Source organism: Quercus lobata, chromosome 1 (genome assembly GCF_001633185.2).
Source record: "Quercus lobata isolate SW786 chromosome 1, ValleyOak3.0 Primary Assembly, whole genome shotgun sequence".
Classification (NCBI taxonomy): Eukaryota; Viridiplantae; Streptophyta; class Magnoliopsida; order Fagales; family Fagaceae; genus Quercus; species Quercus lobata.
This window is the reverse complement of record NC_044904.1, coordinates 27,568,487-27,640,575: the sequence shown is the minus strand read 5'-3', so window position 1 is coordinate 27,640,575 and position 72,089 is coordinate 27,568,487. Positions and strand designations below refer to the sequence as shown.

General features: G+C 36.0%; 3 protein-coding genes and 1 long non-coding RNA gene across 4 annotated transcripts; 3 read left to right on the top strand and 1 right to left on the bottom strand.

Moving 5' to 3' along the window:
• Positions 1 to 12,331: 12,331 nt before the first annotated feature.
• Positions 12,332 to 16,004, top strand: LOC115951830. Its single transcript, XM_031068970.1, has 4 exons — positions 12,332 to 14,646; positions 14,732 to 14,989; positions 15,078 to 15,189; positions 15,273 to 16,004. Exons 1-4 carry the CDS (start codon positions 12,332 to 12,334, stop codon positions 16,002 to 16,004), a joined length of 3,417 nt encoding a protein of 1,138 aa, XP_030924830.1.
• A 250-nt stretch (positions 16,005 to 16,254) lies between these two features.
• On the top strand, positions 16,255 to 20,036 carry LOC115951821. Its single transcript, XM_031068963.1, has 6 exons — positions 16,255 to 16,405; positions 17,518 to 17,795; positions 18,522 to 18,743; positions 18,859 to 18,951; positions 19,099 to 19,200; positions 19,593 to 20,036. Exons 1-6 carry the CDS (start codon positions 16,255 to 16,257, stop codon positions 20,034 to 20,036), a joined length of 1,290 nt encoding a protein of 429 aa, XP_030924823.1.
• On the bottom strand, positions 20,036 to 21,816 carry LOC115992265. Its single transcript, XR_004092467.1, has 3 exons — positions 21,633 to 21,816; positions 20,536 to 20,676; positions 20,036 to 20,432 (listed from the first exon to the last, which is right to left on the bottom strand). It is a non-coding gene; the product is annotated as an uncharacterized LOC115992265 (long non-coding RNA).
• Positions 21,817 to 33,986: 12,170 nt separating this feature from the next.
• LOC115951805 lies at positions 33,987 to 34,421 on the top strand. The gene has a single exon (XM_031068950.1). The coding sequence runs from the start codon at positions 33,987 to 33,989 to the stop codon at positions 34,419 to 34,421; it is 435 nt and encodes a 144-aa protein (XP_030924810.1).
• The last annotated feature ends 37,668 nt before the right edge of the window (positions 34,422 to 72,089 follow it).

Genomic DNA, 72,089 nt, shown 5'->3' with positions numbered 1-72,089 from the left:
AATTTTAAAATTGTGTTTAATAAATTTTTATGTCATGTCATGTAACCGAACAATAATAAATTCCAAGGTTTCAAATAGGTAGATAACTAGGTTGTTATGAAACTTTTACAATTATAACATGTTTATGTTTGCTTCTTAGAAGTTTAATATAAAAAAAAAAATGATTTTCCAATATGATTCTCCTAGTTAGCCAAAGAGTCAGTTCATTTTTTTTATTTATTATTTATTTTTTATAACCTGCAATTCCATTCATGAAGAAGAAATTGATGGACAGTCTAGCTTACAGACAGCAGCTAAGGCTCCTGCTAGATTGTCCTTATTGAAAACAAAAGACTACTTAAAACTATAAGAGAATTTTGCTGCTGCTTGAGCAGCTACATTGCAATCCCTTCTGACCAACGAAAGAGACATCCTAAAAAACGAGATTTAAAACCCAAAATATTGCTAATTACATTATTGATCGACCACTCAGGGGAGACGTCATTAGAGAGTAGTGGGTCTAGACGATTCTTAGCATCACTTTCAAATATGACATATCTCCAACCTTCACAGAGAGCAAGCTGCACAATCCAAAGCATGGCCGAGGCTTCAGCCATTATAGGTGAACTTTTTTGACCAGACTTTAAGAACCTCACCGTTGTTGTCTCAAGTTAAAGCTGCTAAAGAGGAGATGGGATCAGCAATGACAGCGTCAACATTCCCAGACTAGCTGGTTTGGGGCAGGAGGGGGCATTCTCATTTGCAAGTGTTGAGGTGTACTCAGCTAGCCTATATTGAACTCTTCTGATCGAAGTGACAATGTCAAGGCTTATATTTTGAAATAAAACTTGGTTCTTGAGATACCAAATTTCATCTAGAATAATGGCCATATTGAGGTTGATCATCCATTGGTCTTCCTTAGGACAGCTAGCCTCAGGAGGGTCTAAGATCATCTTGATGATATCTTCACAATTGGAGATGCCATGCATAGCTTTGAATCCCCAGCAGCAGGTAAACCACAGAGCCTTTGCGACTGAGAAATTAAGAAATAAGTGGCAATTGGATTCCACTTCTTGACGGCATAGTGCACAACTTGGGTTGTTTATCTCCATCCTTCTTTGCATGTTTTCTTTTGCAGGGAGAACATCAGCCCCAATCCTCCATAGTAGCATTTTTACTCTCAGAGGCTTTGATTTTCCACAGTTTCCTCCATGGTAGCTCTTGGGAAGTAGGTGTTGCAGATTGGTTGGTTAAGAGCTTGAATGTCGAGTTAACCAAGAATATCCCTTTGGAGCTTGGAGTCCAAATAAGCTTGTCTCTAGCCTCCTGCTGGAGTGAAAAGGCAAGGGAAGAGATAGGACGGCTATAAGAACTTAACTATATCATAAATATATATATATATATATATATATATATATATAAACAAACAAACAAAAAAAAAGCACAAACATTGTGTTTCAGAATTTTTTTTGTGACATTACTTCCTATGAAAACCAAATAACTTTGTCCACTAACCATCATAATTAAGAATAATGTCACCCACTAACCGCATGGATCTTATTGCAGTATGAAAAACCAATGTAAGAACAGAAAAATATCTGCTTATGATTACAATGTAATGAAAACACACTAAAACAAAGAGAAAAACCGGCAGTGTTGCAATACAAACCTAATACAAATATTCATCAATAAACATGCCTCTTTCTTTGAGACGGGTCTTTCCAATACTTGGTTTACTTTATAAGGTCTTTAGGGCGAAATATTTTCCTAATGATAGCATCCTGGAAGCTCCGGTTCATCCACAATGTTCTTTTCCTTGGAGGAGTATTTTAGAGGCAAGGGATGTCATTAATAAAGGTGCTGTTTGGAGAGTGGGGAATGGAGAGTATTAAAATTTTGGAGCATACTTGTTTGCCAGACCATTCCAACAGTAAGGTTGTTTCTCCAAGGACTAACACTGATGCTCTCTTTGTGAAGGACCTGTTTTTGGAAGATAGAAGGGTGTGGGATCCTGGTTTAGTGGAAAGGATTTTTTTGCCGTGGGAGGCTGAGTTGATCCAACAGATTCCAGTGAGTGAAGAGTATGTTGAAGACCTGTTGATTTGGTCTCTAACTCGTACTGGGGATTATAGTGTGCAGAGCCCCTATCAGATGTTGGAGACAAATGCAAGACGATTAAATCCAGGTTCTTTTTCACTGGATGGGCAGAGCAAGGTATGGAAGATCAAGACTCCAAATAGAATTCGTCATTTTATTTGTCGAGTTGCACGTGACTCTCTACCTACAAAACAGAATCTTCGACATCGACATGTCCCTGTTGAAGCCTCCTATTCAACGTGTGATGAGCATACGGAATCTTTAATCCATTGTTTATGGTTGTGCGATCATGCCTAGGCAGTTTGGAAATCTAATATTAGTTTTGTCAGGTTCTACAGAAAACAATATTGGAGCTTTTTCGAGGTATGGGAGGAGGTATTATGTAGCGCTTCGGAGTATCAGGTGGCTCTATTTTCTACTATTTCTTGGTGTCTGTGGCAGAGGCGGAATAGATTGAGAGAGAACCAACCAACTTGGCCGTTGAAGGAAGTTGGTGAAAGGGCAATTGTCTTAGTGAGGGAATTCTTTGATGCATGCAAGTCTGATGCTGGGCCGAGTGTTCTTGCTGCTCATGTGCGTTGGTCTCGTCCTCCAGAAGGTATATATAAGGTGAACTTTGATGCTGCTATGTTTGAGAATTCAAGTTGCGCAGGTATCGGGATGGCGATTCGAGACTCAGATAGTGAGATCATTGCTACTTTGTCCCAGAGGATTCCTCTTCCTTTTTCAGTGGAGATGGAAGAAGCCATGGCAGCTCTTTTTGCGCAGGGAAGTTGTCTATCTAAGGAATAAAGCAAATGCAAAGTAAATGGTAGCTCTTTTTGACCCATAATAATAAATAATATATTATAAGGAATATAAAAAATAAAACAATGAAAAGTAAAGTAAAAAAAATCAAAATAAAGCAAATGTAAAGTACCTATCCTGGGAAAGAGTTAAAAAAAAAGGGTCATGGGTCATCTGGTTTGGGAGAAAGTATACTATATTTTAGTAATACCAACTCAGTATTTATTTTAATATTTTTTATTTAATAAATGGGTGACACATGTTTCAAGAAAACCACATCAACCTATTGCATTGGACCAAAGCAAAAGTCAATTTTATCCTAAAAAATTTCAAACTAGTGCCACTTTCTTCCACACTTTACCAAACCTGAAATTGCAAAACCCATTTGTTTCTCTCTTTGTCTCAAATGCTCCCTCTTATTTCTCTCTCTCTCTCACCCCGAACCTCGCTGCCAAATACAGCCATTGCTATGCATTGTTGGTTCAGGGAGATTGGAATTTATATCCTCTGAAAACCTCGAAAATCATCTTTATTCTATTTCTAGCATCATCGTTAGAACCCGCACCACTTTCTCAGTCATTGATTCCAACACCCAAAGACGCACACTACAAAAAAATCGTCCTGTCCCAGCGTTTTTTTCCCAGCGTTTTTATAAAACGCCGTAATAGAAAAGCCTGCACCAGCGCTTTTTGAAAACGCTGGTATAGGATATCCTATTACGGCGTTTTTCAAAAACGCTGGTATAGGAAGCCAAAAAACGCTGGGATAGGGTTACCGATTTCCCTTATGGGGAAAGACCTATCCCGGCGCTTTTAAAAGCGCTGGGATAGGTCTTTCTCCATAAGTGAATGTAAGGACCTGTCCCAGCGCTTCTAAAAGCGCTGGCATAGGTCCCTCTATTCCAGCGCTTTTGAAAAGCGCTGGGACAGGTCCTTACATTCACTTATGGAGAAAGACCTATCCCAGCGCTTTTAAAAGCGCCGGGATAGGTCTTTCCCCATAAGGGAAATCGGTAACCCTATCCCAGCGCTTTTGGAAGCGCTGGAATAGGTTAACCCTATTCCAGCGCTCTAAAAGCGCTGGGATAGGTCATCTAAAGCGCTGGGATAGATCACCTAAAGTGTATTTTTGTAATTTTTTGGTTTTAGTCATTTTTAGGTATTTTGACCAAAATACCCCCAAAATCTCAAAATGACCAAAATACCCTCGAAACTTAATAATTACCAAAATACTCTAAAAACACAAAAAATGACCAAAATACCCCTGAAATCCAAAAAAGACCTAAATACTAGGAGTGTCAATGTTCGACCCAACCCGCGAACACGACACAAACCCAACACGGGTTTTTTTGGGTTAGGGTTGGGCCTTAATGGGTTTGGGTCATAAACGGGTCGACCCGAAAGCGACACGATAAGAAACGTGTCATAAGCGGGTCAATCCGCGTAACCCGCAATAGACACGTTTGACACACCAATTTATTTGTGTCAACCCGAAATGACTCACTTAACACAACCCGTTTAATTCGTATAACAAATAAATATTTATTTTATTTTAGATTTGTCAAATACCTTTTATATCCAACATATATTTTAAATTTAGAAAGAAAAGTGAATAATTATAAAAATTTATAAGGGATATAATTGAAAATTGAAACTTTCAAACCCTAGAACTACTTATACTTTTTTTTTTTTTGGCATAAAACTTACACAAATAAAATTGGATGAGCTTGTGGAAGATGTTATGAATTTGGACATTAACAAAGAATCTATAGATTATAATCGTGGTTATAGTCAGATTTAGTCTACTGTTTGCTCAAATTCTTTCAATATTGATACTTAGCATTTGACAAATTCCAAGGATATTATATTTTTGTTAAACTATGTTATTTTATTTTTGTTAAACTTTGTTATTTTGAATTTGGGTTGAAGTGTATGCACTAATTTTGGAGTGTAAGGAACTTATTTCTAAATGAATATTATATTTTTGTTGAACTATATTATTTTGAATGTGGGTTGAAGACTTGAAGTGTATGCATTGCTTTTTAGGATTAGATAGATGTTATATTTAATATTATGCAGGTTGAAATGGGTTGTGTTACATTCGTGTTAACCCAATACAACTCGTTTATTAAGTGTGTCAAATGGGTTGGGTCAGGTCAACTCGTCTTATTAACAGGTCGGGTTAGGGTTGAAGGATCATGACACAATTATTAAATGGGTCGGGTTAGGGTTGAGTCATTTAATTGAATACCCCTACCTCGACACGACACGAACCCAACACGCTAACCCGAATTGACACCCCTACTAAATACCACTCAAAACCTAAAAATAACCAAAATATCCTTAAAACCTAAAAAATGGCCAAAATAACCTTGAAGCCTAAAAATTTATCAAAATAACCTTGAAACCTAAAAACGACCAAAATAACCCCGAAGCCTAAAAATTGACAAAAATAATCTCGAAACCTAAAAATGACCAAAATATCCCCCCTAAAAGTATAAAATGACCAAAATACCCCCCTAAAATTATAAAATTACCAAAATATCCCTCTAAACCAAAAAAAATAACTAGAATACCCCTGAAACCTAAAAAATGACCAAAATACCCTCAAACCTATAAAGTGATGAAAATACCCCTAAACCTTTGAAATCACCCAAATAACCCCAAAACCTCAAAAATGGCCACAAACCACTTGAAACATCTAAAATTACCAAAAATACCCTGAAACCCCTAAAACGACCAAAATAGTACACCTCAAAATATCTAAAATGACCTACATACCACTAATCCTATAAGATGAACAAAATATACCCAAAGCCTCTAAAATTACCAAAATAGGGGTTTAGGGGGTATTTTGGTCATTTGTTATGTTTAGGGAGTATTTTGGTCATTTCTTAGTTTTAGGGGGGATTTTGGTAATTTTTTAGGTTTAGGGTGTATTTTTATCGACTTACAGGTTTAAGGGGCATTTTTGTCATCTTATAGGTTTCGAGGTATTTTGGTCATTTTTCAGGTTTCGAGGATATTATGGTCATTTTAATGTTTAGGGGCTATTTAAGGGGTACTTTGGTCATTTTTTAGATTTCAGGGGGTATTTAAGTTAATTTTTAGGTTTTCAGGGTATTTCGATCATTTTTAGGTTTCTAGGTTATTTTGGTAATTTTCAGGTTTCGGGGTTATTTTGGTCATTTTTAAGGTTTCAGGGGTATTTTGGTAATTTTTAGATTACGAGGTTATTTTTGGTTAATCTTTTGGCTTCGAGGTTATTTTGGCCAATTTTTAGGTTTTGGTGGTATTTTTATCGACTTACAGGTTTAAGAGGCATTTTTGTCATTTTATAGGTTTCAAGGTATTTTGGCCATTTTTTAGATTTCAAGGATATTTTTGTCATTTTAAGGTTTAGGGGTTATTTTGGTCATATGTAGGTTTCAGGGGTACTTTGGTCATTTTTTAGGTTTTAGGGGGTATTTCAGTTAATTTTTAGGTTTTCAAGGTATTTCGATCATTTTTTAGGTTTCAAAGGTATTTCGATCATTTTTAGGTTTCTAGGTTATTTTGGTTAATTTTTAGGCTTCGGGGTTATTTTGGCCATTTTTAAGGTTTCGGGGGTATTTTGGTCATATGTAGGTTTTAGGGGTTATTTTGGTTAAGTTTTAAGCTTCAAGGTTATTTTGGCCAATTTTTAGGTTTTGGTGGTATTTTTATCGACTTACAGGTTTAAGGGGCATTTTTGTCATTTTGTAGGTTTCAGGGTATTTTGGTCATTTTTTATGTTTCGAGGATATTTTGGTCATTTTAAGGTTTAGGGGTTATTTTGGTCATATGTCGGTTTCAGGGGTACTTTGGTCATTTTTTAGGTTTCAGGGGATATTTCAGTTAATTTTTAGGTTTTCAGGGTATTTCAATCATTTTTTAGGTTTCGAAGGTATTTTGATCATTTTTAGGTTTCTAGGTTATTTTGGTTAATTTTCAGGCTTCGTGGTTATTTTGGTTAATTTTTAGGTTTCGAGGTTATTTTGGCCAATTTTTAGGTTTTGGTGATATTTTTAGTGAGGAATTATATTTTATTAATTTGAAGTATTAAATTAAATTAAATTTTGTTAAATTGAATTATTAAAAAATATAATTTATTTTATTAATTTCTACTGTTAAATTATATTTTATTAATTTGAAGTATTATATTAAATCTTATTAATCATTAAATTATACTCAATTAATTTGTAGTATTAAAATATATTTACATAATTGGAAGTATTAATTATATTGTTATTTATTACTAAATTATATTTTCTTGACAATTGTAGTATTAAATTTAATTTTAGTAATTTGAAGTATTAAATTATAATATTTGTTAATTTGTAGGATTAAATTATATTTTTTTAATTTGAAGTATTAAATATTATTTTATTAAAAAAAAACGTAAAGAGCTATTAAGGCGGGCTTGATTTTCGCCACAACAAGTTATATTACTGTCATAATAAACCTTAGCCTACTCTTTCTTTATTGCAGCAACTTTAAATCCGATATAATAGATCAAAATGTTGTCACAATAAAAATCTGCTAAATTCCCTCTAAAACACTTCGGTTCCCACCAAAATTTTGACACTATTCTCTCACTTAGATCAAAACATCGGATTTCCCAAACACTCTCTACCCTCACTCTTGTCTCTGTTCCCTCGCCACTCAAACTGCATAGCCACCACCGTCCTCCCCGCCGCCGGTCCAACAGTCCTCCGATCTAGAAAGGGACAACCTCCCTCACTCTCCCTCACACTCCCTCACACTCCGTCAGCCTTGCCTTCTGCCACCGACACCACCACCTACAACAACACAGCCACCGCGGCCATCCTCGGTCTCCATCCCTCTCTCTAAGATCTTTCAACGCTGATCAACTCTCTTTTTCTTCCATCTTCTTCTTCTTCACGAAGCCCCATTATAATATTCCACATAAGTAGCTCAGTTTTCCTAAACCTTCGATTTTTTATTTGTGGGTTTTGTTCTGTGTTTTTTAATTGTGGGTTTTGTTCTGTGTAGGCCTTTGTTTGTTTCTTAGGAAAGTTTTATTCAGTTTTAGTTTTATTTTTCATCACAGGTTTTTTTATGTCTTCTGCTATCGTCGATGTTTAGATCCTTTCAGTTGTTGCCGTTTCTGAAAAACTAAAGGCAGGGTATTTAACGCAAGGTGAGTTTTTATTCTCTTATTAGAGAGAGATTCTCTTTTTTTTATACCTAAATCGTTCATAGCTAAACCTACGAATTTCATATGATTTTTTTTTAGTTGCATTCTATTTGTTGTGGTGATTTCATCATCAAAGAATTGGTTGGAGGATTTCAAATATGCACATGAGCAGGTATGGTTTCTATATTGTGAATCAGTAACTTTCAGTATTTCATTTTGACTCCTTGAGAATATTAGTGAAGTGGTAAGAAATATCTGGTTATTGTTTTATCTTTAAATAAATTTTCCGACTAGCTAAGTACACTGGAAAAAGTATCCTGTTGGCAGCTGTGCCAATGAGTGATTTCTTTTTTAATTTCAATAATTTATTTTTTTTTATGCACCTTTTGGTGCTATGAAAGATTTAAGCGAACTCTAACTAATAAGTTGACCATGAATTTCTAGATACATGTGATACTATCATGGTAAAAGTTACTTTATAAGCTTATGATGGAACTCAGTTCTGCCAATAGTTGTTTGTAGTTTTTTTTTTTTGGTGGGGCCCTTCATCTGAGTTATCATAAGACTTTGATGTGTGTTTTCTATTATTCTTGGACACATTTATCTTTTATAGTAGTTGGAATTATTGATGAAGTTGAGCGAGTCTTTGTTGTATCGTCAGTTCTAATTGGCCTCATTGTGCTGTCTATTCCTTTACTCCCACTTAGAATCTCTTTCCTTATTTTCTTTGATGTACACATTTGAGGGGTCTAGGTCCTATTGGCAATGATTGCTATTTCCTGAGTGACAAGGGTTTGGAAGCAATTGCAACTGGTTGCAAGGAGCTTACACGTCTCAAAATTAATGGGTGCCTACTTATCAGAACTTTGGGACTGGAATCTATTGGAAAATATTTCCAGTACCTCTCTCTCTCTCAACTTAATCATAATAACTTCGGTTTGTAGTTATGATAATGTGTGCAGTGATTCAAAGTCATGCTTGGGTCACACAATCACACAAGCTGTACAAGGATTCCATTAAGCAACATGCTTTTACTAACCTGCTAAAAGTATTTAATATTGTTGCATTGATATTTTTGAAAAGTTACATTCAAAGCTCAGGCACTTTCTTTTTTATACTTATGCTTCCAAGTTCTTTCAAGAGATGGATATTCATCTGCCTTCTGTAGTAGTAGCCTTTGTAAAATGTTTTCCACTTAACTTAGTGAATGAGGAAAATATTGAATTCATCAATTCGAATGTTATCGAATGTGCATAAAAGTTCATGCCTTCCTCTCAGTCAAGGTTTTGGATGGATTTAGTCACATGTTCCTTGCATTTTATAAATAAGTTTTGCTTGAATTCTGCTTAATTTGAAGTATATTTCTTGCATTTTTGGATCAAAGCTAGTTACCTTTTGTTGGCTTGATACCATCTGTAGATACTTTTGTGATCACATTAGCTCTGAAAATGTCAAGGCAACTCACTGATTTAGCACCTGTTATTTTGCCAAAGGATGGGTAACAATGCCTTTCCCAAAGTTGGAAGGAGCTGTAACTTCATGCAAGCTCCTCCCTTGGTAGATTTCTCTGGCGTAGGAGATGAAAGCATTTGTGATATAGCTCTTATTATTAGTTCTTGTATTGATTATTTTACCAAATAAATTCTGACAAATTTTCCAAAATTTTGATTATTATTCAAATTATTCCTTGCATTTATTATACTTTCAAATTTATAATTTGTTCCTGATTCATTGAATGGTTGTTCTCACAAAAAATATTTGGATTTAAACATTTAATGAAGGTATGAACTTTGAGTTTAGTAAGTCGATCTTGTGTCATAAAACTTCTAACTTGAAGGCGGCCATGTTGCTCGTGTAGGCTCTAAAATTGAGTGCCTCACTAAAGGCACCTTGCCTTAGGTGTTTAAGGCGCCTTTATTTTCATCATCATCCTTCCAAGTGTCATTCATACAAACCATGCTGACATAGTTTTTTTTTTTTTTTTAAAAGAATAAACTATGATACCTTAACAGAAATGCAACTTAGCATTTTCAATAGAATAAAATGATATCACAGATCAAAGAGCAGCATATTCATTTACCACTACCCTGCACTGCACAAACTAGTGATGCAAACGTAAAAGTTGGTTTCTGCCTACAATTTCATGATTCTTAATTGTAAAGCATTTGTTTTCTACCCATCAAAGGTGGTATCTATCTAACCACAGGGGAAAAAAAAACACCACTTTTGCATGCATTGTATTTAATATATAGAGGGCCTTTGTAATTTGTACGTATAGGGGACAAGAATGTCAATTGCCTGATACATACATACACATATTTAGCATATACAAATTGAATGCTCATCTCACAAAAATCCAATTATATATCTAGAGATATATTATTCACTTATCGGAAATAATTTTTTTGCTTATCAAAAATGACACAAGTTATTTTGGGACTACGACTTTGTTGTTGCTTCATGATCTAATTTCTGCTTATATAGGTTGCAGGAGTTGTTGTGATCTTTGAGGTGCAAAGAAGTGCTAGATCAAAAGCCAGAAAGGAGGAAGTACGCAAACAAGAACTTGAGGTTCAAATAGACAAATATATTTAATGTTAAAAAAAATGAAGTTTTTTATTTTTTATTTTTCTTGAAAAATGTCAAGATTACAAAAAGGAAGTTGATTACCGATTTGGTGGGTGTGTTTGTGTGTTGGGTTGGGCTTGTTGTATCCTTTTGTGTTTGGACTTCTTTAAGGCTCAGGAACTTTGGATGGATTTTGAAGTTATTCATTGGGGTACTGGGGCTTGAGATTCACAAATTACCCAACTTTCAATTTTGGAATTGAAATTTGGATACTACTTTGAAAATCATATAAAAAATCAATTAAAAAAAAACTTTGAAAATCATATAATATAAATAAATAACGGATTTGATTTTTTTTTTTTTAAAGGACTTCACCATCCAACTTTTATTGATTAATATTATTTTAGTTGTGGTCCATTGGCTAATGGAAAGAATAGATAGTTAATTAGTTACAATATCACTATTATACTATAATTTAGATAAATCTTTACAATTGTAGTACTTAATTTGAATGATGAAATCCATCCATTTCAAATGGAGATGATCATATTCCCTCCAACAATGAACGGAACCTCATTAAACCTTTCTAAACTCTTTTATAGAGAATACGATTGTGGGGGAGAAAATTAACAAGCAATTTTGTTTCATGGCACTTGGTTTTAATGGGTTGGGGTTTACTCATTAAAACATATTTAACTAATTGTTTCTAACCCAAACCCAACCTAACCCAATTATTATGGGTAAACCCCAACACATCCAATTATCAAAATTACCAAAATGCCCCTAAAGTGTAAATAACGAAAGTACTCTAAAATCTTCGAAAATGACCAAAATACCCCAAAACCTCAAAATTTCCAAAATAACCACGAAACCTACAAAATGTCCAAAATACCTTCGAAACTCAAAAAAAATGACCAAAATATCCCCAAAACCTAAAAATGACCAAAATATCCCCAAAACCTGAAAAATGACTAAAATACCTCCAAAACCGAAAAATTACCAAAATAATCACGAAACCTACAAAATGACCAAAATACCCCTGAACTCAAAAAATGACCAAAATACCCTTGGAACCTAAAAATGACCAAAATATCCCTGAAATCTAAAAATGACCAAAATACTCCCCAAAACCCATAAAATGGCCAAAATACCTCTGAATTATTTAAAAACAAAGTTTTGAATGGGTTTATATCTATAATTATTTATAGCTATGAATAAATTTTCTCATGCTCAACCTTTACCATTCTAATGTAAAGAATTATTGTAGTTCTTTGTTTTTATGGATCATATAGTTTGAGTTTTGTGTTTTGGTTTATTACCATTTACTTCCTTTGTAGTTTGTGATTTGGTTTATTACCATTTACCGCTTTTGTAATTTTCTATTATGCTTTGCGATTACTTAAGTAAAGCTATTACTAATCAAAATGTCATTACTCTATAAATAAGCTTGTTCATGAAAACTAGGAATCATCTTACATAAGAATACAAAAAATTTAAGGAGGGACATAGATTACTATATATACTATATAGATACACATATAATGTGTCTACATTATTGCTGTGGTGGATTGTTGTTTTGGAGCAAGCGGGTGGCTTGCATGGAGAGAAAAGGTGGAGTATTTTCTATTAGAAGTGTTGTTTGTTTTGTGACTTACATTTTTGAAACTCGATGTGCAATGGTGAAATTGTAGTGTAGGTGCGCCTCATAATTCGACACATATCAATGGATAAGAGTTGGATGGACGCTAAAAAGGGTTCTGAAGAATACTTCCATGGGCTTGACTCATTTGTGGAGTTTGCTTCTCGCACAGCATGTCAAGGGAAGATCTCATGTCCTTGTAGGAACTGTAGGCATAGATACATTTTTGATGTAGAGGTCGTGCGTGATCACCTGTACTCATTTGGGATGGTGAAGAATTATAGAACTTGGGTGTTTAATGGGGAATTTGAGTCTACACCGACCACTACTGAAGGTGGAAGTAGTCGTGTGCATGAGACTTTGGATCAATATGGCGATTTCCATGGGATGTTGCATGACTTACACCCTATGCATGATATGGCACCGGATTCAATGGACGAAGGTCCTAGTGTACAGCAAGGTCCAGATGGTCCTTCTGTGCAACAACCGGTTGAAGGTCCCAATGATGATGCAAAAAAGTTTTACGACCGAATACAAGATGTGGAGAAACCTTTATACGAAGGGTGTACAAAATTTAGCATATTCTCAGCCATTGTGGTTTTGTACCACTTAAAGACTCTTTGTGGTTGGACTAACAAATCGTTCACTTTGTTGCTTCAAGTCTTGCAAGATATGTTTCCTTCGGATGCTAAGTTGCCAAAAGATTGCTATGAGGCTAAGAAGATAATTACGGATTTGGGTTTGGGTTATGAGAAGATTCATGCTTGTCCTAATGACTGCATGCTTTATTGGAAGGAGAAGAGTAACCTTGATGCTTGCCCACATTGTGAGGTATCAAGATGGAAACCACCCGAGTCGCCTGTAGCTGATAAGACACAGGCTTCATCAAGCAAAAGCAAGAAGAAAGCTGCAAAGGTCCTACATTGGTTCCCTTTAAAGCCAAGATTGCAACGACTCTTTCTATCATCCGAACTAGCCACTAATATGAAATGGCATGCTATTGGTCGAACAAATGATGGGGTAATGAGGCATCCCGCTGATTCTGAAGCTTGGAAAGAATTTGATGATAAGCATGTAGAGTTCGCATCTGACCCCCGCAATGTTAGACTTGGGTTAGCAGCGGATGGGTTCAATCCGTATGGAAACATGAGTACCACGCATAGTACATGGCCGGTTGTGTTGGTTCCATACAACCTCCCTCCTTGGATGTGCATGAAAAGGTCTTCCTTGATCTTGTCACTTGTAATTCCTGGTCCTACCTCACCTGGGATTGCTATAGATGTGTACCTACAGCCCTTGGTAGAAGAATTGAGAGAGCTGTGGGATGTTGGAGTCGAATCATTTGACGCATCTTCTAATACTAGATTCCAATTGCGTGTAGCACTAATGTGGACCATAAATGATTTTCCTGCATACGCTGACATTTCCGGTTGGAGTACAAAGGGTTTTCTTGCATGTCCATGTTGCATGGATGATACCGAGTCCCACTACCTTAAACATGGCCGGAAAGTTTGTTACATGGGACATAGGCGATGGTTGGATAACGATCACGAGTTCCGTGAAGATGATATAAATTTTGATGGGACTAAGGAGTTTAGAGTGGCTCCAGTGACACCATCGGGCTCAAAGATCATGCAGCAAACAGAGAAGTTAGTTGGACGTTGTCTTGGGAAGAAACATCAGGCTCTTTATAACAAAAGAAAGAGGGGGGAGGATGCGTGTGTCTGGAAAAAGAGAAGCATTTTGTTCACCTTGCCCTATTGGGCTGATCAGAAGTTGCGTCACAATATTGATGTGATGCATACAGAGAAGAATGTGACTGATAATATAATGGCGACGTTGCTAGACTTGGATGGCAAGACAAAGGACACCTACCAGGCACGCCTTGACTTAAAGGCCATGGGTATACGGAGTGAACTTCATCTAGTCCATAAAGGGGTTGATACGGTTGAGATGCCAGCAGCTTGTTATAATATGACTACAAGTGAGAAAGACGGGTTCCTACAAGTTTTGAAGGATATAAGAGTGCCCGATGGGTATTCTTCGAATATCTCACGTCGTGTCCATCTCAAAGAACGCAAGATTTCTGGTTTAAAGAGCCATGATGACCACATCTTGATGCAACAACTCCTTCCAATAGCTTTGCGCGGATCATTGCCGTCACAAGTAACAAGGCCTTTGATCAAGTTATCATGTTATTTCCGTGAAATTTGTTCCAAAACATTGACTGTGCCAGATCTTGAAAACCTCGAGAAAGATATTGCAGTCACGTTGTGCGAATTGGAGAAGATATTTCCTCCATCATTTTTCACAATTATGGTACATGTAGTCATGCATTTGGCAAGGGAAGCGAAGCTTGGTGGACCAGTTCATTATCGTTGGATGTATCCTATTGAGAGGTAATCCTAATATTTGGCTTATGATTGATTTGGTATTTTAATGCATGGTACGTTGTTCAATTGGGGAGTTCGGTATTGTGCCTAGGTACCTATCTCGACTGAAGTCTTACGTACGAAATAAAGCCGCTCCAGAAGGATCTATAGCTCAGGGGTACATAGTTGAAGAGTGCTTAACATTCTGTTCAAGGTACATGCATGGCATTGAAACAATTTTCACGCGACCTATCAGAATGGTGGAAAATTCTACCGGTGCAGTGTCTTACTTCACACCAAGTCAAACGGAATTAATTCAAGCTCATCGTTACATTCTTTTCAATTGTGCCGACGTTGGACATTTTCGCAAGTAAGTTATAGTTGATTCAATTAGTTTACGATCGTAGTCGATTACTAGAAATACTGTTTTATTATGACTAACACAAATGCATGCACAGTATGCACAAACATGTGATCGAGGATGAACTAGGAAAGGCCCGCCGTCGTATAACTGATAATGTCATTCATAAGCACCACATGGAGAAGTTTTGTGGCTGGTTTAGAGATCTTGTAAGTATGAATGCTAGTGACTTTTTTCATGGCTGTATATGGGAAGTAAACTAACTTATAATATGTACGTATAAACGTGTTAGGTTATGTCCATGAGTGATGCTGACAGGCAGAAACTTAGCGTTACTCTTAGTACAATTGGTGCATGTCCCTATTCTAGAGCCAAGCGGATGAAGCACTATGTCACCAATGGTTTAAAATTTCGAACTAAAGATTCGGAGAAGAATAAGAAAACTCAAAACAGTGGAGTAAGTGTTGTGACTGACGGTGGCGTTGCTTACTATGGTATTGTAACAGATATTATTGAGTTGAATTATTCAGATAAAATAAGACATGTGCTATTCAAATGTAAATGGGTTGACGTTCTTAGTAGCCGGGGGTACAAGATTGATGAGTTAGGGTTTCCACTTGTGAATTTTACCCGCTTGATACATGTGGGGGATGAACTGATGGATGAGCCATATGTATTAGCATCTGAAGCTTCACAAGTGTTTTATGTAGAGGACAAGAGGGACAAAGATTGGTTTGTAGTTGTTAAAACTAAAGCAAGGGATGTGTTTGACGCGGGCAGTGGTCCCTTGTGTGAGGATGATGATGGTGATACTTATTGCGAAAATGTTCCCTACAATATCAGTGACAATGTGGCTTCTGACAACATTGGTTTGGCTCGACCTGATGTCCAAGGAACCACAATTGATGCAATGGTCATTGAGGGGAACGAGAAGCAAGATGGGGACTTCATAGATGATAATGACTTTATTGATGACGAAGTCAGCAATGAGGAGTATAGCGACGATGAGTACAACGACGATTAGTAGTATAATGTAGTAAGACCATCTTTTGAACTAATACGTTCCTATTATAACACTTTAAATTAGAATATGCATTTTCATTGTCACATATACTGTTTTTGGACTTAAGTAAATGAAAACTCAATTGCTTCCATATGTGTGGCTTGGTAGTGTGCTTGTGAAGTGCTACATGTTTAAAGCGTTTGTTAGATATTATATACATTATGTTTTTTATAACTAACAAGCTTGCATTGTTTAGGTACTGCACACAAGAATGGGGAGGAAGCGGCGACTTCAGTTCGTTGAGTCTGGTGAGAGCTCCTCACATGTGGGGTCGAATGAAGTACCATCACGCCAACAAGCTCCTTCAGCTGATGATGATAGACGACAGTCCCAGGGGAGTGATGACGAGACACTAGCACCAGGTTGGTATATTTCTAAATTTGTACTTAATAGCATGATTATGAAATTCCATTCCTATATATTTTTTTTCATATTTGTTTTTGAAATAATTATTTCTATATCTATTGTAAATCTGTTTTGTTTTTCATAAATAAAATCCAATTTAAGTAATTTGTAAGATAATTAGAAGTTTATAGGTTCACTATTAATGTATTAATAAATATGTTTCTAGGACAGTGCTCTATGCAGAGACATTTTGTTATGGCCATAGCAATGAAGGCTTCACATATTTGAATTTTCTCCCATTATAATAAACAATAGCATTTCCAATAATTGATCCCATGCCTATTACTGACTCTTGTGCACTAAAATTCATTTCAAAAATGCAATTCCTTATAAGGCAGTAGAGTATGTGTTGTCCACTGTAATTTACATAATATACTCAATTGATTTGTCCAGATCTCAAAATTCTGCAGTAATTTATTAGCCTTTTTCTAATTCATATCTTCTGGCCATATTTTATTAGCCTTTTTCTAATTCATTTCAACTTAAAATTATAGACCTCATTTGATTGGAAAGAAACCATTTGGCAAAAACAATCAACTTTGTGGCTATATAGGGTGAAACTGAAACAGGTGGTATACACTCCCTTGTTTACTCTAGCTATGCATTTTTGGCATTTAAAGCCTAAGTAGAAGGGAATGTATTATTTACTTGCATGAGTGCCACATTTATGTCATATGTGAGTTCTAAGATCAAATACAGGTTCTCTAATAACCTCTTTTGCACTCTTACCATGCATTTTGGACTTTTATATCTGTCAATCTCTAATCAGAATCATCTATAGTAAGTATGTTGGTCAATGAAAGAACAAAAATCCAAAAGAGGGTTTGTTAAATATAGCTCTGATAAAAATTTTTACAGGTAAAAGAATATTAGAATATGTTATACTTTGAGTTAATTTTTTTATATTACCATGTTAATATCAAAAATACCCTCATTAACAAGCTAATATAAAAAATAATTCAAAGTAATTCTTAAGAGTTTAGTTTTACACCAGTGTAAATGGCTAGTTTGTTGACATTTCATTCTTTTGTATTTCATTGTAATTTGATGCAACTTGGTGTTTTAATAGATACTGAGGACATACCCATAACCGTACCCACAGCTGGAGCGGTTGTTGTGCCCAACAAACGTGGGCCTAACCGATTTGATGATATATGGAATATGCCACCGGGCAAAAAATTATTCTTGGAAATAAATGGGGCGGGCCAGCCAGTCGGGGAGAATGCTGGACCTTTTGCAAAGTGGCTGGGAACAATGGCAAGAAAGCCTGATATGTGCCCAATCAATTATCGCTCATGGCATTCCATGCCACTACAATACAAGAATCGGTGTTGGGAAGCCATTCAGGTATTAGGCAAAAAGCAATGGTAAAAGAAATGACCATGAATTTCCTTCAAACTGGTAGTCAATTGCTTCAATAGTCATGATTTTCTTCTTCTTCTTTTTTCTTTTATCTTTTGGTTCAAAATAAAACTCAATCTTTCTAAATAAAATTATATAAGGTTATGCAAACTACAAGAATAGATTCTATCTCTCTTTCAATGGTAGGACTTTATTTAAAGTTTGAAGTTAATTATCTTTAATTTGGAAACCCCTATTTGTTCATTTGGCTAGTAAGGACTATTGATAATCTATTTTTGTTGAGTTTGCAAGTCGTTTAATGTAGGAGACATGTCCTAACTGAGGAGATTTTGTGAAGCCCTAGAAATGATCTTTGTTAATGTATCTTCAAGTTACGAATGTCATTACTTGTGGAAAAATTGTGTGACTTATGGCTTGATAATGGTGTATTGGATCTTTGTTAGAACTAGAGTACCAAGTCCATTTGTATATATGTATTTGTAGATATGTGCTTTATTTGGGCTTACTGAGTATTTGAAATGTCTTATAATATTTTTTTTTGAAAACTACAAGAATAGGTTCTATCTCTCTTTCAAAACCACACAATTTTGGTATCAAATTCTCTTTCTTTCAAATTCTTCACTTTTTATTACTTGTTCAAAGCTTTATGTCAGTTTGCTATTATGTTAAAAATGTGACATTTTAAAGTTGATTCAACTTTACACATGGTAGGCACGATGGGTAATTCCTACAGCCCGCATCCCACTTGCCAAGCAAAGGAAATGGTCACTCTCACGGATTGGGAAGTTGTGGAGGGGCCACAAAACAGAGTTGAAGGAAAAGCACTACAACCTGAACACAACTAAGGAAGATTTACTTCAGCTATCACTGCCGGAGGTTGATGACACTCAATTTCATGGCCTGGTGGAGTATTGGTTCTCTAAAGATTTTAAGGTAGTGATAGTTACAGTAGTATAAATGTTTTGCTTTTATAGGTTCCATGCTCAAGATTTTTGGTCATATTAGCTTGTTATTGTAATTGGTAGTGACTTTCTTGAAATGTTTGTAGGAGCTGTCGGAAGATAACAAAGCGCGGCGTGGCAAGCAGACGGAGTTGCACACGCTCGGATCCAGAAGCATGGCCCAGACGGCGGATATCATTGTAAGAACAATATTATATATATTAATAACATGCTTACAATTACAAAGTTTATATTATTTTGCATTCTAAAGTAGGAATAAATATGATTCAATGCCATCGAATTGACACCCTCACTTTAATATGTCGAATGTACTGACCATGTTGTAGGCAAAAAAGAAAGGCAAGCAACTAGAGAGAAGTGAGATGTACGAAGTGGCGTATTCTCACCGCGATGGTGTTGCTGTGAATGCCACTGCGGAAGCAAACATTGTAAATTTCTAACAAATTATATTAGTAATTTGAATGTATTGTGTTTTGAGTTGGAAAAAAGTTCTTTGATTAACGTCACATGGTAGAGACTTTAATAAATTAGATTAGATTGTTGGCATCAATATATTAGATTAGATTAGGGTCGTACAATGTTAGGAAATTTTTGTTTATAACATTATTATTTTTATTTATTAAAAGATCCTTTACTCTTTTATGATTAAGGTTGCAAAGAGAGTTACAGGTTTGAATACTTTACCTAACATATCATTTTTTTTTTCTTTTATAATAACTCCAACCCAACTTATATATATATAAAAGCATATTACTCATGTTGGCATGTGTATTATTACCCTTGTTGCTAATATGTTATTTTGTTTATTTGTGATTACTAGGCAAAGATGAAACATCTTATGACAGAGGGGTCACAGTTGCGGGGAAATGACATTGAGGCAGGCATACTTTGGCAACCCGACGATGCATTTGCACAGGTCCTCGGTGCAGAGAGAAGTGGTCGTGTTAGAGGGGTAGGCTTTGGTCCAACCCCCTCTGGAAATCGTGCGAGGTCAATGGATGATAGTACGCCACCTCCAACATCTACTGCAACTGAACAAAAGGTTATCGAGTTGTCTGCTGAAGTAGAAGAAATGAAGGAGAAATGTGCGCGTTATGATGCTGAAATGAAGGAGAAATGTGCGCATTATGATGCTGAAATGAGGTTAATGCGGAGGATGTTGACTTCACTGTACCCATCGTTTCCCAATCTGTCTACGGTAAGAAGTTTGAATGCAAAGTATGTGCATTTGGTGATTCCCTGGTTCTTTTTTTTGCACACATAGCTCTTATACATTGGCTTCCACTATCATGAACTACTCCCAAACCATACCATATTTTGTTCTGCAATTTCCTTTTTTTGATAGGTATTGTTCTGCAATTACTTGATAGCCAAATTTACCTTATAATACATACCTACAGGAGGTCTCCATCTACACTCTTTAATAGCCACTCTTAAAGGTTGTTTGCATCAAATTCACTGCTGTCTTCAAAGAGCTTCGCTCACCCACCTATGGTTCTGATTGTACCATAACAGCTAGGCTTATATTCAACATGACCTCCACCTCCATGACATGCTCATTTTGTTTTAAAGACAAAATAACACCATACCTATGGAAACATTGTGGTTGGTCTCTAGACTTCAGGCGCTTCTGAGCACTCCCATTATATGTGTCCCTAATCTGCACCATCCCCACATATCACCACATATTTCACTTAAGAATGATGATATTATTTTCCTACAATAAAGATTGAAATAATTCATAGGTAAATATTGTGGATCACCTTTCAAGCAAAGAGTGTAAATTACGGCTGCACATTTATTCTCCAACTCCAATTCCAAAAACCTCTGTTTTCCCATACTGGAACTTTCCTCAATAATATCCCTCTAGTAACTTTCAATGAGTCTCTAGGTAGTATTCGTGCCTCCATAAAAGTACAATTTGGAAAAATTAGCACTTCAAGACCTTATGGACCAAAAAAGTAAGATTTTGGAGAAGTAAATAGAGACTCAACTAATTAGCAAGGTCCATACAATTACAGACCATATGAATTTATTTTTATTTTATAGAGAATTCACGTTGGTTCTTCCGTTGACATTATTTAGAAACACCATATGCTGTGGTCAAGTTTGAGATTTCCCCTAAAGAATTTCAAATTATCACCATTCTTCTACATCTTAGCATAACTTATATAAGTTAGTGTTTTTTTTTAAGTAAATAATTTATTAAAAAAAGAAAAGAGAGGAAAAATTAAAAGATGTATACACTCCCTTTTCAGAGAATACAAATCAAAGGGAAATAGAGTTTTTTTCTTTTTTGGGATAAGTCAAAAGGAAATAGAGTTGGAAAAACTCAATAAAAGACATCAAAGGAATGCTGCTCCTCTTATTTCCTTCACGTCACATGTTCCACATAACACATAATGGCATGGCTCGCCACACCTTGGCTACTCTATGGTGATGAGAATATTGTAAAACTATACCCCTAGAGCTTGAGCTCCAACATTAAAAAACTTGAGCATTCTGGCATGTTTGTATCTCTTTGAATTGGGAAACTTGATGACTTGACCTTGTACAAAAGGGATTTCAATTAATTATAAGACTTTAAATCTAGGAAGAATGTTATTTTGAGAAAGATATTTCTCTATTGTCAATTGACCTGACCATATCAATTTGTTTGTTGATTTTTTGCATGAACATAACTCTAATATCTTACCTGCTCAAAAGTTAGAAAAATATTTGCATTGGATGCTCCCATAAGTTATGTCATTTTCCATAAGTTACTGGTTATTATTGAAGCAGACATTTATGTAATTATTTTTTAAAATCACATAATGAGGAAACTTGTAGGGATGTAAAAGTTTTTATCACATATGCGTACCTGATATTCAATGAAGACAAAAGGGAAGCATGAGAGAAATATTTGTATGTAGTGTTCTGGATAAAGTGGAGGAATTGGTACTTCAATAGACGGATTAACAGTTCTTCTACTTCTACTACTACTTTAGGCTTGGCTTTTTCCCAAACACCTTCTATACTAAAAGAGCTTTGCTGCAACATCTCCTCCTATTAGAAGCCTATTCATAAACAAAATTTACATTTAAATAAATAAAAACTTGTCTTGATATCTTGCTCTCACTAAAACTATTCCTCACACAAACATCAAATACCAAAAAAAATCATCACTGTCACCTTTACATAATAGCAAATAATGAATTTGCCTAACATAATGAAACACATCACAAAGAGGGGATACATTCAAACATTAACCAACAATTGATATGCTTAACTATTGATGGTTGTTTTAAGGTTATTTGTAAGTAATCACTTATTGAATTTTTTGCATAAATTACTTACTAATCTCTTTTTGAGAAATTTATTGAGACTAATACCCAATTGATATGCTTAACTAAAATCAATTATTTTGAGTGTCTTTTAATTGCTAATGTGGCACTTGGTAGTAATACTAGTGATATTGTGTGATTTAGCTACTAACTCTGTTGTTTACTACACTAATCCATTGTGTGTTTCTTAATTTGTAGGATGGTGATGGTGATTCTGCAGTAGATATCCAGTCTCCCGGTGCTCAACACTTATAATTTGATGATACGCAGTAGGCGATACTTTTGGCACCTATTTTGGAGTAGTTATTATGATATTTTGATATTTATAATAAAGTTTCAAACTTTGATACATATGTACACATCATAGTTGGAAACTTTATTATAACATTCTAGACAATTAGAATGTATTCTTTTGTGTAGGACATTGTACATAGTTGTTTAGAATGTATTATTTTGTTCATAACATTCTACACACTTGGGATGTATTATTTTGTGTATAAAATTCTAGACATTTGGGATGTAATTATTGTTATGGTGTAATTAAATATATATATATATATATATATTTAGTTTCTTGGTTTAATGTGATATGGTATTTGTTATTGGAAAATATGAATTGTAGTTCATTACAATTGCTATAAAATAGGTATTGGAAAATATGTTTTTTAGGTACATTACAGGTGCTAAAAAAATTTAAAAAAAAAAAAAAATTTTTTTAAAAGGACCTATGCCAACGCTTTTGAAAGCGCTGGCATAGGCCTTTTAGATTTTATTCGTTTAAGACCTATGCCAGCGCTTAAAAAGCGCTGGTATAGGTAGTAGAAAGCGCTGGCATAGGTAGAACCTATTCCAGCGCTTCTGAAAGCGCTGGTATAGGCCTTTTAGATTTTATTCATTTAAGACCTATGCCAGCGCTTCAAAAGCGCTGGTATAGGTAGTAGAAAGCGCTGGCATAGGTAGTACCTATTCCAGCGCTTGTAAAAGCGCTGGTATAGGCCTTTTAAGTTTTATTCGTTCAAGACCTATGCCAGCGCTTCAAAAGCGCTGGCATAGGTAGTAGAAAGCGCTGGCATAGGTAGTACCTATTCCAGCGCTTTCAAAAGCGCTGGTATAGGTTATATTCAAATTTTTGCAAAGGCTATCCCGACACAAGTAAAAACGCCGGAACAGGGTCTGAAAAGCGCTGGGACCTGTCCCAGCGCTTTTAAAAAGCGCTGGTAGAGGTCCGGCGACCCTATCCCGACATTCAAACCGCGGCGGTTTGAAGCGCCGGGAAAAAAAACGCCGGGATAGGAATTTTGACCCTATCCCAGCGCTTTTTGGGCCTATCCCAGCGCTTTTCAAAACGCTGGGATAGCCCTGTTTTTTTGTAGTGTAATTAGGAAAATGTCTCGTTATAACTTGATTGTCCAAAAATCGAGTTTCAAAATGCCATTATAGGGTCCTTAAAATGTTACTATAGGTATGGGGCGATTAAACTATAAATTAAAAAAAAAAAAAATTTGCATGAAACTCGAGTTTTAAAACGCCACTATAGAATCTTAAAACGTCACTATAAGACTCTTTAAAACGCCATTATAGGGCTCCATAAATTTTTTTTTTTATTTTTTTATTTTCAATTTGTTATAACTTGATTGTCCAAAATTCGAGTTTTAAACTAACACTCAATTTTTAGAAAATCGAATTTTAAAACAAGGGTATTTCCCTAATTAGTTTGGAAAATGGGACAAAATGCTGAATTTTTTTTTTTTTTTTTAAAAAGGGCAAAAACCCATTTTCTCCATCAATAATGTGAATCAAAGAGGAATTCCTATTTATAAGGAAAAACCTTTTCCTTTTAATATAAAAGTTGTTTCAAAGAAGGGCCTCACGCTCCTTACGTCATATATACGAGTCCAAATCTTCTGTCCCACTTTTCCTGCTCCACTCTATACTCTACTAATAAAAACTTACCATGTGTTTACCTAATTAATTAAATACTACTATTAATTAATAACAATGGCATTAATAAGTTCATAATGATGGTATTTAATTAATTAGTTGAACACGTGGTAAGTTTTTATTGGTAGAGTATAGGGTGGAGAAGAAAAAGTGAGACAAAAGATTTGGACTCCATATATACAACCTTGTGGTCATTGTTATACTATGCATGCCCCCAATTGACGTGGGGCATGCATAGTAGAAAAGGTACTTCCCAACTAAAAAAAATTAAAGATATTTTAATTATTAGGAATTTTAAATTAGAGATGTATACTACATTTTTAGGCTATATTTAGTATTACAGCATGCGGTGGCAGTTTGCCCAACCCTTACCGCACCTCATCCTAAAAAAATCGATTTTCATATACATTAAATATCTATTAAGTATATATATATATATATATATATATATATATATTAATAGGTGCTGTGATACGATTTTTTCTAATTTTTTGAAAATAAAACCATAAATCGCACCACGTTCGTACCTCCACCGTACCACTGCCAAGGGTGCAGTGCCACATTTTACCATTTGTTTTGATCAGTTTTGTTTTGGTCAGTTTGGGTGAGGTCAAAGCGATTTCTTCATACATAAAAAAAGGATTTTTTTTTTTTTTTTGGACATTTAGGTAAAAATAATACTTTTAAAGTAGTAATCATTTGTAGTAGTAGTGGTGATTGTATTTTCTTTTTTGAGTAAGTATGTAGTCATATATAGTATAAATATAATATGTCCTAATTGTACGGAATTTGAATTTATTATTTTTACTTTTTTAATATATATATTTTTTGCAATCCATAATTTTGAAAAGAGGTAATTAAACTCCGTTACCTTGAAGTTTGGAGAAATGACATTGTATCCAGAACTTGAAAGAATAAAAATTCCCCCCCACCCCCTACCCTGCGAACATCCAATTGACTAAAGTTTTTTAAATTAATATTAAAAATATTGTGTACTAACCTGCTTTTTACTTAAGGGTAGGTTTCCAAAATTATTTTATTTCATAATTAAAATTCCTTGTTTAAAAATATTTAATTAAAGTGTATTTTAAAATATTAAGTGCAAATTTGCTTATTATTATTTTTCTTTTTACAATAGGTTATGAAGAGATTTTTCATTGTAAGTGTTTTGGTATTTATAAATTTTGCATTTTTATTCTAAATTTATTATTTATTTTTTTATTAACCCTGGTAAAAATTTTGTAAAGAGATTCTTATAAAACTTTAGAATATTTCATTACTAATATAAAGAAAATGGGAGAGTGCTAATTTCTTCAAACCTCAAGAGAGGAGAGTGTTTTTTCTCTTCATGTTTGGGATGGAGTGTAATTACACCTTTTGAGAATGTGGCTTTTTATGTTGGAACTCATTTGTGAATTGTTAGTGAGAATAAAATTTGATGGAAATTTTCAAGTTTCTTAATTTACTTTGCATTGCATAAAAATATGGATTTATAAATTACTTTCAGCTGGGTAGTTAAGTTATTTTTAGAAGTTTTAAAATGCAGATACTAAAAAATCATATTCTTATTGCATTAAAACCTTTCCCTTAATCTTATAGCCATATAACCCTGAAAGTTCAATAAGTGTATAAAACACCTTGAATGTTTAGACCCCCAATTTACAAATTACTAATTCAAGCTTAATATCAAACAATTAATGTGCGGAATATGAACATAAGCTTAATACAGAATTGATAACCAATCTAAACCAAATAAAATCACATTCACAGCAGAGATTTAAATGGAAAAGATTAAGGGAAGAGAGATGCAAAAATAAGGACAACACTCGATGTGTTATCAAAGAGGAAACCGAAGCCCTCGGCGTAAAACCTCTCCGCCGCCTTCCAAGCAGTAAACAATCCACTAAAGAATGTAGTTGGGATACATGAACAACAGAAGACCCTCCAAGTCTAATCTACCCAATGTACCTAAGCCCTCCAAGCTCCTACTCCAACGAGGTTACGCCAAACCTATTTCTTCTTTAACTTACCGGATTCCATTACTTGACCACAGTATCAACCAATATGAAATTGGTCTGTTCTTAACTGCTTCCTAAACACCAAATGGCATTCTCACAGATATGGGTATGTTGAGAAAAAGTTTTGGTAATGTACTTCTCAAGGATTTAACAATGGAGAGGAAGAGAGTAGAGGAATTTAAAGAGTCTTTATGTGAAGATTGTGGATGAATCAATCTTGTTTTTCTCTAGGGTTTCTCTCTCAAAATTCTCTCTAGAAGCTCTCTGAATATCGTGGGTATAAGGGTATATATATAGTAGGGTGAGAAGGAATGTGAAAAGTCAGTTTTTCCCAAACAGGGTGGTCTGGCAACTTGACCTCGCGACTGGGCTGAGTCGCGAGTTCAAGTCGCGAGCTAACGGTCTGGCCAGCCTGGGACTTTTATCTTGTAGTGCAACAGCTGGCATGACTCTTCAACTCCCCTGCATGCTTTGCACGTGTGCCAACTTTGGCGGCTTGCCAGTCACGAGTCACCCGCGAGTCCAGCTGCGAGTCTCTGCATCCTTACACAATCTTGAGCATTTCTTCACACTCTCTTACTCACTACCCTTACATGATTCCCACCTAAATACAGGGTTACTAATTGCTAAAATACAAGCAAATTTGGCACGGAATAAAGCCAACAAGATGGTTGATAAAATTTAACCTTACAAACCCAATCCACTCAACCAATCCAACCTAACTTGAAGAATGACAAATGGGTCAATTGAAATCTGGTGTCCAGGTTTGAAAATTTTTGGGTATGCAAGCAGGTGGCAGTTTAAACTAAATTCCACCTTTTCTACCTAACTTGATCAAGAAAATATGATTCTCTGTTAGGTTGGGGTGATGAAAAATATTGAGAGAATAGAAAAGTGAGAAAATATAAAATATCTAGTTTTTCACTATATGCGTATTTAGTAGGGACAATGCAAAAGCAAAATGATAGAAGATTTATTTATTTAGTTGAGAAGAAAAATGAAAAAATTGTTTGTATTTTCTATTATGTCACAATTACATAAGAACTAATTTTTTAATAATTCATAAGAATTTTTTTAATCATTATAAACTTACAAACTAACCACGACAAATGAAACCTCCAGCACACATCCACAAAAAAATTACTGAGTTTCACCATTTCCACCCATTTTCCCATTTGAACCCCCCCCCCCCCCCAAAAAAAAAAATTCCAAGTTTTTTCTCTCCTTTTCTTTTATTAGTTTTCCATCATTCCACTTTTCAACCTAAGTAAATATGCAATAGTAAGGCTGTGTTTGTTTTGGCTTCAAATTACTTCTGGAAATGCTTTTCTGTAAAACTTGAGTGTTTGGTTGAACCAGTAAATTCAGTCAACTGAAATGCTTTTCCCCTTTGACTGTAAAATAACCCAAAACACCCGTAAAATCATTTCCGTTCATATTTTCACTTCAAACCATTTTCAGACCGAGCTTCAGACGCGCAAAGAGAGAGAGAGAGAGAGAGAGAGAGAGAGAGAGAGAGAGCAAGACCAATCCACCAGAAGCGCCGGCGAGTCGCACCCAGCACCGGCGAGATCGCACCCATTGTCGCCGCTGGAACATTTTTAGCAAAACAACCAAAAACTAGAAAATATTTTCCAAAGTATTTTTTGGAATGCAACCAAACACTTGAAAATATTTTCCTTTCCCGAAAATAGCATTTTCAGAAAATATTTATTTTCCGGAAAATATTTTACATGAACCAAACACAGCTTAAGTGTTTAAATATGTGGGCTCCCCATGGCAATGACTCATTGACAGATTAGGTTATACCTTACCTCCAACATATTTATCTTTCAATTTTTCCCCCTCCATTTTCAAGAATTAATTAGTTCTATTCTCTCTCTCTCTCTATCTCTCTCTCTCTCTCTCTCATGATTTAATCTCATCCTCTGTTACCAATGAGACTTGTAAAGAACGAGAATGAACCAACGACTAATCGACTTGGACCTGAACCTACTCTCCCAGTCATAGCTCCTCCACCTCTAGAAATCCATGGCTTTTGACTCGCATTAGATACTGGCCAATGACACCGTCACGATGTTGTTTCTCAGAATTTGTTTCCCCCTAATTTAGTTAGCTTTATGTTTGTTGGTTTAATTGGCTTGTTTATGCTTCCAAGTTATAGTATTTGCTTGTAGAAAATGAATAAAAAGGTACCGACCGTGCCAGAGCATGTAATCTTTTCTTTTAGTTATGTCATAATGGAGGTTGATGAATTAACTATAACCTGCATCCAATCCAGCCAGTTGATATATACATAGTTAGGGAGAGGAGGTGGGTTTAAACCACAGATATAAAACACTATAAAAAAGAAAATAAGAAAGAGTGGAAGAAAAGTCAAGAAAAAAAAAATGATGAATATGATAGACCGATAGAAGGCACAAAGAAGAAAAGAAAATATAAAGTTCATGTCAGGAGAGAAAAAAAAAAGAAAAAAAAAAAGCGAATATTACCACAAAAAAAAAGTGAGTATATTTATTGAAGAATTTAATTCATGCACTATACATATATGATATATGTATGGAAAATTATAAAAAATTTTAAATTAAAAAAAAAAAAAAAAAAAAAAACTTTGAACTTCACCTAAATTTTAGAGAAAAAATGTATTTCAACCAAGAAATAAAAATGATCAAGAAATAATTTCAAAGTTAGAAAAAACAAAAAATATATGTATATATATATATATATAATGACAAGTATGGCATAGGAAATATATATATATATATATATATATAATGACAAGTATGGCATAGGAAATGGTGACATTTATTTATGATTAACTCATGCTGAGATTATTCTGTTAAGGTGACATAATAGGAGCATTTTCTCTCGTCTAGCTAGCACGAGTCCCCTCTCCCTTCTTTGATACGGGTTCTCCCTGGGTTTGCTATAACCCATAATTTATGCTCTACTCCTCTCTGACATGGTTCAAGCAGTCATTGAAGGCTTACAACATCTCCATCTCAACCACTAGTAAATCAGAACTTTTAGAGAAATGCGCATTGAGTCTCTTTGGCAGACTCCTAGCAGATCGAAATCAGAATTTGAGAGCACTGAAAAGCACTCTCAAATCTGCTTGGAAGCTGGGTTCCGACCTGAGGATTGTGGATGTTGGAAAGAATATTTTTCAATTCAAATTTAACTCCAAATACCAGATGGAATGGGTTGAAAGGAATGGACCATGGAATTTCGACAACAATCTCTTGCTAATGTGCAGATGGAAAAAGGGATTATCTGTCACAAACATCTCCTTCACCCACTCTCCATTTTGGGTTCAAGTCTGGGGCCTTCTCTTTGAGAATATGTCTGAAGAAGTGGGAAGGGATCTAGGCAACAGATTGGGTAAGTACATAGAAACAGATAAACGGTCTTGGCTGTCGAAGCAAGCTAAATTCATGAGGGTACGTGTGGACTTACCCATCGACAGACCGCTGCGAAGGGGCGGCAACATCGTTAATCCGAAAGGTGAGAAGTTTTGGGTTACTTTCAAGTACGAAAGGCTCCCTACCTTTTGTTTTCTCTGTGGAATCCTGGGACATGATGAGAAGCACTACTCAGGAAAATCAAGCACCTTTGAAGCACACAGGCAGTACGAAGATTGGCTACGGGCTAACGGGGGTTCTAAAATGGGGAGTGAGAAGCTCAAAACATCAAATAGCAGTGGCTTTGAGGATCATAGGGAGGGTGGTTCAATTGATTGGCAAACACCGTTGGCCTCTGTTTCAATGGACACAGAGGTGGAGCCGACGGGTTTTCCAATGTCCATTCAAAATGCTGCTCTTCCCAAGAATGCACAGCCGGGTCATGAGGGTGTATCAGACACGCCATCAGTCAAGGCGTCAGCAAGTAATCCGACCAAAGGTGGATAGGTTAGTTTCTTGAGCCCAACGCCTCTCTCTGACAAAAATTCCAATAGTTCCCAAAAAATATTTGTAACGGGAAAGGAGATATGTGATGAATCATCCATCGTGGGCCTCCCTAAGCAATACCCCTCTGAGGCCCATGAAATTACCAGCCCACTAAAACAAAACATAGAGGCCTTCATTAACAATGAAACCATTACCAACCACCAAAGCCCAAGAAAAGGAAATTGGAAAAGAATAGCTAGAGCCCAAGGGAAGCAAAACCAAGCTATTAACTCAGACACTCAAAATTTAGTGGGACTCTCGGGCTCAAAAAGAACAAATAGGCTAGACTTCTCAGAAGAGAATGAGGACGAAGGTATACCTTTGAAGAAACACTATGACTCACACCACTCCACCACACATGAATTCCTTATGTTGGAACTGCCGGGGAATCGGGAACCCCCGGATAGTTTATGCGCTCCACGATTATGTGCGGCGCTGGAATCCCAATTTAGTTTTCCTTTCGGAAACTAAATCAAAGTGCAGACGTATGGAAAAAATAAAATTCAAGCTTGGTTTTACAAATGGATTATGTGTTTCGAGTAGGGGCCGAAGTGGAGGTCTTGCACTACTCTGGTCCAGTAACACAAAGTTGGAGATTAAGAGCTATTCTAACCATCACATTGATGTGATAATCACGGAGGCAGACACTGGTCTTTTTAGGAGATTTACCGGGTTTTATGGATACCCAGAGACCCACCTTAGGGAAGAATCCTGGAAACTCCTCTTCTATCTTAATAGTCAATTAGTCAATTTAATTTGCCTTGGTTTTACTGTGGTGATTTTAATGAAATTCTTTCAATGACTGAAAAAGCAAGTGGAGCTCAATGTTCCCAAAATCAAATGGATGGCTTTCATCAAATTGTAAATCATTGTGGCTTCAAGGACCTAGGATATTGTGGCCTAGATTACACTTGGTGTAACATGAAGGAAGGGAGTAACAGGATTTCACTTCGCCTTGACAGAGCTTTTGCTACTAATGAATGGCTCGGACATTTCAAGGACCCTACTGTTCACCATTTGGCTGAATCCACATCTAACCACTGCATTCTTGCAATCATGGACTCACCTCCTCCATCCTGTAGAGGCAAACGTTGTTTTCATTTTGAAGCCATGTGGGTCAAAAGGGAGGATTGCCATGATGTGATAGAAGCTGCATGGCACTTGGGTACTCTCTTTGTCACTCCTGAAGGGGTTGCTTCTAATCTCCAACAATGTGCAAGTGTGCTGGCAAGCTGGAATCAGAATGTAATAGGCAACATTCCAAAGAAAATAGCAGAGAAAAGAGGAGCTCTTAACTCCATTACAACTCATGTAGACCAGGAAGGCAATAAAGGGGCTGAAATTAATCAACTTAGAAAGGAAATAAATGACCTTCTGGATAGTGAGGAGACCATTTTGTGACAACGTAGCAAAGTCCATTGGTATAAGGAAGGTGACAGAAATACGAAATTTTTTCATGCCCGTGCTTCGAAAAGGAGGAAGAAGAATTCCATTTTGGGGCTTTGGAACGAGGATGGTGTATGGTGTGAAAGTAAGGAAAGTATCACAGCCACTGCTATAGCCTATTTTGAGAAAATCGACCGGAATCAATGAAGTCACTAATGCAATCCCTAGGCGTGTCACGGATGAAATGAACTCTCAGCTCACCAAAACTTTCATAAGTGAGGAAGTCTTGAAGGCACTGCAGCAACTTCACCCCACGAAAGCACCTAGGCCTGATGGTATGTCCGTGATCTTTTTTCATAATTATTGGGACATTGTTGGACCTATCATTATAAACATGGTTTTAAATGTGCTGAATTGAAATCTGCCCATGACTAAAATAAACAAAACCAACATCTCCCTCATCCCAAAAACCAACCAGCCAGCCAGAATGACAGAATTTCGCCCCATCAGCCTCTGTAACACCACCTATAAAATCATTTCTAAGGTCCTTGCCAATCGGTTTAAGGCCATTCTACCAAACATCATATCCGAAAATCAAAGTGCATTTACCCCTAACCGCCTAATCACGGATAATGTCCTTGTTGCCTTCGAGTTCATGCATTATCTAAACCATAAAAGCGAAGGAAAAGAAAATTACATGTCTATTAAATTGGACATGAGCAAAGCTTTTGATAGGGTAGAATGGAGTTTTATTAAAGGTGTGATGGAGAAATTGGGCTTTGTGGAAAAATGGATTGATATTATTATGAATTCTGTCTCTTCTGTTTCTTATTTAGTGCTTATAAATGGGGAAGCTTGTGGGAACATTTCTCCTTCAAGAGGTATTAGACAGGGGGATCCGCTCTCTCCTTGCCTCTTCCTCCTTTGTGCCAAGGGCTTTTCAGCTCTTATTTATGAAGCTGCCAGGAATCAACAAATTAATGGAATTTCCATTTGTAGAGGCTGCCCTTTAATTACTCACCTTTTCTTTGCCGATGATAGCCTCTTGTTTTGCAAAGCAAAGGAGCAAGAATGTCATGCACTTGTCAGTATTCTCAACAGATATGAAAAGGCTTCGAGGCAGAAAATTAACACTGACAAATCTTCAGTATTCTTTAGCTTGAACACTTTTCAAGAATTAAGGGAAAGCATCTTAAACATTCTCAGTCCAATGCAAGATTCCAGGCATAACAAGTATTTGGGGCTGCCTTCCATCATTGGGAAATCAAAAGTACAAGTGTTTGCTGAAGTTAAGGACATAGTGGCAAAAAAGTTTGCTGGTTGGAAGGGTAAACTCCTTTCAATTGGTGGGAGAGAGATCCTTATCAAAGCGGAGGCTCAAGCAGTGCTTACATACACTATGAGTTGCTTTCAACTCCCTAAGACTCTTTGCCAAGACTTAGAAAGTATGATGAGGAGCTTTTGGTGGGGGCAAAAGGACAAAGAGAACAAGATTGCATTGGTTAGTTGGAGGAAGATGTGTCGATCTAAACTCCATGGAGGTATGGGCTTCAAAAACATACAAGCCTTCAACCTTGCCATGCTAGCTAAGCAAGGTTGGAGAATTCTCACAAATCCAGACTCCCTAGTGGCTCGAGTTTTCAAAGCAAAATACTTTCCTTTTGATGATGTCCTCAATTCCAAAAAAGGGAGTAACCCCTCATATGCTTGGCGAAGCATTCACAATAGTCTTGAGGTTATTTGAAGGGGCACAAGGTGGAGGGTGGGCAATGGTCGGCGAATCCATTTTTGGGATGATAGATGGTTGCCAACACCATCAACCCACACGGTGATTTCCCCCCAAGCTAACTATGGAGACTTTCCCATGGTGTCTTCCCTCATAGACAATGACACTAGATGGTGGAAAGTTGATGTAATTAATGCCACTTTTCTGCCTCCTGAAGCCATCACCATCCTTAAAATCCCCCTAAGTTATAATCTGCCCGAGGATTGTCTTATCTGGATAGGCAACAAGAGGGGTGAGTTTACGGTTAAAAGTGCATATTATATAGCTTCAGGTATTTTGGATTCAGTTGAGGATGGTGAAAGCACCTCAAGCAGCTCAAGGACCCTATTGTGGAAGCAGATATGGCAGCAAAAAGTCCCTCCAAAGATCAAAATTTTTGCTTGGAGGACTTGTGTCAATGGTCTTCCAACTATGCAAAATCTAAACCACAGAGGAGTTCATTGCTCTAACTTTTGCCCATTATGTGACAAAGCCATTGAGACCACAGCCCATGCACTTCTTCATTGTGATCATGCAAAAATGACTTGGGCATTTTGGTACAATTTTCCTGTGTACCTCTCTACTTCCTTTTGTGACTTGGTGGATATTGCCTTAGATTTATTGCAAAAGGCTCCCCGAATGATCTAGAGCTCTTCTTTGTTGTTGCTTGGTCTATTTGGTGGAATCGCAATCAAGCAATTCATGAGGACTCGGGCTCCCCTCCAATTCATGCTTGGGAAATGGCAGGTGGAGTATTGGCCGAGTTCAAGGCAGCTTGGGAAATGGAAAGTTTTATCTTAGTCCCTTCCTCAGCCCAAGTGGAAAGCTCCACCTATGGGCTTCTTCAAAATTAATATTGATGCAGTAGCTTTTGAAGATGGGAGGAACTCGTGCATCGGAGTAGTCATTCGAGACAACATTGGTGAAGTTATTGCAGCTTCAAGAAAGGTTCTGCCTGTGTCATTCTCGACTGAGATTTCAGAAGCTTTGGCCATGCAAGATGGCGTGCTTCTCGCAGCGGAAATGGAAGTCTCCCATGCTATTTTTGAGTCAAATGCCTTATCCATCATTCAAGCAATTAACGAAGGGATCCATGGTGGTGAGCTCGGGCACATAATCAGGAACATTAGGGAAGTGGCTGCTTTGTTTACTTGGTGCTCTTTTAAACATCTGAAAAGGGAAGGCAACAAAGTTGCCCATGAGCTTGCAAGGGTAGCTAGGAATTCTGGTGCTTCACAGGTTTGGAAGGTCTTTCCCAAGTCTTGTTGAGCATCTTCTTATTGAGAAGTCTGCTATTTCAATCTCTATTTGAAAAAAAGAAAAAAAAAAAAAGAAAAAAAAAAGAGGTGACATAATAGGAACTTGCAAGTTGCAATCAACCTAGCTGACCATTGGACATCGCCATCCACGACATGATATACTTGATTTTAGGGATGCATGGCATAACTGAGTGATGGAATTGTAATAATATTCTCACCTGCCTCGTCAAGAAAGGCGAATAAAAAAAAGAAAGCAAATAAATATGCATATTTGAACATAGCCATATTTTTGTCACGTCTGAAAAATAAGATTGACATATGAGGTATTTATATGGCAAAATCTGCTTCTTTCACTCTTTCTTTTCTTTTTTTTCATTTTTGTTTAATATTCTTTTCACTTTAAATTCATGGTAAAGTAATTTATAAAAATATTGTGAACTCTATAGATACATGCTAGATCATCCATTAAGAACAAAAACCTTTGCATACTTATTAAGTTATCGACCCTTCGCAAACTATTAAATTATTTTTTGGGTTGGAAACCTACGTGTTTAAGATATGATATATTTTAAGTTACAAAGTTATGCTTTTTCATTATTATTATTATTATTATATTTTAAGATATGATATATTTCAAATGTTGGTGGGAAGACTGAACTCCGAATCTTTCATTTGATAATAAAAAACTTTATCAGTTAAGGTAACAAGAATCCACATTATTTCATTTATTTGAATATTAGCTTATATGTAGAAGCAAGGGTTCAAGTTGGCCCCACCCAAAAATTCCATGCACCTTTATTACTTTTTTTTTTCTTTTTTTTTCTTTTTCAATTTTTTTTTTTTTTGTAAATATTTACTATAATGTCAAACTTAATTCAAAATATAGAAAATAAAGGTTTCCTAATTTATTAATGTTTTTAAATGTTGGAAGTCAGAAAAGATAAAATAAAAATAAAAAAGATAAAAAAGAAAAATTTTCTTAATTAAAGATTAAAAAAAATATAAAAAGAAATGCAATCTTTAATATGGTTAAGAGATCAAATTCTTAAGATGATAATTTATTATTGGCAGAAATTACATTTTCGTCCCTACATTTTCAAGCGATTCCCACTTTGGTCCCTAGATTTTATTTTTACCACTTTTAGTCTCTATCTTGAAAAATGCTTCCCATTTTGGTATGAAAATGCACACGAAGCAAATGGTAGAATTAAAAAAATATTAAAAATATTTTATTTTATTTAAAATAAAATAAAATAAAATAAAATTTTAGTTATCAATAATTTTAAAATAAAAATATTAAAAATTTTAGTTAAAATTAATTGTTCTTCATCATGTTCTTCCCTCAAGAACATGGTTGCCCAGAAAATAAGAAATTCAAGATTTTCTTCTCTTTTATTTCATTTTCTTAGCATCCAAACAATCAAAAACATATACAAAACCATGATAAAACTTAGATACTCTAACACAATCAACTAAGAAAACCTAAGACACTTAATCAAAAAAATAATAATAATAAAACAAACAAAACCTAAAACAAGGTCAGATCAAAAACAAAATATCAAAACTCAAAGCCAATCCTCATCAATAAAATACACCAAAACACAATTATGAGCTAGTCAGATCAAACCATGGTGACCATCAAACCACAGTGACCATTTGGGTTTAAAGAGAGAGAAGATCAGATCTTAGAGGATGAAAGATTGAAAAGGAAAATGTTGTCCATTTTCCACATTTTAAAAATTCTCAAATATAATAATAATTTAAAAAAAAAAAAAAACCACAAATCTCAATCTCTCTCTGTTGCTCTATGCTTCTTTTCTTTTCAATTTGAGGATTGGAATTTTGGAATCTCTCTTCAAATTCACAAAACGGGTTTGGTCTCAGCAATGTTTTCTTCACAGTCATCACCAAGCTACTACAACACACTTCCCTCCACATCCACAACCACTGCCAACACCGCCGCTGCGCACTCCGTCTTTGCCATATACCGTCCATGGCGTGAGCTCGTCCAACCATTCTCCTCCTTCACGTGCTATTACACACTCGGTGAAGCCACCACCCTCGTCAAGCACAACCTCAATCACTTCCGCGTGAACTACTTGTTCATCGCGCTCCTCATCCTCTTCCTCAGCCTCCTCTAGCACCCGATCTCCATGATTATCTTCCTCGCCATCTTTGTCGCCCGGTCTTTCCTCTACTTCCTCCACGACCCTCCACTCTTCCTCTTCCACATCACTGTCGACGACCGCATCATCTTGGCCTTGCTCTCCAGCATTACCATCGTCGCTCTAGTCCTCTGTTAAGGACATATTTTGTGTAATTGGCTAATCCTTTAACAAAACGCACTTTACTTGTAATTGGGTAGATCTAGGATGTGTTTAATACTTCAAGAAACCTTGTTTCAAGATCAAATGTTAAAGTCATCAAGTCTGTCCAAGAAACAAGTGAAGAAGTGCTGAGTTTTTAAAGCTCGATAGTTGCTTGACACCTTTCGACAGCTAGGCTATCTATCAAGCCTCTTAAGGTGTTTCTTATCGTAATCTTGACACCTTCTCTATAGTTGGTCGATCGATCGAGAAACCTTCTGTCTCCTTGATAGCTTCTTGACACCTGGTGGATCAATCGAGATGTTCCTCGACACCTTCTCGACACCTTATCTGTCGAGCTTTACGAATTTCAGATTTTCAGCCAATGATGACATGTATGTGTAGGGTTTCTTTTCTCACAACCCTAGACCTATATAAGGCTTATTTTAGAGGCCGTCACATAAGAGAATATAAGGAGAACATATGAAAAAAGGTGACCAATGCCTTATTCTCTCTGAAAGAAGCTACTGCATCTTTGCGCCTTAGGGTTTTGTAACCAATTGCTTCTTGATCTTCATTGTTGATGAAGTGAAGAACTTTACAGCCAACAATCTTCTTCTAGTTGGTGATTGAAGTCGTGTACTGGGATTCGCGCAATTGGTTAGTCACGTACTGGGATTCGTGCATCAAAGGGTGGCGTTCATATATTGAAGAGTTCAGAGGTTCTGAAGCGGTAAAAGGTTTCTGCTGTGAGTTCATCTAGGAGGATTGTAGAGTCTAGGGACAAAGGTTTTGTACTAGATCTGAAACTTCTCTTTTCTATAGTGGATTGCTTTTCGGGAAGGTTTCCTCCCAGGTTTTTTACTGTGAAACTAGTTTGTTTCATTGGTTTTCCTAAGATATCATATCTTGTCTTATTTATTTTTTCGATGCATGATTTTGACATAATATTGATGTTTGTTTGTTTTAACACGTTTTATTAATTATAAATCTAATTAACAACTTGGATTTAAAACTTGTTAATTCTATCAACTGAGGTCTAAATTTCCCAACATCCTCACCGATGTCAGGCTCAATGTCCTTGTTTCACTAACTCTAGGTTGATAATAATATATGGGACTACTTAAGTGTTTTGGGTTTTGTTAGTTGATTGTGTTAGAGTATCTGAGTTTGATCATGGTTTTGTATATGTTTTTGCTTCTTTAGATGCTAAGAAAATGAAATAAAAGAGAAGAAAATCTTGAATTTCTTATTTTCTAGGCAACCATGTTCTTGGGGAAAGAACATGAAGAAAAATTATTATTTAAATAATTAAATGATAATTAAAATTTTATTTTATTTTAAAATAAAATAAAATATTTTTAATATTTTTATAATACTATTTGCCACATGTGCATTTTCCGTCTTTGATGTAACGGCAGAGACCAAAATGGGAAGCATTTTTAAGAATAGGAATTAAAAGCGGTAAAAATAAAATCTAGAGACCAAAATGAGAATCGCTTGTAGGGACGAAAATTTGATTTCCGCATTTATTATTTTTATAAAAAATGAATGTACAAGTAATAAAATTTTAAACTAATTATATAATAAACTTCTTAATTTGATCTAGGTTTTGAGTTGAGCTCTAAAGTTTTAGATGCAGAGATAATTACAATATATGGTTTAAAATTGTTATAATTTAATGATTTTACAAGTTTAACAAAAATTAACATAAGTTGTATTTGAGGTTTATTTAATTAATAAAAATCATTTCAAGATAATTATAAGTTGAATTTGGATAATTAAAAAAAATTACAATACAACTTAAATTTTTATATTAAAGCCAAATAAATAAACACAATATAATGAATTTGTTATATTTGTATATATAGCTTTTATATATTTAGCATCAAAATACCATTTTGTAGTTACATTAGTGTTTTTTTTTTTTTTTTTTTGAATTGGTCTTTAGTATTATATATATATATATATATAACCGAAACTTTTGAAGCTCCCACAATTTTCCACGTCAGCACAATATTAAAAAAATAATAATAAAACAAAAAAAATAAAACCAAAAAAAAAAGTCATAAATTTTTAATTTTTAAATCTGATTTATTTCTTTTTTATTAAATATATATACTCTCCTTTCACAAACCAAATACTCTTACCTGATATAATTCTGAAACCAAAACCCTCTGAAACCAAAACACAAAAGGCAGAACCTCTCCTCTCGACAAAACAAAACCAGCACCCTTCCTTTCGACATTACTCACCAAATGCAGAACCTATGCACTCTCTCAAACGCAGATCCAAGCTATTTCATAGAAAGCTTGCAAGGGCACGACCATGGGAGCCAACATTTTCAATCTCCGACCCAGCCTCCATATCATAGCACTCTCTCTCGGTATCTCTCAATTAATCTATGAATAAACTCTTTTCCTATTGTCTTTAATTAGGTTTTTTTGTCAATTTTAGGATTTCGTCTTTAATTAGGTTTTTTTTTTTTTTTTTTTGGTCAATTTCAAGATTTCATCTTTAATTAGTTTTTTTTTTTTTTTGTCAATTTAGGGATTTCAATTCCTAACCCCTATTTTCTCTCTATTCTTTTTTGTTGAACTCAGGGAAACATTCATAGAAATTCAAATTCTACAGGTTTTGTAAGAAAGTGGAGATGTATTGAAGAGCCTCCCAACCTTCAAAATCTGACAAAAATCCTACAGGTTTTGCTTTACCTTCAAGTTTTGCTTTATTTTGCTATCTAGGTTTTTTAGCACATTTGATTTAGCTTAGCTTAATCATTTGTTTGATTGAATAATTATTTGGGCACCTAAAATGTCAGCCTTCTTCAGTCCCCTATTATTTTTTTTTTTCAAACCTTCTACCTCTTTTGTACAAGTTCATGTCTTTTTTAATCAAATTTGTCAAATTTGTTTAGAAATCTATAACTATAAACAAATTTAATGAGGGCTCTATAACCATTATCTTATAAATAGTTTTTGCGATAATGTTTATTCTTTTTTTATAAATATTATATATATTTTCTGTGCACCAAACCAATTCACGGCTGTTCAGTTTATAATTCTTTGTACATTTGTGTTGTTCCTTCTCTGCAACAGATTTAAAATAGCAGATTTCAATGAATACCAAACAGCAACAGATTTAATTCTTTGTATATTCGTTTGCTGTTTTAAAGCAGGTTTCATTCTTAATTTTTGCTTTTCCATTCACTTTTATTTAGATTTAATATTCTTGATTAATTTTTGCTTTTTTATTGCCTTTCTCTTCAGTCTTTTCCTCCATTCAAATCAAGGTTAAAGGTATGGTATTCGTTTGCCTCTGTACTAAATTTCTGATTTTTTTTTTAATATAGGGTTAACTATTTGTCTATGTACATCTAATTTCTAAATATTGTAGTGTTCTGTTTACATTTAAAGAACTCATGAAACTTAATTTGAATTGTAACTTATCATGTATAAATAAATTTTTTTTTTTGAATTTTAAGTAATTAATAATTGCATTGGTATGCTGTTGAGACACACAATCCAAATAAAATTGTAAAAGAGTCATGAAGGTTGGTTGAATTTTACTTTGTTTTAATGATCATGTTGATTATATGTGTGCTTTACCTATAAACAATTGCATTGTTGTATCTTTTGGAGTTTGATTTTTAAAGCTAGAACTCGCATGAGCAAATTATATATATATATATACATATTTAGAAATCTTGCTCCCACAATGATGATTGCTACAATATATATTGAGTGAACAGTAACTGGTCACTGTTTATGAACAGTGTTTTGTCCCCTTGCTTTTATGGAATAGTAACTCTACATAGTGTTTTGGACTGTGCAGTGAATAGTGCTCTGTCGGCAACTCTGCTGGTGCAGGTACTGTTCATGGAATAGTAACCGGATTTGCAAAGGTGGTTCTTGAGCTTTTCTGGGCTTCTGGAGCTGTTCTGAAGCGTCTGGAAGCTATTCTGGAAATGTCTTAATCGCTGTCCAAATTATAACCATCGTAAAGATCTTGAGAATCCTGGAATGGGTCAATTGGGGCACGATTGCAAGATCCTTTTGACCATCCAGCAAATGAGTCTCCCAATAAGTCTATCGGCCGTGAGATCTGTCAGATTTACCAGGATTCATCCTCTCCTAGAATTTCTGTTAGCACCTCTAGTAGTCCAGAAGACAGGATTGATAACAAGGTTCTCCTCCAGCCAGGAAACCCTAGCAAACCAGTCCAGGCTCTAGAAAAACCCTTATTCAAGCTCCCCACGACTAGACAAGCTAGCCTCAAACCTAAGGACCAAACGGCCTTACAAGTAGTAGCCCAAAAACTTGAAGATCTCGTGAAAAAGGAACCAGTCACCCCTTTACCAGATCCCACCTCAACCAGCAGGGAACAAAGGCTAGAAACCTTGCATGCCCATTCAGCTTCTAATAGTTCTAGCAGAACCTCCTCAGAAACTGAAAAGGAGATAGAACATATAGAAGACCAATTTCGTGGCTTACAGGTGAATAGGCTTTACCAACCAAAGGTAACCCCAACCAGCCTTACCAAGAATTGGTATCCCAAACCAACACCACCTGACCTCCAATATGAGGAAAGATCCATGCAGTTCACAGTATCCAGTGGTAAACTCTATGAATGGAACATAGATGGTTTATCCGAACAGGAAATCCAAAACAAAATCCAGCATATAACCATGGTAGCCAATAACTACCTAAATGATGGTATTCCAAATACTGAGGTTGTAGAGCTCATTGTTTTAGGATTCACTGGAAAACTGTTACTTTGGTGGAACAACTGCTTGACAGAAGCTTCCAAAGAAAATATTAAACATGCTGTTCAAAAGGATGAGGATGAGAACCCTATCTTTGATGAACGTATTGGGAGAGGTGTTCCCGATGGAGTCAACACCCTGATCTACACGATCATGAAACACTTCATAGGCAAACCTAGCAATATCACATCTAGGATTTATGACCAGTTGAGTAACCTTAGATGTAAGAACCTTGGAGAATACCGGTGGTATGAAGACGTGTTCACCACTCATGTCATGCATAGAAGCAATTGTAACTCTCCATTTTGGAAGGAGAAGTTTATCAATGGCTTACCCACACTGTTTGGACAGAAGGTCAAAGAAACTCTTGCCAGCTCTTTAGGTGTCATAGACTATGATAACCTAACCTATGGAGACATCTCTAGCACAATCCGAAATGAAGGAATGAAGATGTGTAGAGACCTCAAAATCCAGAGCCAAGCCAACAAGAGCAAAGCCAAGTACAAAATAAGGAATTTCTGTACCCAATATGGTCTACCTTCAATTATCCCCAAAAGGAAATCCAAACACAGAGGAGAAGAACCCTCTGAAAAGTCTCATAGGAAGAAAACTACCTCCAAATATTATAGAAAACAAAAGTTCAGGACTGATGATTTCTATAAGAAAGGTAGATCCAGCCCCACAAGAAAATTCACACCTAAAGCATCAGGAACATGTTTTAAGTGTGGAAAGAAAGGCCATTTCCAAAAAGAATGTAAAGCTAAGGCAAAAACCCTTATCAATACCCTTGTCAGTGACCAAACTAGTAAGGAAGAAATCTTCAAACTCTTAGAACTCGATCACCTAAGCAGTGAGTCTAGTGACCAAGAGAAACACCAGTTGTTTAGGACATCTTCTGAAACCTCTAGAGTATCTTCTAGTTCCTCTAGTGACACAGACGAAGTCCTAGCCTGTCAGGATAGTTGTTGTAGAAACAAAACTGTCCATGTTCTTTCTAAACAAGAAGAGCTTCTCCTAGATCTCATAGAACAGATCAACGACTCAGAAGAAAAAGCTCAAAGACTCAGTGAGTTCCACAAAACCCTAGTTAAGGAAGCCAGTACATCCAAACCTAGGTTTCAGGAACCCAAAGTCGATTTGGAAAAAATCTACAACAGATTCACCAAATCCAAGAAAGAGATAACTATCCAAGATCTCCAAAAAGAGATTAAGGATAACAAAGCAGAAATGAGAAACCTTAAGCAGGAATTAACCATCCTTAGGGTTGATCACGGTCTCATGGATCTGAGAGTAAAAAATTTAGAGTATACTTCTCATCAAGGCAATGAGGACAGAATCTCATTACAAAACCCTTCTGATGATGAAGTAGATGAAACGGTTAATCCCACTGCAGATATGGAACCGGAACCATCCAATGGATCGTTCTTGCAAACCATCAGTATAATTAACTTCCAGAAATGGCATTCCAAAGTCAGGATTGTCATTAGCAAGGATTTTCAATTCGAGATTGTAGCCCTAATTGACTCAGGCGCCGATCTCAACTGCATTCAAGAAGGAATCATTCCCTCTAAATACTTCCGGAAAACCAAAGAACGGTTAACTTCCGCAAGTGGAGGTAAAATGCAGATTGAATTTAAAATCCCAAAAGCACATGTTTGCCAAGACAATGCGTGTTTTAAAACCACCTTTGTTCTTGTCAAGAATATGACAGATAGAGTCATCTTAGGAAACCCATTCATGTGTCTGTTGTACCCTTTCACCACGGATAGTGAAGGAATCACTACCCATCCTTTTGGCCAACCAGTCAAGTTTAAGTTTCTTAGAAATCCAGAACCTAAAGAGATTGAGAGTCTCCAAAAAGTTTCTGTTTTTAAAAATCTTAACCTTCTCAGTGTCAAAACCCTTTCTGATAACCCAAATCAAACAAAGAACCTTGATCAGAATATATCATCTGATAATTCTTTGAGTCTCAATCAATCTCATAAATTACCATCTCATCACATTGCATATAAAAATATTTGCTCCTTGACATCTCATGATTTTAACAAATATGTTTTCAAAAATAACCATTTTGTTAATACATGGCAGGAAGAAAAGCAAATATTTTTTTATACTAGCCCCACTCGTAAGTGGAAGATGGCTTCTTCAAGCAGGAACAAAGGAAAAACCCCTATTCAGGGTTCTCCTTCCCAAAAGCATGAAGGCGCTTCCTTTGGTTCAGAACCCAGGGAAGTAACATCCCTTCTAGAACATGTTCCGCTTCAAATAACATTTTCAGGTGGTAATATGAATATCACTTTGCATGAAGTTTTATCCATGAATTTCCAATTTACAAATGGAGTATAGACGGGACTTCCACCCTCCATCAAAATTGTCCTCGATAACCTTCAAAGAGCCTTTACCCAAAACAACACCCGCCTTTTCCAGAGAACCCTCAGAGCACTAGAAATACACCTAGTAAACCTTGAGGCTGAAATTGAAATAGGACGAATGTCCATTAGTCAACTCTTTAGCAAAGAGGATATCCATTCAATGGATAGAACGACTATCATGGGCACTGATTACGCCAGGTTAAGTCTTAAGACTCAAAACCAGCTAAGAAGTGCAGTTGCCAACTTGCCTTCTGATATACAAGAACGTATATTTAGAAGCAAGGCTATGTCTGAATCATGTGACCTATGGTTCAAACATTTAAGGTTACTCAACTGGTCATAAATCCTAGATGTGATATTGCTAGGGTGCCTATGAAGTGTTTTATGATCGTGTAAATCAGGGTATTGACTCCATCGGGAACACCTCTTCCAATACGTTCATCAAAGATAGGGTTCTCATCCTCATCCTTTTGAACAGCATGTTTAATATTTTCTTTGGAAGCTTCTGTCAAGCAGTTGTTCCACCAAAGTAATAGTTTTCCAGTGAATCCTAAAACAATGAGCTCTACAACCTCAGTATTTGGAATACCATCATTTAGGTAGTTATTGGCTACCATGGTTATATACTGGATTTTGTTTTGGATTTCCTGTTCAGATAAACCATCTATGTTCCATTCATAGAGTTTACCACTGGATACTGTGAACTGCATGGATCTTTCCTCATATTAGAGGTCAGGTGGTGTTGGTTTGGGATACCAATTCTTGGTAAGGCTGGTTGGGGTTACCTTTGGTTGGTAAAGCCTATTCACCTGTAAGCCACGAAATTGGTCTTCTATATGTTCTATCTCCTTTTCAGTTTCTGAGGAGGTTCTGCTAGAACTATTAGAAGTTGAATGGGCATGCAAGGTTTCTAGCCTTTGTTCCCTGCTGGTTGAGGTGGGATCTGGTAAAGGGGTGACTAGTTCCTTTTTCATGAGATCTTCAAGTTTTTGGGCTACTACTTGTAAGGCTGTTTGGTCCTTAGGTTTGAGGCTAGCTTGTCTAGTCGTGGGGAGCTTGACTAAGGGTTTTTCTAGAGCCTGGACTGGTTTGCTAGGGTTTCCTGGCTGGAGGAGAACCTTGTTATCAATCCTGTCTTCTATCCTATCAAGCTGTTTTCCTATGACTCCTAAACACTGGTTGGTATAGTTGTTTTGCTCTATTACCTTCCTGACAACTTTTTCTTCTAGAGTTGTAACACACTTGAAGGGGGAGGCAATAACATCAGCACCACGGTGGTTAAGGAGTATGGCTTCTTGGGGAGGATGACTGGACCTAACAATTTCTGGTTTGTTAGTACTGGGTGCATCCTTTTTAGGGAGTAGTTTCCAGTTGGTTTTGGAAATGACACAGTTCTTTTTATGCCATTTGAAATGTTTTTCAAAGTATTCAAAGAAAGGATAATAAGCTTTTACCTCTTTCATGAATAACTTCCATTTCTCCAAAACTTCAACTTTCTGTTCCTTGGTGTGGTTGGCTCTATAGGCTTCTCTTTTAAATCTGTTCTGTTCAGAATTAAATTCCTTTTCAAGAGCGTCCATATCAGGGATGAACTCTTTTGTCAACATTAGGAGCTGATGGTCATATTCAGTTTCTTGCTGAATAGGATTTCTAAAATCAGATCCTGATGGTGAGGGAGGCTTAAGACTGTCTTGACTATTGCTGTCTTCTTCTTGATCAGCAACTAAGTCTTGCTTGGCTGTGTAACAAGGGGTACTAACCTGGGAGTGGTCTTTAACACCTTGAAACTGTGGACTTAAGTCTCTTCTAGATGTAGGAAAGGGAGCTCGTGTTCTAGACAAACTACACTGGGACGCAGGTCTATCTTTAAGGAGGATAGTTGGCTGCCTAAAGGGTTGGCGTAGATCTACGGATCTAGACCTTGGTTCTTGGTATGGCTCCTGGTGCAGATCTAATGAAGACCTGGGCCTGGGTTCATCATATTCTAAGGGTGATCTAAACCTAGACTGGTCAAAGCTAAGTCTAACCGTTCCATCGGCTAACTGCTAGACAACATCTAGATCTGGGTTTCTTACAGGATTTTGGATCTGTAGAGGATAATTTTCATTCTCTAAAGTCCATTGTGCTGGGAATGTGATCTCAGACCATTTTAAGGTTTTGGGTACCTAGACTGTAGATCTGACATCTGAAGTTTGGATAAGAGTGGTTTCACCTGCCTTTCTCTTATCTAATGCTTGGATGGACATGTTAGTCCTCATGCACTTATAATACACTCTGTATATAAGAACAAGCTGTTTGGTGCCATGTAATACAAGGATTCCATGGGTTTTAATGTTGAGGGTGAGGACCTTCAGGATGTGAGGGTCGTCAATTGCAACGGTGAGGTTTGGGAAACAGTCGAAGTGAACTGGACCATTACTCAAACTGGATTCTATGGTTCCTAGGAGACTATCATTAAACCTGATGAGACGGGTGTCTCTAAGGGCCATAAGGATTGAGTTATTCAACCCTTCTCTGATCAATGGTTTTACTCCAACTTGGACAAGTCCTATGTGGAGGAATCTATGACCATTTTCCCTGTGAGCTTTCACGGCTGCAGGGGATAACAAGTAGCATGTTTCATACTCCTTGTTGATGTTGTAAACTTGTTCTATAGTCCTAACATGGTAGTCCGTTCGGAAAGACTTTTTCAAGGACCATGACGAAGACTTATAGACTTGGGTTGTGGGAACTTTGGGTATGTTCCAATCTCCTAACTTCTGATCTAGATCTGAAAGCTGGTATGACTTCGAGTTGATTGTTCCATCTTCTTGTGGAATCTCAGGAGGGTTTGTACTGCTAGATCTAATGGAAGTGGAAGAGTCACTCCTTTTAAACATCCTATTTATCATTCTGGATTAAAAGCCTAAGAAATCAATTACAACCTAGACTACCTTTATCTTCCAATTTCTGGATCTATCCTTAGATCTGAAACAGGGAGTGTATGGACGCCTTCTGTAACTAGTTTCCAACTTACTGCCGCTCGGACGCCTTCTATGTTTTCTGCTACTACTAACCGCCGCTTTTCCCTATTACTAAGCGTATACGAACCTTTACTTTCCCTCAACAACGCCTCAACGCCCTCCTGGCTAACGGCTAACAGGGGAAACTCTCAGTTCACACTCAACCTTGGTACTTTAGACTTACTGGGTAGCAAACGAACACAAAACCGGGCTTACTCCTAGACTTACTGGATAACATTTCCTCACAGAACCTGGCATAGTACACATCTGCAACAAACTTTGGGGAAAGAAACAAAGACAAGAAGGAAAAGATAACTGGGAAGCAAAGGATTAGCTTAAACAGGTAATCACAAGATAATAAACAGTTTGAATGAACGGGAGGCTCAGCCTACCACCAAAAGAAAGAACAGTAAAAACTGGCTAAGATAAAATAGTAGATGAAGAATGCAACATATGGGAGTGGAAGTGCTATCAGAAAATAGATGTAAAACAAAATAATGTTTGTTAGAGATAACATACTTCAAAGTAATGTATAACCACAAAATAATGGATAACTATGGCGGTATAACCGGCCAACTTGATTATAATTCAAAATAATTACAGTAACTTACAACACTTACTATCGGCCACAACTTGGCTCTGATACCAAATGGGGGTAAGCTACAACAAAAGAGAGCTGTTTAGTGGGCTCAGGGTGCAGAAGCATAAATAGGTTACAAATGTATTTCTAGTACAAATGCAAACTAAGAGAGGGGGTAAGGAGAGAGCCATTCTGATTACAAAGTATTTCAGAGTACAAAGTAAAGAGCTCTGGAAGAAGGGAGGTCTAAGTCTAATTTAGCTTAGAATTTAGCCTGCTGAAGACTGAAGAGAAGGGTCCCTTTTATAGCTGGAGGGAGCCAGGGATCAGATCAGGAGATTGCGGGAATCACGGAAGGTGAAATGCTTTTACCTTCAGGTGAATAACTTTTCAGCCGAAAGCAAACAGTAATTTCAATGATTCTGTCAGGGCACTGTTGAGTGAACAGTAACTGGTCACTGTTTATGAACAGTGTTTTGTCCCCTTGCTTTCTTGAAATAGTAACTCTGCATAGTGTTCTGGACTGTGCAGTGAATAGCGCTCTATCGGCCATTCTACTGGTGCGGGTACTGTTCGGAATAGTAACCGGATTTGCAAAGGTGGTTCTTGAGCTTTTCTGGGCTTCTGGAGCTGTTCTGGAGCGTTCGGAAGCTACTCTGGTTTTGCCTTAATCAGTATCATGGCCAGATGGGTACCCATTATAAGGATCCCAAGGAGGGTCGTAATCACAATTGTGCTCATGATACTTGGCAAATTTGTCACAAAAACCACAGTACAGGATAGGTTCATAATCTGCTTGCTGCAGAACTAACTGTCCTGGTTCAATGTATTCGATCCTTTCTGTATGGAGGGCTTCGGAGTATGGCCTGGTGGTGAATACTGTAATCCTGCTAGTATTTCCAACAAAATGGTAATTCTGCCATAGCTCACTGGTGACATCTATAATCTCATTGCTGAAGTAACCTCTCCAGCAATCTGCAAGAGTTTTGGGGTCTTCATTATGGAGATAAGAGTCTCCTTCATACCAAGGGCCATTATGGGTGTACCCATTGATGAGTACATGATGGTGCGCAGATTGGATATCCATCCAATTGTTTCGATCCCATTGTGGGAGAGTACTCCAGCATCTGATGGAAACAAAAGGACTTTTGATCTTTGAGACAACCTGGCGGATGATTTGTGGGAACTGGTTGATCTGGTCATGGCTTGTTAGCTTGATGAACCGGATGAAGCCATATTCAAATATTTGTGAAAGCCAGCTTGGATCTTCTTTAACGGACCAATCTTCATAATTGATTATTAGACTGGGGAAGGGATGTTTCTTTTCATAGACCCTGTGGCTACTTCCAAAGTACTTTTCCCAGGTTGATAGGATGAAGGCAGTATCAGCATCTTCTGACTCTTCACCATAAACTGGAAAATGAGTGATGACCATTATTTTGAAATGTTTGAACCATAGGTCACATGATTCAGACATAGCCTTGCTTCTAAATATACCATTTGGTATCAGAGCCTTGCTCTTGAGATTCCACAAGAAGATGGAACAATCAACTCGGAGTCATACCAGCTTTCAGATCTAGATCAGAAGTTAGGAGATTGGAACATACCCAAAGTTCCCACAACCCAAGTCTATAAGTCTTCGTCATGGTCCTTGAAAAAGTCTTTCAGAACGGACTACCATGTTAGGACTATAGAACTACATTTGTAACCTATTTATACTTCCGCACCCTGAGCCCACTAAACGGCTCTCTTTTGTTGTAGCTTACCCCCATTTGGTATCAGAGCCAAGTTGTGGCCGATAGTAAGTGTTGTAAGTTACTGTAATTATTTTGAATTATAATCAAGTTGGCCGGTTATACCGCCATAGTTATCCATTATTTTGTGGTTATACATTACTTTGAAGTATGTTATCTCTAACAAACATTATTTTGTTTTACATCTATTTTCTGATAGCACTTCCACTCCCATATGTTGCATTCTTCATCTACTATTTTATCTTAGCCAGTTTTTACTGTTCTTTCTTTTAGTGGTAGGCTGAGCCTCCCGTTCATTCAAACTGTTTATTATCTTGTGATTACCTGTTTAAGCTAATCCTTTGCTTTCCAGTTATCTTTTCCTTCTTGTCTTTGTTTCTTTCCCCAAAGTTTGTTACAGATGTGTACTGTGCCAGGTTCTGTGAGGACATGTTATCCAGTAAGTCTAGGAGTAAGCCCGGTTTTGTGTCCGTTTGCTGCCCAGTAAGTCTAAAGTACCGAGGTTGTGTGTGAACCTGCATCAAACAGTAAAGTCCCGTGTGAGCCGTTAGCCAGGAGGGCGTTAGGCGTTGAGGGTATGAGCGATAGGGTTCGTGAGCACCAATAATAGGGAATAGCGGCGGTCAGTAGTAGCAGACATCACGAAAGGCGTCCGAGCGGCAGTAAGTAGGTAACTATTCACAGAAGGTGTCCATACACTCCCTGTTTCAGATCTAAGGATAGATCCAGAAATTGGAAGATAAAGGTAGTCTAGGTTGTAATTGATTTCTTAGGCTTTTAATCCAGAATGATAAATAGGATGTTTAGAAGGAGTGACTCCTCCACTTCCATTAGATCTAGCAGTACAAACCCTCCTGAGATTCCACAAGAAGATGGAACAATCTACTCGGAGTCATACCGGCTTTCAAATCTAGATCAGAAGTTAGGAGATTGGAACATACCCAAAGTTCCCACAACCCAAGTCTATAAGTCTTCGTCATGGTCCTTGAAAAAGTCTTTCAGAACGGACTACCATGTTAGGACTATAGAACAAGTTTACAGCATCAATAAGGAGTATGAAACATGCTACTTGTTATCCCCTGCAGCCGTGAAAGCTCACAGGGAAAATGGTCATAGATTCCTCCACATAGGACTTGTCCAGGTTGGAGTAAAACCATTGATTAGAGAAGGGTTGAATAACTCAATCCTTATGGCCCTTAGAGACACCCGCCTTATCTGGTTTAATGATAGTCTCCTAGGAACCATAGAATCCAGTTTGAGTAACGGTCCAGTTCACTTCAACTGTTTCCCAAACCTCACTGTCGCACTTGACGACCCTCACATCCTGAAGGTCCTCACCCTCAACATCAAAACCCATGGAACCCTTGTGTTACATGGCACCAAATAGCTTGCTTTTAGATACAGAGTGTATTATAAGTGCATGAGGACTAACATGTCCATCCAAGCATTAGATAAGAGAAAGGCAGGTGAAACCACTCTTATCCAAACTTCAGATGTCAGATCTACAGTCCAGATACCCAAAACCTTAAAATGGTTTGAGATCACATTCCCAGCACAATGGACCTTAGAGAATGAAAATTATCCTCTATAGATCCAGAATCCGGTTAGGAACCCAGATCTAGATTATGTCCAGCAGTTAGCCGATGGAACGGTTAGACTTAGCTTTGACCATTCTAGGTTTAGATCACCCTTAGAATATGATGAACCCAGGCCCAGGTCTTCATTAGATCTGCACCAGGAACCATACCAAGAACCAAGGTCTAGATCCGTAGATCTACGCCAACCCTTTAGGCAGCCAACTATCCTCCTTAAAGATAGACCTACATCCTAGTGTAGTTCGTCTAGAACACGAGCTCCCTTTCCTACATCTAGAAGAGACTTAAGTCCACAGTTTCAAGGTGTTAAAGACCACTCCCAAGTTAGTAACCCTTGTTACACAGCCAAGCAAGACTCAGTTGCTGATCAAGAAGAAGACAGCAACAGTCAGGATAGTCTTAAGCCTCCTTCACCATCAGGATCTAATTTTAGAAATCCTATTCAGCAAGAATCTGAATATGACCATCAGCTCCTAATGTTGACAAAAGAGTTCATCCCTGATATGGACGCTCTTGAAAAGGAATTTAATTCTGAAAAGAATAGAGTTAAAAGAGAAGCCTATAGAGCCAACCATACCAAGGAACAAAAAGTTGAAGTTTTGGAGAAATGGAAGCTATTCATGAAAGAGGTAGAAGCTGATTATCCTTTCTTTGAATACTTTGAGAAACATTTCAAATGGCATAAAAAGAACTGTGTCAAGCTTCCAGAAAAACCCATTCCACCAACAAAGGCTAGACATTCACTACAGAAAGTAGAAAAACCAGTCTCTCCTTCACCAAAGGTAAATGTCTTAGAAGTCCACATATCTTCTAGTAGTTCTAATGAACCCTTCTCGGAAAGTAAAGAGGAGAAAGAACCTCTAGACGATACACCCCCACTTCCTCCTAAGAAACGGATATCCAAATATAGAGGAAACCTAGCCTTCAAGGATTTCCATAGGAAGAAGATTGTTTCCAAGGAACATAGAAGACAGAAGTTGATAAACAATGGCTTCTATAGGAAAGGAAACCCCAACACCATAAAATGCCTCAAGCCTAAAGCAAAAGGAAAATGCTTTAAGTGTGGAATGCTTTTACCTTCAGGTGAATATCTTTTCAGCCGAAAGTAAACAGTAACTCCAATGATTTTGTCAGGGCACTGTTAAGTGAACAGTAACTGGTCACTGTTTATGAACAATGTTTTGTCCCCTTGCTTTTCTGGAATAGTAACTCTGCATAGTGTTTTGGACTGTGCAGTGAATAGTGCTCTGTCGGCAACTTTGCTGGTGCGGGTACTGTTCATGGAATAGTAATCGGATTTGCAAAGGTGATTCTTAAGCTTTTCTGGGCTTCTGGAGTTGTTCTGGAGCGTCCGGAAGCTATTCTGGAAATGTCTTAATCGCTGTCCAAATTATAACCATCGTAAGGATCTTGAGAATCCTGGAATGGGTCAATTGGGGCACGATTGCAAGATGCTTCTGAAGAGGCAGGAGAGTTCTTTTCTGCTGACTCAAGCTGTGCTGATTGGAAGAGTAGCTGTTGGGCAAGATCCTTGAGTTCTTTACTAGATTTTCCGGAGATTTGGACGGAGTCTAGACTTGACTGTGATCTTGTGTAATGAGCTATGGGTTTCTGAACTGGAAGGGGAAAGTCTTTATATAATTTGGAGATAGCATCAGTAGGTCTGAATTTATCCCACCATTTTGTAAAGAATTCCCTATCGAGCAAATTCTGATTGATAGCATAATTCCACATGCTAATCCAGTGGATCTTGTATTTGACTGTCATATGCAAGATGGCTGGAAACTGTGAAGAATGTTTATCTGTCTGGAATCTAGAACTGAAATATCTTAGTGCATCCTGTAGAGGCTCTGGGAAGTTTTGTGGAGTTGAACCAAACATTTCCCACCATTTGAGGAACCACGAAGGTATCTGTCCCTTGAAATTCTTGTCAAACTGAATGGACCATGAATGATCATAGGTCTCATTTTGAAAGAATAATACCTTTTCAAATGCATCCATGTAATCATAATAGTTGTAAAGGGGTTCTGATCTCTTGAGTACTATAAGAGTTCTGAGAGTGGAGGGGTGTCCCCAATCTTTGCAGCTTACAAAACTCTGAATTATGAATTTATGGTATAGGACAATTGAGGGGTTATTCCTGTCTCTGATATCTTCTATTCTGGCAGACTTTTCTTGGATGAGAATGCCTTTATAGAATTTGATGTTCTTCTCTGAGCTTTTGGGAAGGAAATGCCATTCATGAGGCAATACTTCCATTGCTAATGCTAGCGAATCCGTTATGTGGGCCAAATGTGGCTCAATATAGGAGATATGCTGAACAAAAGGTTTCTTGATGTAAGAGGCTCTTCCTGTTCTGGGAGGGAGAGTAAAAGAAGGTTGCTTAGGCACAATCGGGCCAAAGGGTTCTTCAACTGTATAAGGAGAAGGTGCTTTGGAAGGTAGTGTAGCTAAAGCAGAACTATAACTGTGTTGTCCTTGGGGCCTTTGGTAATTTGGTTTCGGGATTGTGGAGACTAAATAACGATTGGCAACAATGGATGGTGACACAGGTGAAACCTTAGGTGAACTGGAAAAGGGTACTAAAGAGCCAGGGTTCAGTGCCTGACTGGTACTCCTAGTGGTTTGCTGTTTAGGCAATTTGGGAGGTTGGGGTTGTACGGGTCTCTTCCCGGACATTATGTTCTGGATTCTGCAAAAATTCACGGGTTAGGAAGTCAGAGATATTGTTCTGAGTTCCGGCTATGAATTCTATGTCAAAATCAAAAACTGAAAGAATGGCTTGCCAACATGCAAAAATTTGTTTTGATGCAATGTTTTGAACATCTTTTTCTAAAACATGTTTTGCAGATTTACAATCAATTCTTAATAAAAACTTTTGATTCAAAAGATCACTTTGAAATTTTGAAATGCATAGTACTACAGATAAAATTTCTTTTTTAATAGTACTATAATTAAGTTGAGTGGGAGTCCAAATTCCTGAATGAAAACAAACAATCTGTTCTGGGGAAGTGGGACTAGCACGCTGAAGGAGAATGCCACCATAACCAATGTTAGAGGCATCTGTCTGGACAACCTTGAAAGAATTTTTTGAGGGGATTCCAAGGCAAGGGAGTGTCTTAACATATTTTTTGATTTGCTGAACAACCAGTGTATGAGTGGGTGTCCAGGGAGGAGGATTGTTTCGGAGTCTATCAAAAAGAGGCTTGCATTGTTGCCTAAGGTTTTGATAGAAATCAGAAATGTAGTTGAGGGATCCTAAGAACCTTTGGAGCTGGGTTTTTTCTAGGATCTCATCTGGAAACTTTTCAGCAAACTGAATGGCTCTATCTATGGGTTTGATAACTCCATGTCTGATATCAAAACCTAAGAACCTTACATTTGTTTGGAAAAGCTTAATCTTTGGAGCCGAGACAACAAGACCATTTCTTTTGATGGTTTGGAAGAATGTTCCAAGATGCTTCCAATGTTTGTCTAGGGACTCTGAGAAAATGAGTACATCATCAATGTACACTATGGTATGACTGGAGAATGGATTAAAAATCTCATTCATGATGTGTTGGAATTCAGAAGGTGCATTTTTGAGGCCAAAGGGCATTACATTCCATTTGTAATGACCAAAGGGTGTGGTGAAGGCTGTCTTGTACCTATCAGACTCTCTGATTTGTATTTGCCAAAAACCACTCTTCATGTCAAACTTACTGAAAACCACTGCTTTGCTAAGCCTATTAACTAAGTCTCTTTTGTTGGGAATAGGGTACCTAATCCATTCTAAGACTTTGTTAAGGGGCTTGTAATTGATGACAAGTCTAGGGACACCTCTTTCAATCTCAGCATTTTTCTGGACATAAAAAGCTGGACAAGACCATGGTGACCTAGAGTTCCTGATAATTCCTTTTTTAAGAAGATCCTCTATCTCTGCTTTGCAGGTATCCATAAGTTCTTGACTCATTTGGATAGGTCTGGCTTTGGTAGGGATGTTCTTTTCATGGAAATCTTTGACATAAGGTAGTGCGACTTCGTGCCTTTTCCTATGCCAAAAGGCTGTGGGAAGATCAGAGCAAACCTCTTGCTTAAGTTTTTCTTCAAACTTTCCAATGTCTGATTGGTAACTTTTGCAAGCTAATTGCTCATCAATTCTTTTGTAACTTAGTTCATTACTAAGGTACTTAAGGTGTTGGGTTTTTGCCTTGATAAGGTTAAGGGTCTTGGAGATGGAAACTTCTTGGAGACTATTGATGTCTTTAGGTTCTAGACTCCTAAGAAACTTAAACTTGACTGGTTGGCCAAAAGGATGGGTAGTGATTCCTTCACTATCCGTGGTGAAAGGGTACAACAGACACATGAATGGGTTTCCTACGATGACCCTATCTGTCATATTCTTGACAAGAACAAAGGTGGTTTTAAAACACGCATTGTCTTAGCAAACATGTGCTTTTGGGATTTTAAATTCAATCTGCATTTTACCTCCACTTGCGGAAGTTAACCGTTCTTTGGTTTTCCGGAAGTATTTAGAAGGAATGATTCCTTCTTGTATGCAGTTGAGATCAGCGCCTGAGTCTATTAGGGCTACGACCTCGAATTGAAAATCCTTGTTGATGACAATTCTGACCTTGGAATGCCATTTCTGGAAGTTAATTCTACTGATGGTTTGCAAGAACGATCCATTGGATGGTTCCGGTTCCATATCTGCAGTGGGATTAACCGTTTCATCTACTTCATCATCAGAAGGGTTTTGTAATGAGATTCTGTCCTCATTGCCTTGATGAGAAGTATACTCTAAATTTTTGACTCTCAGATCCATGAGACCGTGATCAACCCTAAGGATGGTTAATTCCTGCTTAAGGTTTCTCAATTCTGCTTTGTTATCCTTAATCTCTTTTTGGAGATCTTGAATAGTTATCTCTTTCTTAGATTTGGTAAACCTGATGTAGATTTTCTCCAAATCAACTTTGGGTTCCTGAAACCTAGGTTTGGATGCACTGGTTTCCTTGACTAAGGTTTGGTGGAACTCACTAAGTCTTCGAGATTTTTTTTCTGGGTCCTTGATCTGTTCTATGAGATCTAGGAGTAGTTCTTCTTGCTTAGAGAGAACTTTGATAGTGTTGTTCTTGCAACAACTTTTAGTGTATGGTATGGCTTCATCTGGACTACTAGAGGTGCTAACAGAAATTCTAGGAGAGGATGAATCCTGGTAAATCTGACAGATCTCACGGCCGATAGACCTATTGGGAGACTCATTTGCTGGATGGTCAAGGTCTAAGGTTTTGGAGATGTCTTCAGATACTAAGGAATGAGTGGGGGAGATGCCTGGACATCCTTTTTTGAAATGTCCTTTCTTTCCACACTTAAAGCATTTTCCTTTTGCTTTAGGCTTGAGGCATTTTATGGTGTTGGGGTTTCCTTTCCTATAGAAGCCATTGTTTATCAACTTCTGTCTTCTATGTTCCTTGGAAACAATCTTCTTCCTATGGAAATCCTTGAAGGCTGGGTTTCCTCTATATTTGGATATCCGTTTCTTAGGAGGAAGTAGGGGTGTATCGTCTAGAGGTTCTTTCTCCTCTTTACTTTCCGAGAAGGGTTCATTAGAACTACTAGAAGATATGTGGGCTTCTAAGACATTTACCTTTGGTGAAGGAGAGACTGGTTTTTCTACTTTCTGTGGTGAATGTCTAGCCTTTGTTGGTGGAATGGGTTTTTCTGGAAGCTTGACATAGTTCTTTTTATGCCATTTGAAATGTTTCTCAAAGTATTCAAAGAAAGGATAATCAGCTTCTACCTCTTTCATGAATAGCTTCCATTTCTCCAAAACTTCAACTTTTTGTTCCTTGGTATGGTTGGCTCTATAGGCCTCTCTTTTAACTCTGTTCTTTTCAGAATTAAATTCCTTTTCAAGAGCGTCCATATCAGGGATGAACTCTTTTGTCAACATTAGGAGTTGATGGTCATATTCAGATTCTTGCTGAATAGGATTTCGAAAATCAGATCCTGATGGTGAAGGAGGCTTAAGACTGTCCTGACTGTTGCTGTCTTCTTCTTAATCAGCAACTAAGTCTTACTTGGCTATGTAACAAGGGGTACTAACCTGGGAGTGGTCTTTAACACCTTGAAACTGTGGACTTAAGTCTCTTCTAGATGTAGGAAAGGGAGCTCGTGTTCTAGACAAACTACACTGGGACGCAGGTCTATCTTTAAGGAGGATAGTTGGCTGCCTAAAGGGTTGGCGTAGATCTACGGATCTAGACCTTGGTTCTTGGTATGGCTCCTGGTGCAGATCTAATGAAGACCTGGGCCTGGGTTCATCATATTCTAAGGGTGATCTAAACCTAGACTGGTCAAAGCTAAGTCTAACCGTTCCATCGGCTAACTGCTGGACATAATCTAGATCTGGGTTCCTAACCGGATTCTGGATCTGTAGAGGATAATTTTCATTCTCTAAGGTCCATTGTGCTGGGAATGTGATCTCAGACCATTTTAAGGTTTTGGGTACCTGGACTGTAGATCTGACATTTGAAGTTTGGATAAGAGTGGTTTCACCTGCCTTTCTCTTATCTAATGCTTGGATGGACATGTTAGTCCTCATGCACTTATAATACACTCTGTATATAAGAGCAAGCTATTTGGTGCCATGTAACACAAGGGTTCCATGGGTTTTGATGTTGAGGGTGAGGACCTTCAAGATGTGAGGGCCGTCAAGTGCAACAGTGAGGTTTGGGAAACAGTCGAAGTGAACTGGACCGTTACTCAAACTGGATTCTATGGTTCCTAGGAGACTATTATTAAACCTAATGAGGCGGGTGTCTCTAAGGGCCATAAGGATTGAGTTATTCAACCCTTCTCTAATCAATGGTTTTACTCCAACCTAGACAAGTCCTATATGGAGGAATCTATGACCATTTTCCCTGTGAGCTTTCACGGCTGCAGGGGATAACAAGTAGCATGTTTCATACTCCTTGTTGATGCTGTAAACTTGTTCTATAGTCCTAACATGGTAGTCCGTTCTGAAAGACTTTTTCAAGGACCATGACGAAGACTTATAGACTTGGGTTGTGGGAACTTTGGGTATGTTCCAATCTCCTAACTTCTGATCTAGATCTGAAAGCCGGTATGACTCCGAGTTGATTGTTCCATCTTCTTGTGGAATCTCAGGAGGGTTTGTACTGCTAGATCTAATGGAAGTGGAGGAGTCACTCCTTCTAAACATCCTATTTATCATTCTGGATTAAAAGCCTAAGAAATCAATTACAACCTAGACTACCTTTATCTTCCAATTTCTGGATCTATCCTTAGATCTGAAACAGGGAGTGTATGGACGCCTTCTGTGAATAGTTACCTACTTACTGCCGCTCGGACGCCTTTCGTGATGTCTACTACTACTGACCGCCGCTATTCCCTATTATTGGTGCTCACGAACCCTATCGCTCATACCCTCAACGCCTAACGCCCTCCTGGCTAACGGCTCACACGGGACTTTACTGTTTGACGCGGGTTCACACACAACCTCGGTACTTTAGACTTACTGGCAACAAACGGACACAAAACCGGGCTTACTCCTAGACTTACTGGATAACATGTCCTCACAGAACCTGGCATAGTACACATCTGTAACAAACTTTGGGGAAAGAAACAAAGACAAGAAGGAAAAGATAACTGGGAAGCAAAGGATTAGCTTAAACAGGTAATCACAAGATAATAAACAGTTTGAATGAACGGGAGGCTCAGCCTACCACCAAAAGAAAGAACAGTAAAAACTAGCTAAGATAAAATAGTAGATGAAGAATGCAACATATGGGAGTGGAAGTGCTATCAGAAAATAGATGTAAAACAAAATAATGTTTGTTAGAGATAACATACTTCAAAGTAATGTATAACCACAAAATAATGGATAACTATGGCGGTATAACCGGCCAACTTGATTATAATTCAAAATAATTACAGTAACTTACAATGTAAAGCTAAGGCAATCGTGCCCACATATATATATAAATATATATATATATATATATGTAGGAAGTTAGAATAGATAGGCACTTGCAAGCCCGAAACCCACCGCTTTCTTGTTCTAGTTCTGTTTCTTTTCCAATTACTGAGCTTTCTGGGTAGTACACTTATTAGGAGACCATAGACCATAGCGGATTTGCTAGCTAACGAGCAGCTAACAAGAGTGATAAAGCACGGAAAGAATAGTGACAAGCGTATTGCTCTGCTACGGGAATGAATGATTCAGATATAGGCTATAGGCACTTGAAGGGGAAGTAGACTCAGGACAGAGATGACGGTGGTGGTTATGAAGCCTAAAACTAGTTAGCATTAGAGGGACAAGAAAGCAGACAAGTAGGTTTGGTACTGGCTTTAAAGGATAGGGGGAAAGGCGGTAAGGAAAGGGGGTAATTTCTAACAAAGTTTTCGTTTTTTTTAATTCCTAGGCGTAGTGCTTTTTCCCCTATGCCGCCTATTGGTACTAGTGGAGTAGAGTTGGCCTACAATAAATAATCCATAGGTGTAACCTTTCACTCAATACTAAAATCGACAATTGAAGCATCTAAGGCTGCATTAATCGGGAATATACGACAGAAGGAATTGGTTTATTTACAAACCTGGAGGTCCGGACAAGGCTAGAGCCAAGCAGAGGGATGGAGTAGGGGACGGTTGGTGAAAGTAGGCACGAGTGGAGAGGCAGGTGAGGAAGTGCAGGTGTAAAAGTCGAGTCTAGTATTTTTGCTTTCTTTCGTAGGCGAGTGAGAAGCGAGAGTGTAGGCTCGCCCCGAAAGCGAGCTGGGAGCGATCAAAGGCGATAAACGCTTGATTGTATTCTTGACTGATTCAATTGATAACGAGAGATAAAGGTACCCTGACCATGCCCAAAGGGGTTTAATAACTAGTAGTGGATACATATTTAAAAATCTTGCTCCCACAATGATGATTGCTACAATAAATATATATATATATATATATATTTACATGTAATTTCTTTCTTCTAATTTGATATACAATTTAAAGAATCTATGTGCAAAAAGTGCCTAAGACCATCTATCAAGTTACATATTAGATGAAAAGGATGAATAGTTTCATTTTTGTTGTTTGCTTTATTATTATTATTAGTATAAGTTCCTTTGAATGCAAAGTTAGCATTGGATTTTGTGGTTGGGAGAGTGGAAAAGAAGACTAGCTGATTGGAAGCATGGTAGACTGAAGGAGTAATTCCATCTCATTCTTTATTGTGATGTCTTTGTGATCTTCTTTCAAAGCAAAGTTGGTACTTTTCTATAGAGCTTTTTGATATGTTAGAGAGGTTTTCCTGTGCTTTTGTTGTTGGAATTCTAGATTTTAAGTTTTAGTCTTGAAATTCAATCTCAAAGTAAGCAAAGATAGAAATACATGTTTGATCTGATTATCTCTCTTATATACCTACGACTGTTTTTGTTGTCTCTTTGAGTTTTTGTTATAATATGTAACATTGGTTACACATTTTTGGATTGGATATTAGCTTTAGGATGTTGATTATAATGACAAAATTTTGTATAACCTTATACACATTCTTATGCAGTGACCACATGGCACTTCTTAAAACTTTTGAAGGATAGAAGGATGCAAACCGTAATCAAAAGAGTCATTTCACCTTGCAAATGACAGAGGATATGAGAATGCAATTGGTAGATCTATTTAGCATTGGCTTTGTAAACAAATTGATGAGTGCTAATGTAAGTTCTTTAAGATTTTCAAATTTTAAGGCATTTGATTTGCTAAAATCTTATAGATACTAAAAACTTTCTCGTGTATCGCACAGGTTAGCGACTAGTTAATATAATGTGCGTGCTGTGCGCGTGCATGCATAATATGCGTGTACTTACATATATCCATTTGTCTAAAGACATATATATTAGATATAAATTCTCACGAAAGTCAAATCCTAGCTCCGGCATTGTATACCCTTTGTAGACTCACTCATAACACCCTTAATTAAATTTCTATCACCACCCTTAGAGAAAAATAATAAATAAACAATCGTGGTGCGAGTGTGCCAAGTAGAAACTCTCTTCATGTCCATGTGGCATTCTTCAAACAGAGGCAAAATATCTGTCCTGATGTTGAGTGAATGAGTACATACATGTTGAATGAATGGCAACATAGATTTTCTGATTACTTTTTTCTTAAAGGGCGGACCACATTTATCATGGAACACTATTTCGCACGTAGAATTGTAAATCTAAAAAGTTCTCTCTCTCTCTCTCTCTCTCTCTCTCTCTCTCTCTCTCTCTCATTCATTCATTCATGAAAATCCATAAGATTAAAATTTCTAAAGAACATTACTATCACTGGATTCTACAAACTTAGCCCATGTTTCACAAATGAAATAAATTAATTAGACTTGTTCGCGGATACGTTAAGGATATAAGGGAATAAAGGGATTATCCTACCAGGAAAATTCAATCCTCTCTAGAAGAATAAAAACATATGTATATATATAAATACGCTTTCTGATCATTACTCCAAAGCAATTTAGCACAGCGGGTGAATTACTGTGCAGTCTCCTCTTGGTAAACTGTCGCACTACCATGTTCCTATAACATAGTTTCCGACTAAGGGTGTGTTTGGGATTCGTTTATTTTGCTGAAATTGGAAATTTTTTACTGAAAGTACTGTAAATAAAGGTAAAAATTAGTTGAAATAGTATAGTGAAACCTATGAATAATACCAAAAAGTGCAGTGGAACCATAAATAGTAACAAAAATAAGCTGAATAGTAAAATAAGTTGGTGAAATTAAGCATGACAAACGAACACATAGTAGGTTGTTCTCACTCCGAATTGCATCATGGGAAGATAGTAGAATTTACTGCAAGAATCAAAAAAATTTAGAGGTTACGGTAGGATTATTAATATTATTAGTTTTAGTGCTTACGGAAATTTAAAGAAGAAAAAGTTGTTGATAAGAATAAGAACTATATATATATATATATATATATATGGATTAATTATTGAAGCAACTAACCTTAAATTTTTTTTGAAAAGGAATATAAAAACCTTGGTGCACTTCGCGGGTTTGAGTTTATTCATAAAGCTTACATGTTAGAAGATACATTAAAAAAAAAACCAGCATGTGAAATTACAATTTGATCTAGTTTAATTTTTACTGAAACCTAATTTTTTTTTTTTCTTTTTTCTTTTTTCAGTGCAAAGTACGCCACCCTGTACTTAAACAGTATTAACCTTATATGAAATTAGCTTAAAATATGTTTCAATGTAGTTCTTTTATTTAATTTTTTTTTTTTTTCTGAAAACTCATCTGCCTATTTGCCAAAAGTTGATTAATGTGTATGGCTTGCATCTGGAGCACTGAACACAATACAGAAAGGATATATATATATATATATATATATATCCAAATTTGGACACTTGTAGACTTGTATCCCGTCTAATACTCTAGTGCAATGACAAAAACCTTATACTAAGTATTTTTGTGCTCAAGGGGGAGGTTATACACAAGTAAATAAAGTTAAAAAATAAAAGGTGTTGCCAAACCCAGAATATGTGCATGTGTGAAATTGTCCAAGCAATTTCCTACTAAAAGAAGTGCTCAACAAATCCCTGCTTTGTTGCATATTTCATGCACATTAAAAAAAATAATACTGCATGTTCTAGTTGGGTAATGCATTTGACTCACAATAAGAGACAATTATTTCGTCTGTGAATGTCGGCACACATTGTTGAACAATCTACAGTGGTTATTTTTTGTGCTTAAGGCAGAAGAATTGCCGGGCAAATCACCTTTGGCAGACGGCACACTCAAGCAATGAATGGGTCACACGCTTAGTGGCTGCCTGCCAAATGGAGATTTTGCCCTGTAATGCGACCGCACTTGATGTCTAGCCTCAATGAGTGTTTGTATCCAAACTTGTTATTTATGGTTGCCTAGAAGAGGCATATCCCATGGAACAATGCCTTTTTTTTCTTTTTCTTTTTTTTTTTTCTTTTTTTTGTGGTTAAAGGCTTTCTATCACTTTATTCTGTATTCCTTAGCACTCCAAATCATAATCACATATTTGAATTCCATTCATAGAATTTGACTTTATTAGACTCCATGGGTCAAAACAAGTATTACTACGACTTTGTGATGTGTGTTGTCTTGTCAATATATTAGCACGGCAGTATATATTACACTAATGTGGGCATCTTTCAGAACAAAATCCTCACATGATTCTTATATATATCAACTTTGTTAGTCAATGCATGATTAGAAACCCCTCAATTTTTAAATTCTTTTTTTTAATGTCCCAACCTAAACCTCTAAGGTCATTCAAAGCGTGAATTTCACAAAGAATCTACTTGAAGCTCTTAGCTCTGTGGTTTCACAGAAACATGCTTAATAAATTAAAAGACAATTAAAAAAAAAAAAAAGGAATCGAAAAAAGAGAAAAGAATAGGCCATTGTAGATGCTTTAAGACGGAAGATCCAGAAGCATATTCTCGATGTCTTTATGTCATACAAGTGTAAGCTCCTGCTCGTGGCTGTCAAGTGCCATCAAAATGGTCCCCGCAAGTACTTTGCATATGCAGAAACTTGAGGCAGCAATTGGTATAGGACCTTGTGGATTTAATAAGCAACTTGTGAGAATCCCAGTTTTAAGACTAAACCTAAAGTCTTGGAAATCGTTGAGGGATGTGTTGTGTGTATATTTGTGGGGTTTGACTTACCTTTAATATTTTTTTAATTGGAATCTCTTTTTATTTTAATAAAAAATTACCACATTACCCACTAACTAAATAAAATGTGGAGATTAAAACTCATTACCACTTGCTATTGTATATTTAAAACAAAAGAACATATCTAATTGAAAAAGTACTGTAGGTAAGCCAAACTCATATTTGTGTAAAGTCGGCATTTACTTCATTAAGGGAAAATTTTTTATAAAAAAAGAACACCATTTATGAATATACCTCTTTATTGATGATTGAATAAACTATATTGGTGGATCAAGAATGAATAAATTTCATGGCTTTGGTCTTATGTACAATATAATGAGATAGAAAATTGCAAGGTTTTTTTTTTTTTTTTTTGGGCTAAATAATTGCAATGCTTTTGATTCTAGTTACATCCTATGAAAAAAAAAAAACAATACATTGTTTAATTTGTTTCCTAGTTACAATCTAGAAAAGAAATATATATAGGGAAATATTCTGCAAACTAGAGATTCAAATTTGAATGCTAGGTTATGAAAATGGGAATGTTCCCAATCCAAATATTAGCCTTTAGGAGATTGATGGTAATGCTCTTGTTATGCTCTGGACTCACTCAACAATTATGCATTGCATGCTTGGATGCTATATCATGATATTTACAAATGTTAAAATAAACCTAAGCATGAGAGAGAGAGAGAGAATGAACAATATTGATCAACCCATCTTATTATCAATCAACATATTTCTCATATTAAAACTAATGGAGTTGGTTCTTTTACCTGTACGTCAATGCCTTGATGTCGGATTTTTAGAATGAATATGATATATTCTTCAATTTGGTAGATATCTCAATTCATGATTTTCTACTTGATTGATAGAGAGATTTGTGGATGCTAATGAACAAAGGATGTTGTAATGCATGTTCTAGCTCACTTGATGTTGAGACTTAATGTGGATGAGAGAAGTGTTTGAGTTTTTATAAATGATGATGTACAAAATTGTCAGTGAGTTGATTATCCACATGCAAAATTATTGAAGTACCTGAAAAACAAAAAAGGTGAAGAACCTAAAAAGAGTACTGGTGGGGTGTCGGTCAAAGATCCTTCGAAGGTTAAGTTAGTGATACAAGAATTTCCAATAACTCAAAAGTGTAAGAGTTAAGAAATCACACGTACCTTGGAGAAGAGGAGGCTTGGTTTTTATATAGTGGTATAGGGTTGACCGAGATCCCATGGACATAGGATTTTCCTTTTAGGGAAGATACATAGTTAATGTTTTGAGATCTTAGGGTTTAACTTCTCATATTTGGAAAACACGAATATGTAGAAGGATCTTTGAAGGTGATATACAAGATCTTTCCATATAAGGATGTATGAGTGGAGAACACGCAAAAAGGGTGTGGATTAAGTGGCGTTCTTACCCGACGGATACATCCTTACCTGTCGGTATTGGGTAACCCAACGTGGCCTCTCCTAACCGATAATAAATGCAAGTGGAGCACATGGCCTTATGCCGCATCGTAATCAACCCGAAGAGAACATAGTACCCGATGGGTAAAAAGGAGACCAAAGGGCAATTCAAACCCAAAGGGTAAAAGGAGTTAGAAAAATTCTCAACCATAATATTCCTTATCAATAAACAAGATTTATCTTTACAGATCTGAGAAGAGTAGTATTGCATGTTCAACCTAATTTCTCTTCTTAATTTTTTTTCCCTCAAAATTTCTGCAACACCTCACTACTTAATTTTTAATAAGACCTCAAGATGCAGAAAGTTAAATGTCCTCTCAAATTTTGAAGGAAAAGATCCATTGATTTGATGATAGGGGGTAAATTTATAGAGGGAAATGGATTAAGGGTTTAAATTTCCCTCATTTCTATCTCCTCTAGGAATTTTTTTTTTTAACTTTTTTTTAGAGAATTTTAACCTATGGTATCTGCTTCTAATAATTATGCTCTTTGTCATCAGACCAAAACACCAATCGGTTTTTGGTGTAGGCGGGGATTAAATCCTAAATCTCTTATTCAACCATAAAAAATTTTACTAGTTGAGCTAACTGGAACCCACAACTTGTTTTTTTATCTTCATATACATTTAAACTACATTTCAAGTTGATAAGATATGAGTCAAAACCCATATTTAGCGGTCATCAGAACATAAAATGTGTCAAACTTCCACAACATCAAGCAAGGAGTTATTTTGGTCATATCTAAGGGCCTTGCTAAGAACAATGCCCTCAATAATTTGGGCTATGGGCTGGTTTTTTGGCTTGAGGTGAGAAAACACACTTGTAGCCGTTTAGTCTCTTCTCTTGGGAAAATGTTTCTTATCAAATTAATTTGGAGAAAAACCTTTCAAACATTTCCTATATTGTTTATTGGGTGTGAATTTTGAAAATCTAACAGTTAAATTGCATGTTCTTATTATATCCTCTATGCTTGCAAAATTTCAAAAAGATCAAATATCAATAGCTATTTCATCAATCAAATATTTAAATTTCAAGTTTTTATGATATAAAATTATACATAAAAAATGAGTTTATTGATTGAATAGTAATAACATCCAATTTAAATGAAATTTGACATGATTATTAAGAACATAAAGAAATTCCAATCTAACGGTTAGATTTCTACAATTCACATCCAATTTGGAAAGAAACCCTTCAAACTTCTCTTGGATCAACGTTGAGTTATGGTCTAAATTCCCAAATCTATTCCAATTTGAAAATCCTAACAATATATTAATAAATATAGTACTTAATTCTCCATAAGGGGGTTGTTTATTATATAGAAATCATGATCAGAACTATTAATTCCTACTAGCATGTAACTTATGCAAACGCATGGTTGCATTTAAAATTAATCACAATTTTTATCATAAAAATATAAATAATTAGTCAACTTATTAAAAAAAATAGCATGTAACACATGCATACGTATAGATATATTTAAAATTAAATACAATTTTTATCATAAAAATATAATTAATTAGTCAAAATATTTTGTTAAAAAAGTAAACCTAATTAGTCACATATTAAAATTCACCTAAATTTAATACTACTTATGATAATTTTTTTCTAATTTTTAATAAGATAGAACATGTGGTGATCTTTGTTGTGTGATAATTTTTATTGAGTATATGTGATTGGTTTTTTTTTTTTTAATTTTTTTTTCTTATAGTTCATTAATATTAAATTCTTGGTATTTTGTACTCATTAACTCACTTGGCACAAAGATTAAAAAACTTAAGTAGACACATGACATAAACTTAAGTGAATAATTATAGTGTGGTCCGCACATAAATTTCGACACATGGCGTAAAATTGGATTATAATTTTAAATTCTAATATCAAATCCTAATTGAACTTTCTCTAAACTTTACCTATTAATATATATATATATATATATATATGAATTCGTGAATTTGATTGTTCATTTGAGAAACTACTCAAAAACTATAATTTTTGTAAATATCACAATTCTAACTTCCACCTTTTAAGTATGATATATCAATACTCACTTAAAAGTAACAGCATTGAAATAAAATCTTAAGCATATATGATATATCAATTTTTGTAAGAATTACTAAGCGCTTAATAAATTCAAATTCTCATTTTTTTTTCTTCATAAAACAAACTACATTGAATAAAATTTTTTAGAAAATGAAATTTTTATCTTTCATATCAATGTCATTGTCCGCTGAAATTTTTTTAACTAAAAAAATTATCCAAAATGGTTAAACTATAGTTATTTGATTACTAAATGAGTTTTTCTATGATTGAATCTTAAAATAATTAAAATTTTAATTTTGAAAAATATAATAATATCTAAAATGAAATATAAATTCAAATTCTAGAGAATCTGAACATATCCAAATAACATAAATATCAATTTTCTTGAATTCCAATTTTCTTGATCTTTAAACTCTGTCTATAAGGTCGGGAATTGTAATTGAAATCCTCAACAATTGAATAAATATGAGCATTTGGATTTATTTTTCCACTTCTTACCCATGATGAGACACCACAAAAATCTCATGAACTGATGGTATAGTAAATTAAACTTGGTACCTCCGGGTTTTTATCATGGCTCATACCAATAAGCAGTCCACCACCCAGGTACCTCTTGGGGGTAGATTACTTATTTATAAGCATTTTTTTTTTTAATGAATACTTATTAATAAGTATTTTAATAAGCTAACTATCTTTTTAGCCTTTTGCAATTGCATTCTATCATTTATATAAATGCTAAAAGCCAAATTAAGGGGCTAGTTGTGTGTTATCTATACTTTAGCCTATAAAAAAAGCCCCAACTTGACATATCTGTTTCATTGACTTGAATTTATTTCTACGCCAAGTTTGAAAATATGATTTGAAAAAGTATTAATAATTTAGTGGTATTAGAAATAGAAAATATATATTGATTGTGCTTCAGTGCAATATACAATTTTTCACATAGCATGTACACCTCACATGTAGGTTCTGTACATGGGACTTAGATTTATGTGAGAGAGAAATGTAATATATACCAATTATACAGAATATGTTAGACTCTTCCTGTAGACTGTACATTGAGATTTAACATCATTAAAGTTCTCTATGCTAGCCATGGATCCAATTCAACAGTCCAAGTATATAATATTTTACATAAATTTTTTCATAATTATTCACAAGTTTATTGCGATTATCAGTCACATAATCCAATTTGAAATTCTAGGAACAAATATTTTTCACAACTTTTCTATAGCAGTTGATATGATTTATTGTGATTGATGTAAATAAATGGTATAGTGGTGGACTAAGATGAAAATAATGTTACTATAATCACAACAGTTCCTATCAACTGTTGCGAAAAATGTTTTATTATTAGCCCTACTCAATGGAATTACAGCAGTCTCTCTTAGAATAGCAAAATAGATTCCTTTTTATGTGACTGGCATTGTGAATACAATTTTCATTACTATTAAGGGTATCTGCATTGTAGCATTTTCAAATGTGATCCGGCAATAACAACCCAATGCATCCATCAGCTAAAACAGCACAGCTAAAAGTGACAGATTACTTTGGCTAGAACATCAGTACATTAATAGCGTTGTTGTAATATTGAAATAAAATTGAATAAACAACCACATTATTTACTTCAAGTCATCACTTTTTGGTCGTGGGTCAGGAATAGAGAACAAATAAACCTTGTAGAAGAACAAAAGATAATTTGAAGGGCATTCATAGTAGCAAAAAAGGTTACAATATATATTGGATACATGGGTCTTTGTCTCTAAAGGGAGCTCGTTAGTAACCTCTGCTTTATAAGTTTTGGTTGCCAGCCAATTGAGCTATCCCCTAGTATTAAAGTTGCAAATGGAAGTGTTAGGTGCTAAGAATTAGGAACTAATGTATTAGAACTCTAATTTATATTGTTGGTAAACCATGATCAAAAAAGATTTTAATCTTGTTTAGATTTGCTCAAAGTATATGTGTTTTATGTAAAGTTGAAATCGAGTTACTGCAGAATTTACTGTGCAATTTTGTTTGGCTTGATCAATCGAGAATTAGACTTGATCTATCAAAACACGGGCAAAATGTTTTTCTGTAGAATTTTCCAACTCAGTCCAAGCTTATATGTCATGTAGGGTTTTATGTTTTGTCTTAAGTATAAAAGGGAAAACTCTAGCCATGTTTTTGGTTGTCCATTATGCTGTGTGTGTGAATCTTTTGTGAGATCAAGAGGTGGTTGCATTCACACATACTTAGGGTTTTCAAGATTCAAGACTATATCAAGAACTTGGTAATCGTTTCAGTTGCTGCATTAAAGAGCTTAAAGAAACACAAGCGGGTGTGCTTGTATTTGCTAGAGAATCCAAGAAAGAAGGAGTCCGTGGTCTCAGAGCTTGCACGTGGTCGTGTCAGTAAGTTTCTACTGGTGGGTAGCAATAGGATGTTAGTGGTCTAAGTCCTATTGTAAAATTTCGATTCTTTCATAGTAGATTCAGGTTTACCTTGAGGATAGTTAGGTTAAATCCTCTCTAGGTTTTTACAGGTTTAGTTTCCTAGGTCATCATATCTTTGTGTTCTTTATATTCCGCACTTTACATTGATATGATTATATGATTGTGTTAACCTAGATCTAGAATTTGGACTAAGTAATAACTTGGCTAAATTACTAGGTTAATCTGGTTGTGTTTTAAAGGATCTAAAAACAAACAGGAAGTATAATTATTGAAAAACATACACATAAACCATTGAAAATAAGAAAGGAAACTGTTAAACGAGTTACTACAAATACCTTCTGGCAGCTTAATAACTTCAGGTCATGCATTGCTCCATGAAAGTTCTCATGCATATTTGTGATAGAAACTACTAAATTTACATGTGCAGAGAGTGTGCAACTATATATCCTGCAGCAGATCGTGAACTAAAACAAACATAATTGAAATTTAAACTTTTGCTAATGCATGTGTTGCCAATTAGTATCGATCCCTCTGAACAATGAACAAGAGGTTATTTCATGGTGAAGTGAAACTGCGTGCTGTAGAATTGCCGGGCAAATCGCCCTTGGCAGAAGGCACACTAGAAGAATGCATGGCTGAGCTACATGTCTTAGTTGCTGCCTGCCAATGGTGATTTTGCCCTGTAATGCAACTGCACCTAAACTTGCAGAGTTATGACCAATAGACCGATTATTTATAGCAAACTATAAGAAGAATATCCTGTGGCACAATGCCTCTTCTGTGTAATTAAAGGCTTTCCATCGCTTTATAGAATAAAGCTTTACTACTTTATGTTTAAAGAATTCCTTCTGAAGATTTTATTCGTAAACACCAATGATCTGGAGTAATAATTACCATTAGTTTGTGAACGGTCTTCTGTTATATAACTTGCAATAGCTAATTTTTTTTTTTTTTTTTTCCTTTTCCTTTTCCTTTTTTTTATAGCTTTTTTTGGGGGTGGGTTGGAAATTTGTAAAGGAGATCATGTACTATAGAAGACTAGAAGTTGGAATAAATATTTTTACAAATATAAATGTTTTTTTTTCTTTAAAGAAAAGCATGCTATTTGAGAAAGAAATATGGTTTTTTTAGAACTAAATGAGATAAATATTCAAAGTTCATATAAAATAAAATTCATTTTTTTCATTAAGTGTCACTTATGGATGGTTTTGACATTTGTATCTGCTCATTTAATTAAGATAAATAGACAGGAATTATTTTTAGAAAATACTAAATAAATTAAAGCATCCTAATTAAATAATATTTTGAAGATATTATCTATAATGTAAGACTATTAATTTAATTGTGCACTCATTCAGGTTAATACCTTTTAATATTTTTAATAGAGACATTTATGAATTGTTCAAATTTCCTCACCCCCAACTATATGTATAATATATATATATTGCATTCATTATTCCTTTTTAATGTTTAGTTATTTTTTTATTCCTTTGGTAAGTTCCATCATTACTCATAAAAAAGAGAAAAATGAAATAATCAAGTAAAATTTCTTCAGTTGGCCACAAAAAAAAAAAAAAAAAAAAAAAAAAAAAAAAAAAAAGAACTTGTGCTTGATTAATAAGAAAAATAAACTATATTTCTTAAAGAATAAACACACACAATTTAAGTGATTGTATCTAGAGGGCCAAACTGTATGTTGCCTGGGTAGATTTTTCAATACCATGAAATGTAGAAGGGGAATATTAACAATTTTTTTATTAAAAAAAAAATTGTGGGACATGGTCTTTTTTACCTCAACCTAGCTCCGTGACTGCAGATAATTGGTTATTAATTTATTATGGCAGAAACATATATATATATATATATATATATATTAATGCATGTTTATTTTTTCCTCATGCATGTAGTACTTATGTACGGAAATGGAGAGGGAGCAATATAAATATTTATTTTCACAATAACATTTGAAAAATGAAAGTGGTTCAGTAAACCAAGAAAGACAAAAAAAAGAAAGAATAAAAAAGTAATGATGGGTGCTTTAAGATGGAAGATCCAGAGCATGTTCTTAAATGTCTTTTTCTTCTACACATCCTCTTTCGGTATATGCCTATCGACATTGGAAAACAGCATAAAAGTTGTTTTGTGCCTGCCAAAACTCGAGGCTGCATTTTCATAATGGTCCAACATGTGATCTATTTTCACTATTCTATGTTCTGCATAGCACGCAAGGTATCTTCACCATTCGCAATCTCAAATTCATCAACGATATGTGACACATTGATGAAGGACACGCACAAAATGTGGCTTCAAGCAATAGAGTGTGCACGCCCATCGAGAATTCATTCTATTAGGGGCCAAAATGGCCAAATATCACACATTTTTGAAATATTTTATAAAAAACACTGTTTCGAAACTATATAGGGAAATACCACTTTTTATGGAACTCAAGTTTCTTAAACTCGAGTTCCTAGGAGTTTTGCCACTGTGGCGCTGCTGAGGTGGAAATTGGGCCATTAAAAAAAATTATGTGGTACTCGAGCATGGTAAACTCGAGTACCATGCAACACAATACTCGAATATACTAGGCTCGAGTACCATTTTTAATAAAATCCTGTTTTTTTTTTCTAAGGTACTCGAGCTTGGTAAGCTCGAGTACCTTGTAAGGAACTTGAGTTTAAT

Excerpts from the sequence above, each read along its gene's own strand:
- LOC115951830 (XM_031068970.1), top strand. The coding sequence starts at position 12,332 with ATGGATAAGAGTTGGATGGACGCTAAAAAGGGTTCTGAAGAATACTTC. Across the intron at positions 14,990-15,077 it reads GACGTTGGACATTTTCGCAA|TATGCACAAACATGTGATCG; the intron begins GTAAGTTATAGT and ends ATGCATGCACAG. Across the intron at positions 15,190-15,272 it reads GTGGCTGGTTTAGAGATCTT|GTTATGTCCATGAGTGATGC; the intron begins GTAAGTATGAAT and ends TAAACGTGTTAG.
- LOC115951805 (XM_031068950.1), top strand. The coding sequence starts at position 33,987 with ATGGGCTTCTTCAAAATTAATATTGATGCAGTAGCTTTTGAAGATGGG.
- LOC115951821 (XM_031068963.1), top strand. The coding sequence starts at position 16,255 with ATGGGGAGGAAGCGGCGACTTCAGTTCGTTGAGTCTGGTGAGAGCTCC. Across the intron at positions 17,796-18,521 it reads GGTGTTGGGAAGCCATTCAG|GCACGATGGGTAATTCCTAC; the intron begins GTATTAGGCAAA and ends TACACATGGTAG. Across the intron at positions 18,952-19,098 it reads CCCAGACGGCGGATATCATT|GCAAAAAAGAAAGGCAAGCA; the intron begins GTAAGAACAATA and ends ACCATGTTGTAG.